General features: G+C 39.6%; 2 protein-coding genes and 1 pseudogene across 6 annotated transcripts; 2 read left to right on the forward strand and 1 right to left on the reverse strand.

The window, feature by feature from the left end:
• Window positions 1-10,940: 10,940 nt before the first annotated feature.
• Ccr3 (C-C motif chemokine receptor 3) lies at window positions 10,941-59,009 on the forward strand. 4 transcript variants are annotated; one of them, XM_039080707.2, is made up of 3 exons: window positions 10,941-11,274; window positions 47,806-47,859; window positions 55,940-59,009. In XM_039080707.2, exon 3 carries the CDS (start codon window positions 55,951-55,953, stop codon window positions 57,028-57,030), a length of 1,080 nt encoding a protein of 359 aa, XP_038936635.1. In that variant the 5' UTR covers window positions 10,941-11,274; window positions 47,806-47,859; window positions 55,940-55,950; the 3' UTR covers window positions 57,031-59,009. The 4 variants fall into 4 exon arrangements, with proteins under 4 accessions (XP_038936635.1, XP_038936636.1, XP_063120851.1 ...); XM_063264781.1 differs by lacking the exon at window positions 10,941-11,274 and adding an exon at window positions 26,177-26,452; XM_039080708.2 differs by lacking the exon at window positions 47,806-47,859.
• On the reverse strand, window positions 14,833-25,897 carry Ccr1l1 (chemokine (C-C motif) receptor 1-like 1). Of its 2 annotated transcripts, XM_039081322.2 has the most exons (3): window positions 25,759-25,897; window positions 24,520-24,624; window positions 14,833-16,997 (listed from the first exon to the last, which is right to left on the reverse strand). In XM_039081322.2, exon 3 carries the CDS (start codon window positions 16,928-16,930, stop codon window positions 15,860-15,862), a length of 1,071 nt encoding a protein of 356 aa, XP_038937250.1. In that variant the 5' UTR covers window positions 16,931-16,997; window positions 24,520-24,624; window positions 25,759-25,897; the 3' UTR covers window positions 14,833-15,859. The 2 variants fall into 2 exon arrangements, with proteins under 2 accessions (XP_038937250.1, NP_001100342.1); NM_001106872.1 differs by lacking the exons at window positions 24,520-24,624; window positions 25,759-25,897 and having other exon boundaries at window positions 15,860-16,930.
• Tarbp2-ps1 (Tarbp2 subunit of RISC loading complex, pseudogene 1) lies at window positions 52,834-53,885 on the forward strand (annotated as a pseudogene).
• Window positions 59,010-72,089: the final 13,080 nt, after the last annotated feature.

A 72,089-nucleotide genomic window follows, 5' to 3' on the forward strand; every position in this document is an offset into this window, starting at 1 on the left:
CTACAGAAGCCTATATTCAACAAAACTTGAAAATCTGGAGGAAATGGACAATTTCCTAGACAGTCACCAGGTACCAAAGTTAAATCAGGAAGAAATAAACCATTTAAACAACCCCATAACTCCTAACGAAATAGAAGCAGTCATTAAAGTTCTCCCAACCAAAGAGAGCCCAGGTACAGATGGGTTCAGTGCAGAATTCTTTCAGACCTTCATATAAGACCTCATACCAATACTATCCAAACTATTCCACAAAATTGTAATAGATGGAACGCTACCAAATTCCTTCTATGAAGCCACGATTATTCTTATACCTAAACCACACAAAGACCCAACAAAGAAAGAGAACTTCAGTTGAATTTCCCTTATGAATATCGACACAAAGATACTCAATAAAACTCCTGCAAACCGAATCTAAGAGCACATCAAAACAATCATCCATCACGATCAAGTAGGCTTCATTCCAGCGATGCAGGGATGGTTTAATATAGAGAAAATCATCAGTGTAATCCACTATATGAACAAACTGAAAGATAAAAACCACATGATCATTTCATTAGATGCTGAGAAAGCAATTGACAAAATTCAACACCCCTTCATGATAAAAGTACTGGAAAGGGGGTTGGGTTGGTAGCTCAGTGGTAGAGCGCTTGCCTAGGAAGCCCAAGGCCCTGGGTTCGGTCCCCAGCTCCGGAAAAAAAAAGAACAAAAAAAAAAAGTACTGTAAAGAACAGGAATTCAAGGCCCATACCTAAACATAGTAAAAGCCATATACAGCAAACCAGTAGCTAACATTAAAATAAATGGAGAGAAACTTGAAGCAATCCCACTAAAATCAGGGACTAGACAAGGCTGCCCACTCTCTCCCTATTTATTCAATATAGACCTCGAAGTCCTACCCAGAGCAATCAGACAACAAAAGGAGATCAAAGGGGTACAGATTGGAAAGGAAGAAGTCAAAATATCACTATTTGATTGTATACTTAAGTGATCCCAAAAGTTCCACCAGAGAACTACTAAACCTGATAAACACCTTCAGCAAAATATCTGGGTATAAAACTAAATCTAATAAATCAGTAGCCTTCCTCTACACAAAAGAGAAACAAGCTGAGAAAGAAATTAGGGAAACGACACCCTTCATAATAGTTCCAAATAATATAAAATACCTCAGTGTGACTTTAACCAAGCAAGTGAAAGATCTGTACGATAAGAACTTCAAGCCTCTGAAAAAGAAATTAAAGAAGATCTCAGAAGATGGAAAGATCTTCCATGCTCATGGATTGGCAGGATTAATATAGTAAAAATGGCCATTTTACCAAAAGCTTTCTACAGATTCAATGCTATCATCATCAAAATTCCAACCCAATTCTTCATAGAGCTAGACAGAACGATTTGCAAATTCATCTGGAATAACAAAAACCCAGGATAGCTAAAACTATCCTCAACAATAAGAAGACTTCCAGAGGAATCATTATCCCTGAACTCAAGCAGTATTACAGAGCAATAGTGATGAAAACTGTATGGTATTGTTATAGAGACAGACAGATAGACCAGTGGAATAGAATTGAAGACCTAGAAATGAACCAACACACACCTATGGTCACTTGATTTTTGACAAAGGAGCCAAAACCATGCAATGGAAAAAAGATAGCATTTTCAGCAAATGGTGCTGGTTCAACTGGAGGTCAGCATGTAGAAGAATGCAGATCGATCCATGCTTATCACCCTGTACAAAGCTTAAGTCCAAGTGGATCAAGGACCTCCACATCAAACCAGATACACTCAAAGTAATAGAAGAAAAAGTGGGGAAGCATCTTGAACACATGGGCACTGGAGAAAATTTCCTGAACAAAACACCAATGGCTTATGCTCTAAGATCAAGAATCGACAAATGGGATCTCATAAAACTGCAAAGCTTCTGTAAGGCAAAGGACACTGTGGTTAGGACAAAAAGGCAACCAACAGATTGGGAAAAGATCTTTACCAATCCTACAACAGATAGAGGGCCTATATCCAACATATACAAAGAACTCATGAAGTTAGACTGTAGGGAGACAAATAACCCTATTAAAAATGAGGTTCAGAGCTGAGGAATGCTGTATGGCTGAGAAACCCCTAAAGAAATGTTCAACATCTTTAGTCATCAGGGAAATGCAAATCAAAACAACCCTGAGATTTCACCTCACACCAGTGAGAATGGCTGAGATCAAAAACTCAGGTGACAGCAGATGCTGGTGAGAATATGGAGAAAGAGAAATTCTCCTCCATTGTTGGTGGGATTGCAGACTGGTACAACCATTCTGGAAATCAGTCTGGAGGTTCCTCAGAAAATTGGACATTGAACTACCTGAGGACCCAGCTATACCTCTCTTCGGCATATACCCAAAAGATGCCCCAACATATAACAAAGGCACATGCTCCACTATGTTCATAGCAGCCTTATTTATAATACCCAGAAGCTGGAAAGAACCCAGATACCCTTCAACAGAAGAATGGATACAGAAAATGTGGTACATCTACACAATGGAATATTATTCATCTATCAAAATCAACGACTTTATATAATTCATAGGCAAATGGATGGAACTGGAAAATATCATCCTGAGTGAGGTAACCCAATCACAGAAAAACACACATGGTATGCACTCATTGATAAGTGGATATTAGCCCAAATGCTCAAATTACCCTAGATGCACAGAACACATGAAACTCAGGAAGGATGACCAAAATGCGAATGCTTCACTCCTTCTTTAAAAGGGGAACAAGAATACCCTTGGGAGGAAATAGGGAGGCAAAGTTTAGAATAGAGGCAGAAGGAACACCCATTCAGAGCCTGCCCTACATGTGGCCCATACATATACAGCCACCAAACTACGTAAGATGGATGAAGCAAAGAAGTGCAGGCCGACAGGAACCAGATGTAGATCTCTCCTGAGAGACACAGCCAGAATACAGCAAATACATAGGCAAGGCAATCATTAAACCACTGAACTGAGAATGGGACCCTCGTTGAAGGAATCTAAGAAAGGACTAAAAGAACTTGAAGGGGCTCGAGACCCCATATGAGCAACAATCCCAAACAACCAGAGCTTCTAGGGACTAAGCCACTACCCAAACACTATACATGGACTGACCCTGGGCTCCAACCTCATAGGTAGCAATGAATAGCCTAGTAAGAGCACCAGTGGAAGGGGAAGCCCTTGGTCCTGCCAAGACTGAACCCCCAGTGAATGCGATTGTTGGGAGGAGGGTGGTAATGGGGGGAGGATGGGGATGGGAACACTCATACAGAAGGGGAGGGAGAGGGGCTGGGGGATGTTGGCCAGGAAACCGGGAAAGGGAATAACAATCGAAATGTAAATAAGAAATACCCAATTTAATAAAGATGGAAAAAAAAGAAATGGGGTTTAGAGCTAAATAAAGAATTCTTTTTTAAAATTTTTTTTTTATTAACTTGAGCATTTCTTATATACATTTCGAGTGTTATTCCCTTTCCCGGTTTCCGGGCAAACATCCCCCTCTCCCCTCCCCTTCCTTATGGGTGTTCCCCTCCCAACCCTCCCCCCATTGCCGCCCTCCCCCCAACAGTCTAGTTCACTGGGGGTTCAGTCTTAGCAGGACCCAGGGCTTCCCCTTCCACTGGTGCTCTTACTAGGATATTCATTGCTACCTATGAGGTCAGAGTCCAGGGTCAGTCCATGTATAGTCTTTACGTAGTGGCTTAATCCCTGGAAGCTCTGGTTGCTTGGCATTGTTGTACATATGGGGTATCGAGCCCCTTCAAGCTCTTCCAGTTCTTTCTCTGATTCCTTCAACGGGGGTCCTATTCTCAGTTCAGTGGTTTGCTGCTGGCATTCGCCTCTGTGTTTGCTGTATTCTGGCTGTGTCTCTCAGGAGCGATCTACATCCGGCTCCTGTTGGTCTGCACTTCTTTGCTTCATCCATCTTGTCTAATTGGGTGGCTGTATATGTATGGGCCACATGTGGGGCAGGCTCTGAATGGGTGTTCCTTCAGTCTCTGTTTTAATCTTTGCCTCTCTCTTCCCTGCCAAGGGTATTCTTGTTCCCCTTTTAAAGAAGGAGTGAAGCATTCACATTTTGATCATCCGTCTTGAGTTTCATTTGTTCTAGGCATCTAGGGTAATTCAAGCATTTGGGCTAATAGCCACTTATCAATGAGTGCATACCATGTATGTCTTTCTGTGATTGGGTTAGCTCACTCAGGATGATATTTTCCAGTTCCAACCATTTGCCTACGAATTTCATAAAGTCGTTGTTTTTGATAGCTGAGTAATATTCCACTGTGTAGATGTACCACATTTTCTGTATCCATTCCTCTGTTGAAGGGCATCTGGGTTCTTTCCAGCTTCTGGCTATTATAAATAAGGGTGCGATGAACATAGTGGAGCACGTGTCTTTTTTATATGTTGGGGCATCTTTTGGGTATATGCCCAAGAGGGGTATAGCTGGATCCTCAGGCAGTTCAATGTCCAATTTTCTGAGGAACCTCCAGACTGATTTCCAGAATGGTTCTACCAGTCTGCAATCCCACCAACAATGGAGGAGTGTTCCTCTTTCTCCACATCCTCGCCAGCATCTGCTGTCACCTGAGTTTTTGATCTTAGCCATTCTCACTGGTGTGAGGTGAATCTCAGGGTTGTTCTGATTTGCATTTCCCTTATGACTAAAGATGTTGAACATTTCTTTAGGTGTTTCTCAGCCATTCGGCATTCCTCAGCTGTGAATTCTTTGTTTAGCTCTGAACCCCATTTTTTAATAGGGTTATTTGTCTCCCTGCGGTCTAACTTCTTGAGTTCTTTGTATATTTTGGATATAAGGCCTCTACCTGTTGTAGGATTGGTAAAGATCTTTTCCCAATCTGTTGGTTGCCGTTTTGTCCTAACCACAGTGTCCTTTGCCTTACAGAAGCTTTGCAGTTTTATGAGATCCCATTTGTCAATTCTTGATCTTAGAGCATAAGCCATTGGTGTTTTGTTCAGGAAATTTTTTCCAATGCCCATGTGTTCCAGATGCTTCCCTAGTTTTTCTTTTCCAATAGTTTGAGTGTGTCTGGTTTGATGTGGAGGTCCTTGATCCACTTGGACTTAAGCTTTGTACAGGGTGATAAGCATGGATCGATCTGCATTCTTCTACATGCTGACCTCCAGTTGAACCAGCACCATTTGCTGAAAATGCTCTTTTTTCCATTGGATAGTTTTGGCTCCTTTGTCAAAAATCAAGTGACCATAGGTGTGTGGGTTCATTTCTGGGTCTTTAATTCTATTCCATTGGTCTATCTGTCTGTCTCTGTACCAATACCATGCAGTTTTTATCACTATTGCTCTGTAATACTGCTTGAGTTCAGGGATAGTGATTCCCCCTGAAGTCCTTTTATTGTTGAGGATAGTTTTAGCTATCCTGGGTTTTTTGTTATTCCAGATGAATTTGCAAATTGTTCTGTCTAACTCTTTGAAGAATTCCTAGCTGAGGAATATCGAATGGTTGAGAAGCACCTAAAGAAATGCTCAACATCCTTAGTCCTCAGGGAAATGCAAACCAGACAATATTGTGGATGCCAAGAAGTGCATGCTGACAGGTGCCTGATATAGCTGTCTCCTGAGAGGCTTTGCCAGAGCCTGACAAATACAGAGGCGAATGCTTGCGGCCAACCATTTAACTGAGAATGGTGTCACCAATGGAGGACTTAAAGAAAGTTCTGAAAAATATGAAGGGGTTTGCAACCCTATAGGAAAAACAATAGTATCAACCAACCAGATACCCCAGAGCTCCCAGTGACTAACCCACCATCCCAAGAGTACACAGGGATGGACCCATGACTCCAGTTGCATATGTAGCAGAAGATGGCCTTGTAGGGTATCAATGGGAAGAGAGGCCATTGGTCTTGTCAAGGCTCCATGCTGCAGTGTAGGGGAACATCAGTGTGATGAGTTTGGAGGGAGTCTGTGGTTGGGTGGGGGAGCACCGGCATAGATGCAGGATGAAATATTGGGTTTCTGGAGTGGAAACTGGAAAAGTAGATAACATTTGAAATGTAAATAAAAATATCCAATAAAAGAAGAAAAAAAAGAAACCTAATACAGCAGAATCTTCCTAAAATATATACACATATTAAGTTGATCTAAATAAAATCTCCAAATAATGGGAAGACAGAATTCCAGATGTACATCTTTCATCAACAAGTGAAGCCTGGAAAGTTACATATAATTTTTTGACCAAAATAACTCCCAAATAACCAGTCTATTCCCAAGGTTATTGGTTGCTCTCTACAAACTGGGAGGAATACCTTATTGCTGAAGACAACACCTCATTTTATATGACTGGAGTCTACCTAGAGCCTTCACCCCAATGGACTAATACACCCCAATGTTCATGGTACTCTGCATGCTATCAAAGGAGAAAGGTAAAAACCAATACTGCTATGAACCTTTAGATGTGCAATGGTGACATGTTTGCAAGAGATAGTGGTTGATTACTTGTGGGCATACCCAACTAAGATCTGATTTAATTTAAGGTTTACTCCACCAGATGGAACCCATACCTGACATTACTCTGGTGGGTGGTTAAGCACCTGAAATTAAATAGGCCCAGGATCTAGGAGAAAACTAAATACTAATGTTTTGCCAAAATAGTGATTCTCAACCTGTAGGTTGTGACTCCTTTGGGTTTGAATGACCCTTTGATAGAGAATGCATATTAGATATCCTGTATATCCAGTATTTACATTGCAATTCACAACAGGAGCAAATTACAGTTATGGGATAGCAATGAAATAATGTTATGGGTTGGGCGTCACCACAATCTAAGGAACTGTATTAAAAAGTCACAGCATTAGAAAATTGAGAACCACTGTGCTGAAGGAACATAGCAATAAAGTGACTTCTACTGACATTTTGCTATACTTATAGATCAGTGCTCAGCCATTTTCAGAGAAACTCCCTCTTGCAGCAGATGAGACCAAATACAGAGACCCCCACAGACAGATAATGTGCAGAGAGTGGGAGATCTTAGAACACTCAGCCCTGAATGGGATGTTTTCATCAACTCCTTCTCCTTAGGGCTAAGGGAACTCTGCAGAAGAGGGGGCAGAAAGAGTGTAGGAGCCAAGGAGATGGAAGACCACAAGGAAACAAAACGTTCAAGCCACAGAATGACCAAAACACACATGAACTTATGAATTAACACATACAGGAATTGCACAGGTCTTTGCTAGATGGGGACCTAGAGGTGAAAGGGGAAATGGACACATGACTCCACTCCTAATCCAGAAGCTGTCTCCAATTGATAACCACTTGCAAATAAAATTTTCTTCAAAGGAGTCTCAAGGGTGAAACCTTTCAGGGTAGGTCCTCATGCTCAGCAGTAGATGATCAACTTGAAATGAACTTAATGGCATCTTTGGAGGTCCTTTGTGTCATAAGGTGTGTCAGACATTTATTTTATCATTTATTTACCTTGTAGGCTTTATATGTACATTATGGCTTCTGATTTCTTGTGTTTTTATCGGATTCTTTTTTTTTCATCTTTATCAACTTGGGTATTTCTTATTTACATTTCGATTGTTATTCCCTTTCCCTGTTGCCAACATCCCCCTAACTCCTCTCCCTCCCCTTCTCTATGGGTGTTCCCCTCCCCATCCTTCCCTCATTACCGCCCTCCTCCCAACAATCACATTCACTGGGGGTTCAGTCTTAGCAGAACCAAGGGCTTCCCCTTCCACTGGTGCTTTTACTAGGCTATTCATTGCTACCTATGAGGTTGGAGCCCAGGGTCAGTCCATGTATAGTATTTGGGTAGTGGCTTAGTCCCTAGAAGCTCTGGTTGTTTAGGATTGTTGCTCATATGGGGTCTCACGCCCCTTCAAGTTCTTTTAGTCCTTTCTAAGATTCCTTCAACGAGGGTCCCATTCTCAGTTCAGTGGTTTAATGATTGCCTTGCCTATGTATTTGCTGTATTCTGGCTGTGTCTCTCAAGACAGATCTACATCCGGTTCCTGTTGGCCTGTATTTCTAGTTTGGTGGCTGTATATGTATGGGCCACATGTAGGGCAGGCTCTGAATGGGTGTTCCTTCTGCCTCTGTTCTAAACTTTGCCTCCCTATTTCCTCCCAAGGGTATTCTTGTTCCCCTTTTAAAGAAGGAGTGAAGCATTCGCATTTTGGTCATCCTTCCTGAGTTTCATGTGTTCTGTGCATCTAGGGTAATTTGAGCATTTGGGCTAATATCCACTTATCAATGAGTGCATACCATGTGTGTTTTTCTGTGATTGGGTTACCTCACTCAGGATGATATTTTCCAGTTCCATCCATTTGCCTATGCATTATATAAAGTCATTGTTTTTGATAGCTGAGTAATATTCCATTGTGTAGATGTACCACATTTTTTGTATCCATTCCTCTGTTGAAGGGTATCTGGGTTCTTTCCAGCTTCTGGGTATTATAAATAAGGCTGCTATGAACATAGTGGAGCATGTGCCTTTGTTATATGTTGGGGCATCTTTTGGGTATATGCCCAAGAGAGGTATAGCTGGATCCTCAGGCAGTTCAATGTCCAATTTTCTGAGGAATTCCAGACTGATTTCCAGAATGGTTGTACCAGTCTGCAATCCCACCAACAATGGAGGAGTGTTCCTCTTTCTCCACATCCTCGCCAGCATTTGCTACCTGAGTTTTTGATCTTAGCCACTCTCACTGGTATAAGGTGAAATCTCAGGGTTGTTCTGATTTGCATTTCCCTTATGACTAAAGATGTTGAACATTTCTTTAGGTGTTTCTCAGCCATTTGGCATTCCTCAGCTGTAAATTCTTTGTTTAGCTCTGAACCCCATTTTTAATAGGGTTATTTGTCTCCCTGCTGTCTAACTTCTTGAGTTCTTTGTATATTTTGGATATAAACCCTCTACCTGTTGTAGGATTGGTAAAGATCTTTTCCCAATCTGTTGGTTGTCATTTGTCCTAACAACAGTGTCCTTTGCCTTACAGAAGCTTTGCAGTTTTATGAGCTCCCATTTGTCGATTCTTGATCTTAGAGCCTAAGCCATTGGTGTTTTGTTCAGGAAATTTTCTCCAGTGCCCATGTGTTCAAGATGCTTCCCCACTTTTTCTTCTATTAGTTTGAGTGTATCTGGTTTGATGTGGAAGTCCTTGATCCACTTGGACTTAAGCTTTGTACAGGGTGATAAGCATGGATCAATCTGCATTCTTCTACATGCTGACCTCCAGTTGAACCAGCACCATTTGCTGAAAATGCTATCTTTTTTCCATTGGATGGTTTTGGCTCCTTTGTCAAAAATCAAGTGACCATAGGTGTGTGGGTTCATTTCTGGGTCTTCAATTCTATTCCATTGGTCTATCCATGCAGTTTGTTATCACTATTGCTCTGTAATACTGCTTGAGTTCAGGGATAGTGATTCCCCCAGAAGTCCTTTTATTGGTGAGGATAGTTTTAGCTATCCTGGGTTTTTTGTTATTCCCAATGAATTTGCAAATTGTTCTGTCTAACTCTTTGAAGAATTGGATTGGTATTTTGATGGGGATTGCATGGAATCTGTAAATTGCTTTTGGTAAAATGGCCATCTTTACTATATTCATCCTGCCAATCCATGAGAGTGGGAGATTTTTCCATCTTCTGAGGTCTTCTTCAATTTCTTTCTTCAGAAGCTTGAAGTTCTTATTGTACAGGTCTTTTATTTGCTTGGTTAAAGTCACACCGAGTTATTTTATATTATTTGGGACTATTATAAAGGGTGTTGTTTCCCTAATTTCTTTCTCGGCTTGTTTCTCTTTTGTGTAGAGGAAGGCTACTGATTTATTTGAGTTAATTTTATACCAAGCCACTTTGCTGAAGTTGTTTATCAGCTTTAGTAGTTCTCTGGTGGAACTTTTGGGATCGCTTAAATATACTATCATATCATCTGCAAATAGTGATATTTTGACTTCTTCACTCTCTTCTATACCTATTATCCCTAGGTTTGATCTTCTCACTGAGTCCTGGATTTCCTGTGTGTTTTGGATCAGTAGCCTTTTCCGTTTTACATTGTCTTTGACAGTTGTGTGGATGATTTCTATGGAATCTTCTGCTCCTGAGATTCTCTCTTCTATCTCTTGTATTCTGTTGGTGATGCTTGTATCTACGGCTCCTTGTCTCTTCCTTTGATTTTCTATATCCAGGGTTGTTTCCCTGTGTTCTTTCTTCATTGCTTCTATTTCCATCTTTAATTCCTTCAACTGTTTGATTGTGTTTTCCTGGAATTTTTTCAGGGATTTTTGTGATTCCTCTCTATAAGCTTCTACTTGTTTATTTATGTTTTCCTGCATTTCTCTAAGGGAGTTCTTCATGTCTTTCTTGAAGTCCTCCAGCATCATGATCAAATATGATTTTAAATCTATATCTTGCTTTTCTGGTGTGTTTGGATATTCAGTGTTTGCTTTGGTGGGAGAATTGGGCTCTGATGATGCCTTGTAGTCTTGGTTTCTGTTGCTTGGGTTCCTGCGCTTGCCTTTCGCCATCAGATTGTCTCTGGTGTTACTTTGTTCTGCTATTTCTGACAGTGGCTAGACCGTCCTATATGCCTGTGTGTCAGGAGTGCTCTAGACTTGTTTTCCTGCTTTCTTTCAGCCAGTTATGGGAACAGAGTGTTCTGCTTTCGGGCATGTAGTCTTTCCTGTCTACTGGTCTTCAGCTGTTCCTGTGGGCCTGTGTCCTGAGTCGACCAGGCAGGTCGCTTGGAGCAGAAAAGTTGGTCTTACCTGTGGTCCAGCGGCTCAAGTTGCTCGCTGCTTTTGAGCTCTTGTGAGGGCGGCAACCAGGAGGGCCTGCGCAGCCTTTTCTGGGAGCTCCCATGCACCGGGGTCCCAGATGGCGCTAGGTGTTTTCCTCTAGAGTCAGAAATGTGGGCAGAGTGTAGTCTCTTCTGGCTTCCCAGGCATGTTTGCCCCTCTGAAGGTTTAGCTCTCCCTCCCATGGGATTTGGATGCAGAGAACTGTTGATCCGGTCCCTTCAGGTCCAGGCAGTGTCTGGAGCGCGGGGGACCTGCAGCATACTGGCAAGCATACTGAGTGATTACTTAGTCACTCATCTTGAACCTGGTCCAAGAAAATCACCACTGTGAAGTTCCTTTGGTTATTTTTGAACACCAGCTCAAGTATAGTGACACTTTGCCCACTTTAAACTGAAGCCCAATTGACTTGCTATCCAGACCTCCATTTGATACCTCTGGCCTTGAACAGGTTTGAGACTGCAGTGAAGACATTTTATCTGGTACCTATAGACTTTTCCTTTTACCTGTGTTCTCTACCTTGGTCTTCGGAATAACATCTCTGAACTCTGAAGCCTCTTCAATATTTTCTTTGCAATTCTGTAACTTGTATATTTGTATACTGTTGTATAAAGTCTTAATTGAGAGCTAATATTAATTAAAATGGAATTAAAGTGCTGGGGTGAAAGCTCAGTTGGTAAATTGCTTACCTTGTAAACATGGGGACATGATTTTATTCCTCAAAACCCATATTTAAAAAGCTGGGTGTGTTGGCATGAATTTGTGATGCTAGTGCTGGAGAGGAGGAGACAGATCCCTGTGTCTTAATGGTTAGCCAGCTTAGCTTTGTGAACTCTAGGTCAATGAGAGAACCTGTCTCAAAAATCAAGGACAAGGCTGGAAAGATAGCTCAGTGGTTTTCTGTCCTTAGAACCCACAATGTGTGGCTTATGGCCACCTCTACATGTAGCTACAAAAAAATGCCCATGGAATTCATATACACAAAATAAAAAAGAATTTTTAAAAAGGTGGATGATATCTGAGAGTGCTGAGGCTGTCTTCTAACCTTCACATGTTTGTATGCAATGTGCACACACAAACAGAGAGGTACACATATGAACCTATGAACATATTATTAAAATAAAAATTTGTTATTGATAATCACCAGCTATTAAAGCAATATTGGGATTCTTGGCAAATTGCAGCCAACAAACTGATATAACTTGCAACTTTATTGTTTATTCAATAAATTTTGACAATGTATGGAGAGATATAGGTATGTCCTTTTATTCCTGACATAAAATGCTCATGGCATACAGAATTAAACACAGAGAAGGGCAGACATATAACAGGACTGTAGGACATGCCCTAGAGTGGGTATAACTGCTCAAGAGAGGAGAATAATCACATTTAAGTATCTTTTAAACAGACGTTTTTGAGACAGGGTTTGTTATATAGCTCAGGCAAGATTGAAACTCATGATATGTGTGGTCCTCCCAATTTCTGGGATTATGGGATCACAGGTGTGTTCCATACACTCAGTCCAGTTAGTAATTACTGTGAAAAATGTGGTATTATTAGTTTTTTAGTCTCCCTGGATATGCTTGCATATATACATACACATGTTCAACCACATATGTACATATGCAGGCATGTGTGTGAGTATGAGTATGAGTCTGCCATTGCATGTATGTCAGAGGGCAACCTCTAGTTTTGGTTCTTGACTTCTACCTTGCTTGAGGCAGTGTCTTTTTTTGGTGTTGTTCACTACTAGATACACCACGCTGACTGACTCAGGATCTTCCAGAGATTCTCTCTCTGCCTCCTGTCCTTCTTTAAGAGAACTGGTATTATAGATGTATACACTACAACCTCCGGATTTGTGTGGGTTCCAGGGATTAGAACTCATGTCCTCATGATTGTGTAGCAAGCATTTTACCCAGGGAGTCATTTCAGACTTATTACTTTTTGAGACATGTTCTCACATAACTCATGCTGATTTTGAACTCCTTATCTTCATGACTTTGCCTCCTCAGTGCTGGGATTATAGGCATGTAATACCATGTCATGTTTATGTGGCCCTAGGGATCAAAGTGAAGGCTTTGTGCACACTAGGCAAGTATTCTCAGTCCCACAAAATATCTTAACTATAGCCAAATATAGGGTTTTGGGTAGCTTTTCGAGTTACATTGTTCAGGGATTGTAAAAGATTAAGCAAAAATGTTTCACTATACTTATTCTTTTTTTTTCTATACGTATTCTTATCTAAGAAACTTTCTCCTTATAAATGTTTAAAAAATTATTATTATTGTGTGTTTACATTATTTGTCTGTGTGGGTGTTGTGTGCACTGTCACAGCATGTGCAAGGACAACATCCAGGAGTTTGTTCTGTCCTTCAACCATGAGTTCTGAACTCCAACTCAGTTTTATGTAGCAAGTGCTTTTACCCACAGAACCATCTTACCGGCTCAGGAACTTTTCTTTAGTAAATAAAATCCTAAGATGGGTTTCTAAGGTACAGGTTTATAGGCTGATAAGATAAAAACATAGAAATAAAAAGGTCATCAAATAAATTCTTACTATATATAAATTACAAGGAACTCAGGGCACATTTGGGTTTTAACATATTGTTTGTGAGATTTTCATGACTCTTAGCCCATAGTCACCTCACACACTTATCATATGACTTCAAACTATGAGCCAAATGAACCCTTCCTTCTTTAAGTTTCTGTTTGGGGGTGGGTTCTGTCACAGTAAATGATAAAGTCACTATTTACCCAAGGAAATGGAGGGATCAAACTACTCCAAGAGGGAAAGACAGCCAGTGTGTCACTCTAGCTAAGGTGTTGCTTGATGGGTTCCCCATTATGGAGATATTGCAGGGGATGGGGAGTATTCTGAGCAATGTTTTTAGGAAAGTAGTATCCAGATGCAGCACAAAGCAACAGTCTACCAGCTCTTTTTAGACAGGAAGCTCTTACTCTAGAAAGTGAGAATGGGAAGTGAAAAAACTAGAAATAAATATTGACCAATTTTTAGAGTACACAGAGCTGTAAAGACCAAATCTTTGTGCTACATAGAAACTTGACAGAAAAGAAAGCAAAATCGGTCTACATTATGGCTTCTTAATGCCCTTGCTGACATTGCCTTCTCATTATGAAGAAATAAGAATAAAATTTTCTAAATAAATAAATGAAGACTGATAGAAATATTTCCCCTGTCCTACATCTTGTCCTCTGGCTTTGTGACATTTTAAAAAGAAAGATTTATAGGCATGTAATACCATGTCATGTTTATGTGGCCCTAGGGATCAAAGTGAAGGCTTTGTGCACACTAGGCAAGTACTCTCAGCCCCACAAAATATCTTAACTATAGCTATATATAGGGTTTTGGGTAGCTTTTCGAGTTACATTGTTCAGGGATTGTAAAAGATTAAGCAAAAATGTTTCACTATGCTTATTCTTTTTTTTTTTACTATACTTATTCTTATCTAAGAAACTTTTATGAAATAAATCGAACTAATTCTCAGACATTTGGTGGGAATGATTAGATGCTCTTTATTGTTGAAAATTTCTATCATGATTGTACAGTATTTTATAAAAATTATAAATATGTGCAACTAGATAGCAATAAACATATGTAGCAATTTATATTTTTTATTAAAAAAGAATTAATTTTTCTGGTTGGTATTTCTGAAGCTTTAATTATCAGAGTCATCTTTCTGTTTTTTGCTTCATCTTCACATATTCTATGACTTAAACATTATAACTAAATACATTTATTTTACATGATACTATGTGGCAGACATTCACATCAGCACTTTGTGTGTGCTATCAGTTATTCTTCATGACAATCTCATCAGGCAAATGCCACTATCATCTATATTTCAAAGATTGGAATAATTAATGTCTGTGAAATTGAGCAAATTGTTGCAGTTACTTGTCCGATTAAAGATCTAAAAAAGTGAAATATTGCAGCAATGGAAGAAAATATTGGACAAATTAGACAAGATGGGCCCATGAAACCTTCAAACAATATTTAAGAAACAGAAGCAAAATACGGAGTTGATGAAATTTATTACACCAAAATTAAGGATTTCTATTCAACATAGAGTAAGACAAGTGAAAATGTAGGTATTACAGGAAAAGAAGTCATTGTAGGGAATAAAGCACTACAAAATACAAGTTTATCTCTTTCCAGCATGATATAAAAATTAGTAAATGGAGTTATCAAACCCAGTAAAGTCTCCCAAGGTAAGCAGATGGCAGCCACTAAAAATGGGAATACCAAGTAAACCAATTTCCATATTTGAGCATGATAAAATTATTCCAGAGTGCATTTCACACAGCACATATTTACCTTGCTGTTAATATAAGACAAAGCACTGAAAAGTATTACTCCAGATTAGATACATAGAACCTGCAGGATTAGAAAGGTGAGGTGGAGGTTAATGTAATATAATAAATATAATACAAAATACATATTATATTATATTATACTATATTCTTAGAGGCCTGATCCTTTAGGGAGAAGACTACAAGCAGGGAAGGTAAATATTCTTCTCTATTTACTTGCCAGAAATCTTTGGTTTTAACAAATATAAATTCTTTCTAAAGACTTTCCTACTCAAATGGAATGCAGTGCCTCAATAGGTCTCAACTACTTTGATCTAGAGTTCCAGGTTTTTAAGAGTTCAAGTCCTGCAGTGTGGGTGTGGTAGAGGAGGCATCTGTGAACTGCCGTTGACTTTCAGGTTCAGAGTACACACGATTGTGTACTCAACTGGTTCCATAATCACTGGGAGTGGGGTTCACTTTGTTTGCCAATGCTATTGGGCACAAACCCTACCTCCTATTGGGTCTGAGCCCTTCTTCCCTGGAACCTACTGTCCCAGTCTCTGGAATGTCTCAATTTGTTCATACATACCCTTTCCGACAGGAAGAAGATCATGGCAAACATTCTATCTAAGCTACCTGCAAGGTTCCTCTGTTTTACAAGAAAATGAATCCTCGGTTCGTATCTGTCTTAGAGAGGCACACTGTCTTTTCACTCTCTTCTTGGTCTTTGTTGGCATCCAGGAGTCTGAATTATAAGTCAGCAGAGACCTCAATTTCCCCTGTGGATGGAGACGTGGAACTGGACCTCTGTACTCGGTCTACCGAGTGGAAGGGCAGCCATTTTGGCAGGGATACAGCTGTACGCCTCCAAAACAGCTGCCGGAGGTACTTCCGGAACCGTTCACCCACAAAGACATAAATGACTGGGTTGACACAGCAGTGGGTGTAGGCAAGTGCCTCAGTTATCATCAAGGCCAGGTCCACCTGTTGGCTTCTCACACACCCGGGGGTGAATAGGACGTCTTCAAAAGCAGAAACAAAGGCAGCCAAATAATAGGGGGTCAAGAGGAGGAAGAAGAGAAGTGTAATAACAAAAATCAGACGCATGACTTTGGCCTTCTTCTTATTGGGTCTTCTGTGTAGAACATTGATGATCCTTGTATAGCAGATGATCATGGCCAACAGAGGCAAAATTAGCCCAAGGATGTTCATTGTGAGAGCCTGAAACCTCAAAAACTGTATCAGGCTCTTCTTGGGCAAAACTGCTCTGCAGGTTTGGTAAGTGAACTCCAACTGAGTTTTGAAAAAATACAGACAAGGAATAGAAACCAAGGTAGCTAGGACCCAGGTAATGATGCTGCTGATGATGCCAAAAGTGACAGTCCGGGCCCTCAGAGCAAACACAGCATGGACAACAGCTAGGTACCTATCAATTGTAAGCAGGGTGATAAAAAACATGTCACTATACAAGCCCAGGTAATAAAATCCAGCGAGAAACTTACACATGGCATTACCAAACACCCAGTCTCCTTTTACGATATAGTCAACCCAGAAAGGTAGTGTGAATAGAAAGACCAGATCAGAGACAGCCAGGTTGAACAGGTAGATGCTGGTCATGTTTCGAAGCCTCTTGCGTTGTATGAGCACCAGAACCACCAGGACATTGCCTATCACACCAATGACAAACACCAGCGAGTACAGCGGAGTCAGCACTGTGATTCCAAATGCCCGCACATTTATGCTGAAACATACGAATCCAGAAAAGAAGTCATTCATGGCAACTGTGTTATAGGAGGACTCTGTGACAGCTGGACTCTCCATTGTAAACTCTTCTACAGGTCACAGACAATGACCTTTATATTTTCTTTGCTATTAAACACGTAGGCCTCTGGAAAACAAAGACAAGGAAATGCTTACATTTCTTCAACCAACTGAACTATTTACTAGTGCCTAGAGTTTACCAAACCCTGAAGTTGAAATGGTGAAAAAGAGTGCTCACATCCTTTCTACCCACATTAAACCAGTAATTTAATAAAGTCACAGAAAAAAAGTGTATAAATAATTTACTCGGTTACTTCACCTGTGTATAAGGAGAACACAAAAGGGGACTTCACAGCCCTCTGCAAACTAGAATCCTAAGTGATCTACCCCCTGCCCAAGGGCTTTAGACATTAAACTTAGTATTTAAAACCTCTTGAGAATATACTCTATTCTCATTTTATTGGTGATGTCTCAGAGGTGTAGAGTGTTGGGAACTGTGTGTGCTCCAGGACACAGAACAGTGAGAATGAGGTTTGCAACAAAACAGGATGCTCAAACCCAGCCCTGCAACTGTTGAACTTTCCAACCTCTAATCAGAGTGCTGGGTCTGCTCCAGGTGTCTCCGCAAGGTTCTAGAAAGAGGGACAGTCTTGGCAAAGAGTAATAAACCTAACGACCTCATGGATTTCAACCAATAAATGTTCTTAGGTAGAGGGCAAATGGCCTTGTCACCACTTGAAAAGGTTTCCTTCCTTTTTTCCTTCCTTCCTTTTTTCCTTCTTTCCTTCCTTTCTTCCTTCCTTCTTTCCTTCCTTCCTTCTTTCCTTCCTTTCTTCCTTTCTTCTTTCCTTCCTTCCTTCCTTCCTTCCTTCCTTCCTTCCTTCCTTCATTTCTTTCCTTTTATTATTGTTGCCTAAAAAAATGAGACTACCACTGTAATTTAATAGACAGGGCCATGAATGTTGTGCAATGAAGAAATCATCCCTTTTGATACAGCTGAGACAGTGAATTCCTAGTAGGATGATCCATTATTTTACAGGTTAAGACTCAGGGTACCAGGTTGGTCGTTTGGCTTAGGCTGATCCCTATTATATGGCCTTTATATGGCAGAGGTAGATTTACAGTTAACTCAGCAGCCCTAGTAAACACTGTGAGATAGCTAGGAGAAAGACATGACCTGAGGACAGAAATGGAAAATGGGCTCAGGGAGGAAGAGATACTTAATCCAACAGGTGACAGCACACAGGAGCTGGATGGAAACTAGGACTCTGCTGAAATAGGCTCTGAGGTGTTGTTGTTGTTGTTGTTGTTGTTGTTGCTGCTGCTGCTTCTGCTGCTATTGTTATTTAAAATCATGATTCCCTTGAGATAAACAAAGGAACCAATAGATAGCTGGCCACTATAGGATTTCTTCCACACCATGTATGTTTATCCACAAATTCTTTCCAGTTAGCTTTATGAAGAATCCCTCAAAAAGAGAAATATGGACTTGGTTGTAACATACTAGCTGTGTGACCTTAGATGAATCAATCTGTTTCTTTGAGCCTAAGTTCCTCATCTGGAACAGTGAGGATTAATAATTGCTTACCTTGCAAAGATGCTATGTGGAAAGTATCCCTCTACCTGAGACAGTGACTATCAGGGACCCGGCTGTCATGCAGTGGTCCTGCTCTAACACCTGCCATTAGCAGATGTTCTGACTGCAGTGTCTGTATTCCTTCTATCCTTACTGGGTTTCTTCACAGGTAACAGGAAGTGATTTTCTTGATTGTCAATGACAGTTCTTCCATGTGACTCCTGCTATGAAATCTCTAGAAAGCTTGTCCCACAGAATTAGAGTCAAGCAGTGGTTACAGAGTCTTGGAAGAGGAGAGTTTGGAAGAAGGGTGGACAGAGTTTGGAAGGAGAGAGGACAGTGAACAGGACAGGACTGAAACTGGACAGTAGAACTCTTCTCATACTCAATAGCACAGCAAGGTGACTATGCTTGATAAGTCATATTTGAATATTTTAAAACATCTGAGACAGATTTTTGAGGTATCCAGAGTTGACTTCCCATTTCTCTGGCTCTCATTACACACTGCACACATACTGAATTGTCCCCTGTATCCTTTAAATATGCAGAAGTGGCATGTGAGAAATAAAACCTTGAAAATGTGAAATACAGTAAAAATTTCAGTATGTTGTTATTGACCCGAGTTTTAGTATTTGACCCAAATACTTCTCAGTTAATTATGCTGCACCTGCTCCATCAACCCTGAGATCACCCTGGGCTTCTACTGCTCTCCCTTCTGGGCTCTTTACAGATTACAAAGTCTGTTCTGGAGCAGTGGTCTTTGAACATTAAGACACATGGGAAAAGGGGAACTAGCCTGCTGAAGTGTCAAGAGGAGTCCCTTCATTTCCTATTGGCTCTGTTCCTGTGGTTCCTGCTCCATTCTTCCCTGTCAGTTCTCACTGGGGAAACTTGGGTGGCAGTCAGGAATGATTAAGGCAGAGATTTCTGCTTCCTGCTGCTGCTCATGCTAGTGCTGAAGAGGGCAGACGTTCAGCTTGGTAATCAAGATTTCTAGATAGCTGACAGTTATAGTGCAGAGTCAGCAAAAGTTGGGGAGCAGTATCATGTGAGGCAAAATGTCCTCAGGAGCCCAGTTCTTGGGGCACTGTAGCCCAGGTGAAGGCAGGTTGAGTCCAGCACTGTCAGGTGCCGTGTTCAACAGTTACCTGCCTACTGAGAGAATTCAGCTCTATCTGTTCTCCCTAAGTTGTCAGATTACAGCAGTTCCAGGGCACACTGCTGCTAAGGAGACATGACCTGGGCTGTGGTTGGAGGAGAAACTGAAGGCCCATTTTGTCATTGACCCTCACATGCCTGTGAATTGTTTCTTGTAGAAGTCTGCCCCAGGTGCCTTGCACAGTGGTCGTGTAGATCCCTAGAGCCTGGACTCTCCTAGTGCCCAGTATCCTGCTCATTTACGAAGTGTCTGGAAGAGAGGATGAGAAGTCCCCAGGCCCAGGGTGAAGCCAGATGCTTATTGTGGCTCATAAGAGTCAGTTGTGTGCATCTGTTCCCTCTCCACACAACATGTGTTCAACTTGCAACTGAGCACCATAGAAATCAACAAACATTACTAACCATGGTTCTCCATTTTAGGGAGAGGCCAGCTTTGTGCACTTTTTAGCATTTCACTATCCATCGTTCCTTACTGAATAACCCAGACCTCTGATGCTTCCTAAAGTAGAACTGGAAGAGCAAAACATACAGTCTGTGAAAACCTCTATCTCTTAAAAAATCTGATATAGCCTCCACGGACTTCTAAGGCATGCCTCTATGTGGGTATGACAAATATGTACTTTCTCTGAGACTTTGCTTCAGAAATCCATGTACTCTTTATCCAGACAGGGTCAGAAGACCTTGACCCTTGGATTTTAGCTTGGGTAGTGTTAATTTTTCTAACTCATATCAAGAATCATCCATGATATTTCACAAGGGTAGTATAGGCCCAATCTTCCATGTATGTGTGCACATGCTTACTCCTTAGTTTTACTATGGTGCGCGCACGCACACACCACACACACACACACACACACACGCGCACGCGCGAGCGGTATGTTAGATGGGAGAGAAACATGTAAACAGCAATGCCTACTTAGGTAGGTAATTGTGCAGCTCAGGCTGTGTTCTGTCCTAAGTCACTCTAATGGACTAGAAGCTAGACAAATCCTTGATATGCAAGCAGGAAAGGAAAGGGCTTACAGATAGATAATAAATATGGCAAATTTGTAGTTTCTTCTTTATCCTGTTGATCTGAAACAAAGTCTAGCAAGGACTCCCTCTGGCTCACTGATCCAGACTGATGATGAGCAGGGGGAGCAGGGGTACCTGAAGCTATAGGTCTCTCAGCCTCCCTGGTTTAAGTTGACAAATTCAACATGGATGGGGATCCTAGGCCACCTAAAATGCTTATAGCTCGCATCCCTCTATTGGCAAAACAGATTTTTGGTCTCTAGTTGAATTTCCTACTTTTGAGAGATCCTTTCTATGTTATGCTATGTATGTGGTGCCTCATCTTACCTCTTTGTGAATGTTGAGTCAGTCCATTTAGCGTCTTTTTTCATGGTGCCCTCAGGCTAGTTTAAGATTCTCTGAAGGTCCATTCTCACATGTCACTATCACCTCTTCTGTCTTCTAATAGCAGAGACGCTAGCAAAGCCAGCCACACCCAATAAAGAGCTACAGAGTTACCATGTAAAGGGCTGTACAAGAATGAGTTGTTTTAAGACCATTGTTTAACCAATGCTCATGCTTATTTTAGGGTCCCAGCTAAGGAATTCCTTAAACTCCCTTTATGCAACCATCCCCATGATTAGTTGGAGTGAGAATTTTTGGTATCCTTAAAAACACAGAAGTATTATGGGAATATTTTTTTTTTAATTCCAGGTGTGGGATATGGGGCTGCTTCACAGCAGCTAACTGATTTGCCTTTTGCTCTAGCAGCAGTGTGATTTTGCCAGTTGAAGACAGCTTACATTTGGATTTCTGAAGTCTCTTCAGAGGGTATATTAATGCCCTCTGAAGTGGCAGTTATTGCTCTCCCTCTGCTGCTGCCACTGCCACCCCTACCCCTGTTGCTGGTTTTTGCTGTTTCTTAGATTGATGCTTGGAGATATCCTAAAGATGAAGATCAAATTTGCCCCAAAGAACTTGACATGCCAATCAGCAGGAAGTAGTCTAACGATATGGTTTTTCCGTTTCCTCTCTAACCTCTTTTCTCTTTAACCCATTGATGTGGGGGCTGTTGAAAGGAATAGGATTGGTATATGGAGATAGGAAGAAGAACCCAAGAATGTAGCCAAAAGTCCAGCTACAATTAGCTCCTGGATCTTTCTATTTCCAATATCTGCAGCATTTCATAATCTCTGTTCTAAGACTCCTAGCCCTTGACCACCACTCCCTTCACCGTCCATATATTGTAGTACCCTGATGCCAAAATCCTTTGGCCCCAGTGGGACCTGAATGCCACCGATGTTCAATATTTCTACAAACTTTCTTCTTCCATATGTCTTTCTAATCTATCATCCTCAAAACAATGAGCGGATACAATAAAACTCATGAGCAGACAATAAAACCCATGAGCAGACAGTAAAGCACGTGAGCAGATAATAAACTCATCTCCTACATTCTCGACTGCTTTACCTTTTTATGATCTTGTCATGTTCAATGAGCAAAGTCCATCTCCCTGCACCAATGAAGTTGAATATGACTGGGGAAAAGCATACAACCATATATGGACTGGTGTCACTCTCAGGATGAGCCATATTGAATGGGTGCATTTAAAGGCTACATTTAATATCTATCAGCTACATTTATGTCTACAGGTCATTATTTAGAATTTCTGTTTTTTCCTTAATTCAGTATCAACTCTGACAATCTTGCTTCCTATTTCACTGAGAAAATAGGATCTAAACTTCCAGTTTCTTTGCTACTGGTTCCTCTTTACTGTATCATTCAACCCTTTTTTTTTCTTTATTAACTTGAGTATTTCTTATTTACATTGCGATTGTTATTCCCTTTCCCGGTTTCCGGGCCAACATCCCCCTAACCCCTCTCCTTCTGTATGGGTGTTCCCCTCCCCATCCTCCCCCCATTACCGCCCTCCCCCCAACAATCACGTTCACTGGGGGTTCAGTCTTAGCAGGACCAAGGGCTTCCCCTTCCACTGGTGCTCTTACTAGGATATTCATTGCTACCTATGGGGTCAGAGTCCAGGGTCAGTCCATGTATAGTCTTTGGGTAGTGGCTTAGTCCCTGGAAGCTCTGGTCAACTCTTATCTTCAGTTTTGTTTCATAGATTAATCCTATATATTCCAGTCTAATTCCTGCTCATTTCATGTCTCACCCATTCATGACCACAGTGTAATAGGTTTTTTGTCTTTATTAGTTTTTATAGTGCCCTAATGGGTTGTTCTTACTAGCACACACACAGATATTCTTACTTCTGTTTTAAGCAAGCAAGCAAACATCAAAAAGGAAATGCTGTCTTGATGCTGCTTCCATTTGCATTTCCCCACTCTCCTTTACAATAGTTACTTGAAAGAGTTGTCCTTATTTTTGTTCACTTCCCTTGTCTCTGTTCTTTCTGGAGCTGAATTTCTGTTGGTAGTTCCTGTTTAATGTCTTATCTTGAAACCTTGTGCGCCCCAGGCAGAGTCCTCGAGCCTGTGCTCACTTCCTTCATTTCTAAGGATATCTCGGTAAGGTAGTCTTTAAATGTCTTTTGCAAAATAGAATTTGTGGCCCCTTGCTTTACTTATTACTACCTAGCATACACAAATATAACTTAATTACTTGTTTACTGTTCTCCAATGAACATGAGTTGTGAGAGGCTGGAATGGTCTCCTACTTATAATTGTAGCTCACACGATTACTCTGTCAAGAGGCACATTTAAATGATTAAAAATCCCAAGTTAGAGGTTTGGCTGTAAGCAGCTATGCAGCTCCAGCTGAGACTCAGATTCCCTCTATAGTCGTTCCACCTTGCTGTGTTCAGATAAGCTTCACTTGGGGCAGCCATATGACTTTTTCTCTCATTCACTGGCAGACATGAGGAAGCCTGAACAGTCACTGTGAGCAAATAATCACTGGAAGGAAATTCCCTAGGTGAGTGTAAGTATACGTGTATAAACCCATAGGATTAATCCACTGGAGCAGCAATTCTTAACCTGTGGACTGCAACTCCTTTGGAAGTCAAATGACCACTTACACAGAGGTCGCATATCAGACACCTTGCATATCAGATATTTCAATCACAATTCGTAACAGTAGCAAACTTACAGTTATGAAGTAGCAATGAAAATAAGTTTATGGTTGGGGGTCACCACAACATGAAGAATGGTAATAAAGGATTGAAGCATTAGGAAGGTTGAGAACCCCTACATTAGAGAATTTTAAAAACTAACAAGACAGGAAAAAAGTTAGGTAGTGGTCTTGAATGGGTGAAATAGACTGGGATCATGCACAGAATGGAAGAGAAGGAATTAGATTGAAATAAAAGGCTGAGGAAGAAACCACAATTTGCTGTATTTATTATCTATCTGTGAGCCCTTTCCTTAACCATTTGCCTGTCTAGCCTCTAGTCTCTCAGAGTAACTTTGGGCAGGGCACAGACTGAGCTCCACAGTTACCTACCTAACAAAGAAAATGGATGAATAGTCATTGCTCACTACAGGTTTCTCTCTACTAGAATAGACACCCATCCACTGTACACATATGGATGCTATTTTGTATCTGCCCTGGCTGTTTCCACTGCAGAGTAGTGTTGAGTCTAGGACCAGTTCCTCCTTTCAAGCCTCCAGCCACAGCAAGATGCACAAAGCAGACACAGGGGGGCAGAATCAGCTTATGAATATAGGAAGAGCACAGTACTGGCTGTCAGCTTCCTTTTTTTCCTGCATTGTGTGATGGCTCCTACTGACAAAGGGCACAGAAGAGAATCATGAAACAGCAAAGGTCTGAGCTTCAGGCTACTTATCAGAACAGCAATACATTGTAGTCTGAGCCTAGTAAGCAGCAGGCAGGAAAGAAGAGAAATGATAAAATAGTCTTTTGTAGTACCCCAAGCTCAAGCTTCAGAGCCTAGTGTACGTACCTGAAAACTATCTGTGATATACCTGGATCCTGATGTAGCTGGTGTCTGCTTCCCTTTACTCCAAGTATGTCATGTCTCTGAAGTGCGTGTGTCCTCCATCGAGACCTAGGCAGTATGAATCAGACAAAGTCAGGAACTAGCGTTTATCCAGGTGATGTTGTAATTCTACAGTGTCATTGTCACCTGGGGGTTAGCTGGACATATGGGCTTCTGGGTCCAACCCCTCTCAGGGGGAGGAGCTGTCTTAATAGACTCATCAAGTGCTTCGTATTTATGCTAGACATTGAGAATCTTCATCAGACTTTTGCTGTTCATTGATGGCAAAACCAGAGCGTCAGTCAGAAACACGGATTGTCCTATAGACTATTGAATGGAAGTTTGCCCTTTCACCTGATTCCCTGAGGACCTGTTTACACACTGCTATGTGAATGTATCATGGTCTAGTGAGATATAAGTCTGCCACAGTTCAAGAGACACCTAGGAGAGATGGCTGGAGTCAAAAAGCACATTGTGAAGATGCATTTGCTCAGGGTCTAATAAGACACATTGGGGTCAGTCAGATGATCTGGGGGTAGGAAATGGCCATGGACTCTGAATAGGTATCAGGTATAGCCAGGTATGAGTTTTTATTAATAATTTATTATTGCGTGTAGTACCTAAGGACTGACCCACTAGGCTGTACAGATAGATAGCTACTTCTGGGGGCCTATTCTGAGGCTTACTGGGAGCCACTAGAGTCCCGTAGTCAGTTCTGACTGCTGAGTGGCGTGTGTGTGTGTGTGTGTGTGTGTGTGTGTGTGCGCGCGCGTGCGTGCGCGTGTGCATGTACATGCGTGCACACCCATACTTATGCATGTTCTTGCCATGCAAGGAATGGCATGTCTCCCCTTTGCTGGTGAAAGTGGAAATAAAGTTTCATGCCTTTGGGATGTTTGATTACATCTATGATGCAGTAGGTATATATTTTGTTATAAAAATTTTATTTATAGGAATTTATCTTTTTTGTTTGTTTTTCAAGACAGGGTTTCTCTATGTAACAGCCCTGGATGTCCTGTAAGTTACTCAGTATATCAGGCTAGACTTAAACTCACAGAGATCTGTGCTTGTGCTGAAATTAAAGACTTGCACTACCACCACCTAGCTTCTAGGGACTTAGCTTACAAATTACAGGTTATAAGGAAAGGATGTTTGCTGGCAGTGTGTAAGTGTTGGCTAATTTTACTTGAAACACTATACAACCTTATATCCAGACTCAAAATAGAATAAAAGACTAGAAAAATGCTCAAGTGCAATGGGATTCTTCAGTGCGTTTCTGTGCATGTTCCCTCCTGGAGTATTTCCGGTATCTCTGAAAGAAAATTCAGTAAACTGCTAATACTTATGGTCTTTGATGAGTAGAATCTGGTACCTGGAAAAGAGAGAGATAAAGACATTCATTTTGTACTATTTGACTCTGGAACCAAGTTAACTATTATCTAAATTCATTTCAAAAAATATGTTTAAAGGATCCTTGAGAAGTCTCAGAACCAAAGCAAGGGATCCCAATTATCTTCCTATTCCAATTATATATCTATATAAAGTTGGGCTTTCTTCATAAACTTCAGACAAATCAACATCATAAGAGATCTACTAGAGAAGCAGCAGTGAGAAGTCAGCTGACTTCTACTCTGCCAGGCAGTATAGAGTTTGCAAAAATGGAGAGCAATGCCATTCTGTTCACTAAAAGTCTTTCATTTTGTAAAATATAATTATTGTCACTTTTGTTAGCAAGTAAGTTTTTATATTTTTAAGAGAATTAATATTTTTTCTGATCCTCATTTTCCTCATCTATGACTGTTAATAAAATAACCCACTGGCTGGAGATATGGCTCAGCAGTTAAGAGCACCTGTTGTTCTTGCAGAGGACCCTGGATTAATTCCCAGCACCCATATGGTACGTAGCTCACAACTGCCTGTAACTTTAGTTTCAGGGTTCCATGCTGTCTTCTAGCTTCTGTGAACTGTTGCATGCATGTGGTCCTCACAAACTCATGCAGTCTCATAATACACACAAAAATAAATTAATGAATTAAAGAAAATAGCTTATATAAAGCTCTTAGGATGCAGTTTAAATAAAACCCAAACCATCTAAATCTTGAGGTACCCTTGTCAGCCTTTGCTGGTATTAAGTTGACAACTTGATATTGGCCAAAAAGTGCATCAGGGTGACTAGAAGTAAATAAATGGGTTTGAGGAAATGACTTGGTGTGTAAGAGCACCTGGATGATTCTCTGCAGCAGGAGGATTTCTGGCTGTTAACCTTGCTTCAGGTTAAATGAGAAAACCAGACTCAAGCAAATAGGCAGAGAGTGAAAGAACAGGAAACTCACATCGTCATATGACCTCTGCACACAAGTGCCTGTGCACGTACGTGCGCGCGCGCACACACACACACACACACACACACACACACACACACACACACACACACACACACACCATTATCTCTTGGTCTCTCAATTCTTTCTTTTTTGACCCTCCTAGAGAAAGCCAGTCTTAAACTGTTTTCAGTACACTTCTACCGGATTCCTACAGGCACTGCCTATGCCTGCAACTAACTCAGAGTTCTTAGAGATGCCAGTCATATGACTGTGGGCAGCTTTTTAAAACCACTTTCTTGATCCTCAGTTTATTTCTGTGATCCTTAGAGTTGTTGTGGGAAATTAAATGTGGTTTAATACATATGCCTTGCACTTAAAAGGTGTTCAGTGAATGGGAGCTATGCATGTATTTGTTTCCTCGCCCAAAGCCTCAGTCAAACCTGTATCTATTAAATGTCTTCTATGTGTAAGCAGCCAAGAAATCCCCATGCTGAAAAGAGGAAGGAGAGAGTATCTCAAGGAAGTGCTCTAGAAATTTCTCCTCTTGGTTCAGTTCAAGTTAACACTTTGTGGTGCTTCATGCCAAGTTTTAACTCTTGATTCTACACTGATCCTTGTACTAGCTAATATGCCATATTTATTACATTAGGTCATCTGCATTATGTCTTTCCAAAATATTGCAAACTCCTTTCCATCTGTTCCCATTTCTAATCCTTTATCATGTGTTTTCTATAATTCCCAGCATGGAGCTGAATGTGTGTATGAAAGAGAGAGAGAGGAAAAGTGTGAAGTGGAGACAGAGGAAGAAGTAGAGGTAGAGGGAGGGGGAGAGGGAGAGGGAGAGGGGAAGGAAGAGGGAGAGGGAGGGAGAAAGGGAGAGGGGGAGGTAGAGAAAACAGTAGAGGAGGGAAGGAATTGAGGTAGAAGTCAAGAAGTGATGATGCTTACTAGCTTATTCCCCATGACTTACTTCGCCTGTTTTCTTACACATCCAAGATAATCTGCCTAGAGGTAGCATTGTGCACAGTGAGTTGGGCCCTGTCCATCCCTCATTAAGACAATACTCCACAGACTTGCCTTCAAGTCAACCTTTTGGAAGCATTGGGATTTTTTACATTAAGATTCTCTCTTCTCAGGTATGTCTAGGTTGTGTTAACAAAATTAACCAGCACAAAACCATTCTTCTGAGAAAGAAAGAATACGTTAGACCTTTTATACACTTGCCTGTTTAGCCAGGGCAATGTGCTGAGCCTGAGGCACAGGCGGATGGGGAGTGACTTGAGTAGGGTTCAAACCCTTAACTCTAGAGGTATTTTCAAATAGAATCATATTCTGTGACTTTTTATGTGAGCAAACAGCTGATACCCAGATTGGGCACTGAAGACCGACCAAATAAATTATTCTGTTTACCATCCTACTCTCAAGAACCAGTGAGTTTACTGGTTTACTGACTTAGAGGAGTATGGATGGCTCAAAGGAAGTCACATATCAAAATCCTCTCTTAGCATGTGTGATGACTCACAAAACTCTATTCCTAGTGTTTTCTTTACAATTAGCCAATAGGTTGGTCAGTTAGACAATATTTTCTTCCCAGAAATTGTTACCTTGCACATATGCCTGAGGAGGGTCCTGTGAAGCTTTTAACTTTCAAGAGCTTCCTGAGATTGTAAGTTTTATTTACTCTCTGAGTTTATGAACCTCTCTCAAGGAAAGAGAGTTTCAATTTGGAGGAAAGAGCTAAACAGCAGATCAGGACCAGGTTTGATGGGAGTAGCAGTGCCAAGGACTGGTGTGTCTGTGGCCAGAAATAGGTCAGAGATAATTTTTCTCATAAAAGATTTATATAGAAAATAGATTAAAGTTTCTACAAGACATTAAGGAAATCTTCAAATAACTGTAAAGTGTTTTAATAAGTAAGAGTCTTGATTAGGTTCTACATAAAATTGTGTATTCAAATAACAAACATGTATATGAATAGTACTCAATACCATTAGTCATTCAAGAAATACAAAATTGAGAAAGTAGTGCATACCCAGGAGAAAGGCTAGTGTGAAAAACTAATAAAAAAACCACACAAAAGTAAACCCTTATAGTAGACAATATTAAGTGTTGATAAATTTGTGGAGCAACCAGATTTTATACATTGTTGGTACATGTATAAATTGATAGAACTACTTAGAAAATTGCAAAGCTACATACATGCCTTTTTCACAATCAGGCAAATCTACTCAAGGTAAACAGATGAATAAAAATCCAATATAGATTCAAGAATATTTTTAATAAATTTATTTACAAAGTCTTGAAGTAGAAATCTCAAATTCCTATTGCTGTGGCTTGGATGTGATTCAGATATGCCGCTTTCCCATGGTTCTACTTGTTGGAATGTAATCTTTATTGTGAGGTATTAGTAAGATGGTAACAGAATGGGTGTAATATTTAGAAGTGATGTCATTGGGTGGTGATTAAGAATAGTTAAAAAACAATCAAGAAGACCTAATAATTGAATAGTGACTTAGTAAGAGGCAGAGAATCCAGAAAAGACATAGCTTCAAAAGCACTCTCAACTGTGAAACCAAAACAGGAGCCACATTGTTGTTTAGGAGCCATAGTGTTATATGTCACCATTGTGTTTCCACACGTTACAAGAATAAGTTTCTGTTTCCTCAACCTACTGTACTGAAAACCGTGTTTTTCAACCTGTATTGAACTTGTAACTCCGTGATGTATGCCCACCCCGTGACCTTGCTAAACTCCTAAACACCCATGATGACGCCCCTTCCACATGATGGATTCTTGCTGGTATCTAATTCACAAGCAGCCTTGAGCCCTGCTCCCCACACTTCTGTCCAGGAGCTAATAACCAGTTATCTCAACAGCTGTTTTCTATTAACCCTAACCCTTCCCCATAAAATGGACCTCAAAATACAATGAGGGATGCTTCCTGAAATGCTGATTTAGGGAGAGGCAGTTGTCTGGCCAGTCTAAATAAAGCTTGCTCAATAAGATCATTGTGGAAATGTTTCCTTCTTCCCTCAGGTCTAACATATGTGAGGCCTTGGACCATTTTTACACTCTCTGAGCAAGAAAAGACAATAATAAATAGATTGTGCTATATTTGTATGAAGGATTACCATGCAGGAAAAATAAAATACTACCAATCCATGCATCTTATGAGCTCCTTCTTATTAGTCAAACATTATCTGTGGTGGTGAGTTCTATGTGTATTGATGGAAAAGAAGCACTAAGGGACATTCTGAGTTTCTGGCAATGTTCTGACTGGTGGTAATACAGGTGTAATCATATGGAAAATTTTAAGCTTAGTAAAGTGCATTTTAGGAATGTTACATTTTAGTGTAAAAATCTTAGGACTGGGAAGATGGTTCATTTGGCAACATACTTGTCAGGCAAGCATAAATACCTCAATTCAGATTCCCACCACCCACATAAAGTTTCAGGGGCACAGCAACATGTGTCTGAAATTCAAGTGTTGGGAACGTTGAGACACAAGAGTCCTTGGAGCTTGCTGGCCAGTTAGCCTAGCTGAATTGGTGAGCTCCGGGTTCATTTAAAAATGCTGTATCAAAAACCAAACCATAACAAAAAGCAAACAACATAAAAACAACAAATAACGAACAGGTAGGGAGCTACCAAGGAAGAAGATATCTGATATTAACTTACCTCTGGCTGTCAAGTGCCTTCTACCTACAATACAACCACACACACACACACACACACACACACACACACACACGTCCTAGTTTTCATTCTGTTGCTGTGATAAAATCATGACCCAAAGCAACTTAGGAAAGGAAAAGGTTTATTTTAGCTTATACTTCCAGGTAACAATCTATCATTGGAAAAAGTTAGAGCAAGGAACTAAGGCAAATGTTTAAAGTAGAAATAATGGAGAAACAGTGCTTATCAGCTCAATTAGTAGTTCATGCTCAGCCTGACTTCTTATACAACCTGGGAGCACCTGCTCAGTGGTGGCGTAGCCTACAGTGTGTTCCCTCCATCTCCATCAACCAACAATCACACCGACCTTCGTGATTTTAGATTCCTCCACCCCTACTTTCTCTTCCTTTCTTCTCTACCCCCTTTCTCTACTTTTTCCTTTCTCTCTCTCAAACTCTTCCCCTCTTTCTATAACTTTTAGTATTCTAGAGGTTTATTTAAATCTTTTTAAAAACCAGCTGTTAGTTTCACTGATTTCCTGTATTCACTTTGTTTTCAGTTGGTTGAATTTTTCTTTTCTTTTCATTTTCCCTTCTTTTTTGATCTTCTTTTTCTCGTTGTTTACTGGAAATTTATTATAAGACCCCATTGCTGAAGATACCGTACACATTGGTTATGGGAATGGAGAAATCAAACTGGTACTGATCAGGAAACTTCCTCCCTGCTGCAAAGCTTTTATACTACTAGAAGGTATCATGACTGCTGCTGAGTGGGGAAGAAACTCAGTAGCTGTCTTATCCAACTGTGAACTTTGTGAAGTACAATGATGACCAGCATGGCGAGATATGCCCATCGGTCCAAGAGTGGCATGTATACTATAGGAATAACCTGATTGGATTTAAGAACTGCTCCACAGAAAGGTACTGTAAATCTGGCCCAAATTCCAAGGTTGGAGACCACACAAGCCCCAGAGGTGAACCTACTATTATTATTCAGCTAAAAGAATATAATGTTAAACTGCCTTCTCAATTTGCACATATTTATCCATTGATTAGTGCATATCTCAAACATCATCAGAAAAATATGTTTTGGTATAGTGGATGGTGGTTAACATGGAAACTCACAACTGGTCAAAGTTGAGAAAATGTAGATCACACTTCCTTCACAAGGAGAAGGAACCACTGAAGGGAAGTGGAAAAACTGTAAGAGTCAGAAGTTGGGGAGAAGCAAAACTGTATCCTCTAAACATAGCAGGACCACTGCATTCATGGACTCATATCAGCCACGGTTATATGCAGATAACTTGCACAAGATTAAGCGGTCAACACGATATCATGGAGAGAGTAGAGGTTCATGAGTCCCCACCCCTAACTGAACAGCTATGGACAGGTAGTGGCTTTTGTGGGTGAGATAGTCAGTTTTCTTTAATTATATGACTTTGGTAGGTGACCTCCTTCCACTGTTTGGCAGTACCTGGGTGACACAAATTAGAGTCAGTGGATAATTTTAAAAGTTTACTTTTATTTTCATTTTTTTTTGCTCTTTCTGTCGATTTTGAGTTAATTTTCTTTGCTTTTCTTAGTCTTTTTTTAAAACAGCCTGAGCTGGTTTTTTTAACATAAGCATTTAATACTTCTGCATACTTTCCTATGTTTTCACATCTTCAAAACTGTTAATTTTATGTTAATTGAATCCTGTGTATTTAAAATTATTTTACTTTACGTTTTGCCTATATGTATTACTGTATAACATATGCATGTATGTCTGGCCAGAAGGGAACGTCAGATCCTGTGGAATAGAAATTTCAGGCATTTTCTATGAGCTGCTCCTATTCAAGTGCTTGGGATTGAACCTAGACCCTGTGGGAGAGCAGTGAGTACTTTTAACCATGGAGCCATCTCTCTAGTTCATAGTTTTATGTATTTTCCTTTGATGTTTTCTTTTTTGTTTGTTTGGTTGGTTGGTTGGGTTTTTTTTCAAGACAGGGTTCTGTGTACCAATCTTTCCTTTTTAACCCTTAGATTACTTAGAAAAATGATTTTGAAATTTCCAGAACATTTTTCCATTTTTCTTTCATTGAAATAAATTTTTTTCATGCAGCATATTCTGAGTATGGTTTCTCCTCCACCAGTGCCTCTACCAGTTCCCATTTCCTCTTCCGTCCAAATTCACCCCCTTTCTGTCTTCAGTTAGAAAACAAACAGGCATCTAAAGAATACTAATAAAAAATATAAAACAAAAACAAACATATTTGAATAGGACAAAACAATTGGAAGCCAAAGATAAAGCACAAGTTATACAAGTTATAGAAGAAAAGAGAAACCCATTTACTATATTTCTGTTATTAGATTTTGCTTGACTCAATTTTTCATAAGAATACATTCTATATGATTTAATTTTAACATGGGTGTAGTTTATTTTGGTGAATACCATGAAAAAAAAACCCTACTGACTGTGAAGTCATATATGATTTGATTTATATATGGAGACCATTTGCTGCTTAACATATCCAGGGAAGAATTTTCATGACCAAACTCTAAACAACAGGGAAGTGACATACAGCAGAACTTCCTGAAAATCTCTTGCTAACATTTCTATCATTGATAACCAACTGTCTTTCGTGCTGCCCAGTATCTGAGTCTATTTCTTCTTACAGACCCCATAGTCTTTTAAGTGTCCCTGCTAATTTCTTCTTTCCTGGTTCTTATATCACATTCATACCCTCCCAACCTCCTTCATTCCTTTTCGTTCATATAAAATTTCCCTCTGAACTAAGCCACTACCCAAAGACTATACATGGACTGACCCTGGGCTCCAACCTCATAGGTAGCAATGAATAGCCTAGTAAGAGCACCAGTGGAAGGGAAAGCCCTTGGTCCTGCCAAGACTGAACCCCCAGTGAATGTGATTTCTGGGGGGAGGGCGGTAATGGGGGGAGGATGGGGAGGGGAACACCCATACAGAAAGGGAGGGGGAGGGGTTAGGATGTTGGCCCGGAGACCAGGAAGGGGAATAACAATCGAAATGTAAATAAGAAATACTCAAGTTAATAAAGATAAAAAAAATTTCCCTCTGATTTTCAAATTTATATTTTCACCTATCATTTCAAAAAATATTTGTGACACATGAAATAACCCTACTCTTTATCTGTGGTGCAGATGTTTGCTTGGCCATCTGCTCTAAGGACTAAGTCATGGTATTTTTCTCTAGTCTCTCTAGACTTCTTGAACAACATGACATTATCTTGATATTCTGGTGACCTTTGAACTCTGCTGTGGGTGTTTTGTATCTCTCACAGAGGAGGAACTACTGCAATTGATTGTTTTGTTTGATGTTATCATCACAGAATAAGGACTGAGCAAAGACCAAGGCACAGCTCTGTCCTTGTCCACTTCAAAATTATATATACTTGGCAGGGTATGGTCATATGATTCCATACTACAGCAGTCCTAGTCTGTCGGCAGCAAAGTCATGGAGTTTGAACGATAAATGTGATATTGTATGATTAAAAAAATGGCACACAACAGTTGAACAGATAGTATTTCTTCTTTTTATGCTTGTCTTTTATTATTGCTGTTTTATGACAAGTCTGCCTATGTAGCTCAAACTGGAATCTCACAATCCAGTGTTAGCCTGCTGGGAGCTAAGATAACAGGTGTGTGCTACCTACACTGAGGATAATTATCCTTACCTGTGCTTGGTGTTTTACTTTTGTGATGTTGCATTATCAGTGATGGGGATGTTGGTATCTTCTTTCTCTTTCTAGATTTTTCTTTGCTGGTCATATAGCTACATGCCAAATGAAAGCATGTACACATGGTACCTGTGCACATAAGTGGCTACATTTCTAGCTTATCTAACCTTGTATGTGGCTGTTTCACTGAATGAGGGAATGAAACAAACAAAAATGAATGAGTAATTCCTAGAGTGGTCCATAAAAAATTCTATGAACATTGTTCTTTAAAAACATATTTTATTAAGTTTTTGAGATTTTTTGTACACCATTAACATCCTTTTATGCATTCGTTTTTCTTAAGGGTAGCTAAACAAATGTGATCTTGTGTGTTGACTTTTGTGATACTAGAACTGCAACATAAAAGGTGCTTTGATTTCTGAATTAACACTTAGAGACTTCTGACTAATTAGAAAACCTCATTAATGCTACATGAGCAATAACTATACTCTTATGCATTCCCGTCATTTTATATTTTCGAATTTATTTGCTATGGTAGCTAGAATTTTCTTAGCTAACATAGAAATTAGAACCCTGGAGAGGAAGGTTGCCACATAAAACTTGAAGCAAATAGCTGTTACAGGATATTTGAACCTGTTTCTAGTTGTGGTGTAGCTTATGCCTTAGAACATACCTTTAGTCCCTCTGGATGGAATATAGACATGCCCTTATCTTTAATCCCAAACAATGAAGGTAAAATTAGTTTGTAGAAGGAAGCACTTATGTTTGAAAGTGATGTCTAATTGAGTGGAAGACGAAGTAATGAATCAGAGAAAGATTTGACAAAATCAAATATGCCCACCTCTCATGAAAATAGAGAGAGAAGAAAGGAGTCTACTTAAGGGAGAGACAGACAGCACAGAAAGAAGAGAGCAGTGCAGTAGAGAGGGAGAGTAGAGCAGCACAGAGAAGGTGAAGGAGAGAATTTTACTGGGAGAGAATTTTACAGAGACAGATTGAAGAGAGAACAAGGTAGACCCAAGTGAAGACATAATGAGCCAGAAAACGAGGAACAAGAAGATTAGAATTTATTGTCAGAATTAATTTGAGGCCAAGTGGAGGAATTCAGTAAGATACTAAGAGAATCTAGATTAAATCAGTCAGCTTGGAGAAAAGGTTGACACAGAACAGCTGGGTTGAACCAACTAGCCAGCGCTCAGAAAGTCCGAGGAAGGGGTAAGCTTATTCAGCAGTAAATCTCAGAGGTTGAAAACATTCTAGGCCTAGATAAGATTGTATGAAGGTTAGAAGTTTCCAGGACTAGGTGTAGGTTAGCAGGCTGGGAAAGTAAGCCTCAGAGATGACAATTACATCAGGAGAATAAAAGTTACTTTTAGAAGAAGCATTTACTATATGCTAAGGAAACATATCTTCAGTACTGGAAGTGGTGGTTATCCGGAGTTTGAGATGGAAAAGAGAATGGGATATGAAGAAACCTAATGAATGTCCCAGGGTGATGGAAATATTCTTTATTTATAGTAGAAATTGTTACAATTATGTAAACAATTATGTGCTAGCTAATTTCTATGTCAAGTTAATACAAGCTGGGTTCATTTGGGGAAAGAGAGCCCCAATTGAAGAAATGCCCATTAGATTGACCTGTGGGCTAGCCTGTGGAATATTTTCTTGATTGATGCTTAGTGTGGGTGGGCACCCCACAATAGGCAGTGCCACCACTGTCTGGATGGTCTTAGATAGTATAAGAAAGCAAGCCGAGCTTGTCATGGTAGCATATACCTTATTTAATCTTAGTATTTAGGAGGCAGAGGCAGGTGGATCTCTTTGAGTTCAAGGCCAGCCTGGTCTGCATAGTGAGTTTCAGGACTACCAGTACTACCCAGAGAGAGCCTATGAGCAAGTAATGAGGTGTAACTTAGTAGTAAGTAGTACTCATTCATGGCCTCTGATTAGTTCCTGCCTTGAGTTTTTCTCCTGATTTCCCTGGATGATGAACTAGAAACTGTAAGATAAAATAAACTCCTCTTTTCTCTAATTTGCTTTTGGTCATGTTTGTTTTAGTAGAACAATAGAAACTCAAATTAAGAGAAGCTGTCAAGATTTTTTTTAAACTGTAGAAATTAAAGGTTTAGTGTGCACTCATTATATTTTAATAACTTATTTTCAAAAACATAACATTGTTAGTCCTATGTTTTTGTTAGGATCCCAGTAATCTAGAGACTAGAGCATCCCCAAATGGACAAGGGACTAGAAAATGCTGCAGAGAATTGCCAATGCTCACATTCTCTCCTTTGAAAAGAGGACTTATTCTTTGTTATAATGAAGTCACCACATCACATTTTCTTCATTAAAAAAAGGTAAATATAGAATTAAAGCAAAGATGTGCTGGCTTGGTCTGGGACATTAGAAATTTGGGAGTCCATAGAAGCACTCTGCCATACACAGCCACATGCCACCTACACATTCATCCCTCCACCTGGCACATGCTGAGACTGCATGGAGGCAGCAGACATGGCAGTTAGAAGCTAAGGACTAGTATCTGATAGATAGAACTGTCTCAAGTGGAGACCCTGTCCTTTCTTAGTGTGTAATTGTTGACTTGTTACTTAACAGTTTGCTTCAGTTTCTCTTCTGAAAAGTTGTAAAAAAAAGGCAGAAAACAAACAAACAAACAAAAACAAAACAAAACAAACAAACAAACAAAAAAACAAATGCACTTACCTCACAGGCTCACTGGGAGGCTTAACCAAGAAGGGGATAGGTAAATCTCTCAGCAGCATCTCTGGCAGGATGATAGTATAGTCCCTAAATTGTCCCTCTTCAGACTCACATCTATTTTGGTCACTGTACTTCTTTAGCTTGAATCCATTAACACCCCTGTGATTCAATACTGATAGCTTTTTTTTGTCTTTTAGTGTAGCTACTTTACCACATTTAAAAACTCATACACTATTTGCAATGCTCAAAGTAGAAGCTTCAATGTTTTTGAAGCACCTAGTCTAGTCTTGTGAGTGGGTGCAAAACATCACTCCAAATGAAATTAACGCCCTAAACTTTTCACATTGTCCTTATATTGTGGATCTACTAACAGATTAATACATTGGCCATGCCAGTGCCCCATGATCTAATCTCTTTCCCATCTTCTCATAAAACCCTGCCTCTCAACATTGTATCGTAGACTCAGCATTTACTATATGAGTATTTTGTTGAAAAGTTTCTGTCTAAACAATACTACTGAATATCCTCTCCATGCTCAGTTACTGGTAGGCACAGACATGAGTCTGTCATCAAATTGTAAACAGCTTACAGCTTCTCCAAATAATAGCTCAACTTCCACATTTTCAGTCTTTCTTGCAGAGTGGCCTACTGTGGGAAAGTTTTTTTTTTTTTTTAAAGACTTGCAGCTGTCGATGTTTGGGCTTCATAGAGTCTAGAGTGTTTCTCACAAAGGGAAGACAGAAATATATTCAGTCACTTTGGGGGAAGCACAGGAGGATATGCATAAAATGTACATTGATTTTTCTTGGGAAAATGATAGTAAGTAGAAGTCTTGACTTGAGCTTAACATTTCTATCTCAAGTAGCCACCATTTGTGTGTGAAAGAAAGTGCACATAAGCAAAGGAAGCCTGTACTTCTCCCTGCTCTGTTTTTCTCTCTGTTGCTAGAAGTTACTTCCTTCCATGAGCTCAAAGTTACAGCTTGAACTAGGTTCTCCTGCAAAAGAGTTCTACCTTCTTCATAGTTCTGAAGGATGTTTAGAGATAGGGTCTCTACTAACCTAGAATAGCCTTAAACCTATCTTGAGTGCTGGGATTACAGTTATGCCCCACCATACTCATAGTAAAGGGCCTTTGTTTGCTTTTTCTTTGCATTCTTCTATAAACCTAATCTGTCTTTTATGGTATTGTGATATGGGATTTCTTCCCCCCAGAGATGTTTCTGCTTTAGTGTAAAGTCACACAGAGAATTGGAAGGTTGGAGAATATAAAGATTTTGTTCAGGCTTTCCCATTTGTCCTAGTTTTCCCTGAGAGCTAAGAACCGTAAGCACACAACTCCAAAATAGATTTCCCAGATATTTTTCCCAGTTTAGAAAGAGCTTAGAGAGTACAAACTCAGTTTCAGAAAGTAACTTTGAGTTCTGCTTCCCTTTGTGTTTGTTGCCATCTTTATTTGAAGGGTGACAGACACCTGTCTATAATAAAACAGTGAAGAAAAAGGGGACAACTGTTCTCTCTCTGTGGCTGTTTTGAAGTCTCTGAATCTCTTTTTCCTTCTCTACAGGACAGAGCCAGCAGGATCATAGCTATTAACCCAGGAACTTGTAGAGAGATTTCTAGCAATGTAAAATAATAGGCCCAGAGCACTGTGTATGGTCTATGTGAACTAGGCAACTAGTCATCAAGCCAGCACCTCACAGAGGTTCCTAGGGAGCTTGATCTTGAGGGGTGTTGGGAATTATTTGAGATGAATGTATCTCCCCCAATTTTAACAGGCTTCTCACTACAAGGTTAACCCTCCTCAATAGTATGTAAGAGCTATAGTATGTAAGAGAATCTCCTCTAAATTTCATGAGTCCATGGCATATACTTATAGAAAGATCATCTTAGACAATATTATGGTTCTTGGATGGAGAACACAACTATTTAATTTGATGCCAGCTATGGTAGTGATGCTTGAATATTAAAAGACTACACATGGGAATGAATCCTTGGTTTATTCATTGGAGAAGCTACATTCTCAAAAGTACAATGGCTCCTTGTCATCTGTAACACTGATGCAAAATCTCCCAGGGCTATGATCTATCACTCAGAATTATGGCTGGCTCCTCATTCACACATTCCATCAAGAAGCATATTTCTCAGAGACTTACTCTTTGAGTTGATGATCAACCATTGCCTTTACTGTGTTTAGCAATTGATATTTGAGTTTTCCTTGTTCACATGTGAAGTGCACAGTGACTCATTTCCGGATCACTGCTAATGTCATTGGTTATTTTTATTTTTAAAATTAACTTGTGTTTTTGTATTTGATATGTGTGTGTGTCTATGCCTGTAGTTTGATAAACAAGGCTCATTTTCTCACTCTCTTCTCCATTTTTTAACTTGCTAAACATCTAGGTGAATGACAAAGACAAAAGCAGAGGGAAGCATTACTGTCTTCAGATAGTGTCAAGTCCCAGAAGACCAGGTGGTGGAAGCATTAAAAGCCAGGCTGGCCACAGTCTACAATCCCTAATCCTGAATAGCATCACGGGGCACTTCCTAACAGTCAAGCATTCACATGGGTTAGTTCACCCAGTCCTCTCATCCCTGAGGATTCTGTGATCTCTATTGTTAGTAAAATATTTATTACTTATGCATTGCTGTTCATTCAGTGCAACTGGACTCTAGTCTTTCTAAGCTAAAAGGGATACATGTGCTGGTTGTTGTCACACATGTTTGTTATTTCAATGTTAGGGTAGTGAGGCAGGATGTTCTATAATTCAAGGATAGCTTAGGCTACATGATGAGGTCCAGCTTAAAAGAAATCATAAAAAATGTCAAAGAAGGATAGAAGAAAGGAAAGGATGAAGAGAAGGAGAGGAGTTGGGGATGGAGTGGGAAGAAAGAGAGACTAGGGAAGGCAAGCCAGGAGAGCTTTGAATAAGAATGGCCTCCATAGTCTCATATATTTGAATGCTTGGTCATCAGGAAGTGGCAGTTCTTGAGAATGATTAGCAAGCCCAATCAAATGCTTTCTTTATAGGCTGCCTTGGTCATGGTGTCTCTTCACAGCAATAGAGCAGTAACTAAGACATATGTATTAATTGTACATAGTAAGTTTTATTTTGACATTTTTGAGACATTGTTTGAATTTCATTGTTTATCTTTTATTTTTACATTCTATAGTATCTATGTGCATGCATGTGGATGCTGGAAGACAACCTTGAGTATCTTCACCAGTAACAGTGCCTACTTTCTTTGACACCAGATCTCTAATTGGCCTTAAGTTTACCAATTAGGCTAGGCTGGATGGCTCAATAAGCCCCAGGGATCCTCCTTCATCTACTTATTCTACTATGCGCAGCATTTTATATAGGTTCAGTTTATTAAATACAGGACCTTGTATTTGTGAGGAAAGTATTTTACTTACTAAGCTATTTTCCCAGCCCCTAATACTACATTTTAAAAATCACCTTTTTAAAAAAATATTGGTACAATAGTGGCATAAGCAGTATACGAGTAACCAACCACTCTCTGATTAGATTTCAGACTCATTTTCTGAGATTAACACATATCTGACACTGGTTGAGGCTGGTCTTGAACCTCAGACTGGATAGACTTAGGGGACATCCAAATACTATTGTTCTGCTAAAGGAACATAGCAGTAAAACGATCCCTAATGTTATTGTGCTGTACCCATAGAACAGTGCCTTATTTAACCATCATCAGAGACACTGCTTCTTACAGTGTATTAGAACTAAAGTAGAGACCCACAACTGGACAATGTACAGAGAGATCTTAGAATACTCAGTCCTAAATGGAATTTCTTCATCAGAACCTCTCCTCGGGGCTCAGGGAGCTATGTGGAAGAGAAGTGGGGAAAGATTTTAAAAGTCAGAAAGGATAGATAACTCCAAGAAAACAGTATCTTTTGGACACCACAAAACTGATTCAGATAAGAACTCACAGAGACTGTGGCAGCCTTTACAGGGTCTGTACAGATTCAAGCCTGATAGGGTTCTACCACCGAGAAGGGGAAGTAGACATAGGCTTCCACCCCTAAGCAGGAAATTATCTATAACTGACATCTGCTTACAAAGGAAAACCTAGTGTTCTCCAATGGAGTTTCACTGGTGTGATGGTTTACATATGCTTGGCTTAGGGAGTGTCACTATTAGAAGGTGTGGCCTTGTTGGAAGAAGTGTGTCACTGTGGAGGTTGGCTTGGAGACCATCCTCCTAGCTGCCTGAGGATTCTCAGTTTGTTCCTAGCTTCCTTCAGATAAAGATGTAGAACTCCTGCACCATGCCTGCCTGGATGCTGCCATGCTCCCTCCTTGATGATAATGGACTGAACCTCTGAACCTGTAAGCCAGCCCCAATTAAATGTTGTCATTTATAAGACTTGCATTGGTCATGGTATCTGTTCACAGCAATAAAACCCAAACTAAGACAACTGGGTATTCTAATGGAATTCAATGGTGTTTTTGTAGATTTTTTAAAAAGTTTCACATTGCTTTGTTTGGACATTTTTTTGTTTTACATTTTTGTCTATTATGTTTCCAATCTTGTGTTTTTATGAGTATTGTCATGTTTGTTTCTTGAGGTTTTAAGTTTGAAAATTATATTTTGTTTGACTATTTGCTTTCTAAAGAAAGGGAAGGTGAAAAATGTCTGGGATAAGTGGAGGAGGGGAAACTATGATCAAAGTATATTGCATGATATTATTTTCAATTAAAAAACAAGAACCATTTATAATTTAAAAAAATATTCAAAGGTTGAGAGGAAAGAAACTGCCTTATTTTTAAAGCAGTTCCATCATTTTTGCATTCCTGCTAGATTAGAATGAGGGTTCCAGTGAGGATAAGAGAGTCATAGAGTGCAAGGGCTGTGAGTGTTCTATATGTGATTATGATAGTACTGCAAGGGAGTATGTAGCTGTCACATTTATTGAATTGTACACTTGTTGCTGTAAAATTATAAAAAAAAAGCTGTCTTTTATCCCCACTAGATCTGGCACCCTCATGCCCCAAGATATCTGATAGATATCTTCAACTCAGTCAGCAAAGCCTCTCACCTGCTCTGCTCTATCCCATATCACAGTGCCAAAGGCTTCTCTCTGAGCCTGACAGCAATCTCTCTACCCATCTAGTTCCCAAGGCAAGTTACCACCATGCCAGCAATATACATCCCAATTCTGTGGCGGCTTAGTGTCTCTGGCCACTACATACTCTCTTAAACTTAAATCGCCACATGAAAGAACACACAACACAATAACCTCTGATCCAATTGATAAGATATAATTGCCCACCTAAACATACAAAGCCTTGTACACATCCATCCCTTAAGAACATTCATAACAACCTGTAAATGTGCAGAGAGAAATCTTAACATCAGCCTCCATGTTCTCTTCTTGTCTTACTCCAGTCTCCTCCTCTCTCTAAAACTTTTCTCCCGCCCATCCTTCCTTCTCATCCAGTGATGGGCCTTGTTCTATCTTGTACCTGCCTACGCCTGTGTGATGACATCATCCTACATACACTAAAATGGGTACAAATAAAAATTAAAAACATTGAAATGTGACTAACTGAAAAACTGTTGGGAACTAGGGATATTAAAAGCAAACAACTTTGTTTTCACAGAGCAGAAGATGTTTCTTTCACCCTGTGCTTTTCTACAGGGTCTAGAAATCTAAGAGAAGACACTTTAAAAATGACTTTTAAACTATCTTTAAAAAATCTTGTGTAATAATGTCTTTACAGAAATCTTCCAATAGTTTTAAAATCTCTACAACTTTCTAGGAACTACTATAATTTGACGGTTTTCAATTCCTAGTTTCTTCTCTCCAAAGGCCTCATTCGGTAGCTAGGGTCCTCTATCAAGTCTCTGCCCTGTGCTCCATTTTAGCTACAATTTCCACTGCACTGTGTATTTCATGCTAGTGACTTGGGTGAAGCTGAAGCAAGTACATATTTTGTTCTAAGCCTGTGGCATCTTTTCACATCAATGTGAGGAAGCAGTTTGAATTTTGGCCTCACTATTTACTCAAGTGTGGTGTGGTTCTCTTACTTGCAGTTAGGAGACTACCAGAATCTGCTTCTCCTTGTGGTGTTTTGCAGTTCCAGGAGGAAATGTTTATAGTGTTATCCATGGAGGCATTCATGGGAAGATAGATAATAATCCTAGTATAACAAAAGTTGTATGGTTTTGTCATAAAATGTCTGTAGAAATGCTTTAAAAGTTCTCAACTTAGACCTAAAGAAAGATGACAACCATTTTGTTACTCAAAACCTTTAGTAGTTCCTCAATTTCTATATAATGAACTCCATTTACTTTAACTCTTTATTATTTAGTTAAGGTCAATGTTCAATTTTATGTCTCTTCACTTCATTTCAAGCTTCTCTGTCTCTGCCAGGTTCATCTTGAGATGTCATCAGCTACTTGTTGATACCTCACTGAATATAGAGGTAAAACCTCTCTGAAAGTGTATAGGGTGAAGTAGCAGCAGTGGTATGGAACAGATCTTTCAGTACTTCTGAATTCTCTGAGAGATGGAGCTTCCAAATCAGCATCTTTCTAATGGATGGCTGCATTAATAGATCTATAGACAAGTAGGCATATGGATACATTTTTATATTTCACTGACTTTGGAATCCCAGTATCAGAACCCATATATGTTCCTTAGTGTCATTTGCATGTTCACCATATATAAGAACAAACCTTTTTAGCTCCTGGCTGTGGAGAGTCTATTTACCCTTTCCTGGAAAGTTTCCCTCATTCTATCACATGAAATTCTATGTATGTTAGAGACCCTTGCTTTGTTGTGAAAACTTTCCAGTTCCAGTGGCCCACATGGGCATGCTTTCTGAACTCAGAATTTTCATTTGGCATTTCACACATTCATTATGTTAGAATTTAAGCAATGGCATTCATTATATTAGAACACAGTACATTATATTGGAATTTAAGCATATGGCATGGGTCACATGATACACACAGGTTCGCACATAGTCCCAAGTGATTTATTTCTCACGAACAATGAGAAATATGAATCATGACTATAAACTACACATGTGTCATTTTAACACAGAGATCTAAGGCACACAGAGATTTCATAGTTCAAAGCTCATACCATTTTTTGAGTGACAAAGAAGAGAGACTGAAAGGCTGAGGAGATGGCTCATCTGGCAAAGCACTTGTCATGAAACTGTGAAGATCTGAATTTGGAACTTCAGCACCCACATAAAAAAATCAAAATCAAAACCAAAACCTACCAACCAAAAAACAGGCATGGTATCAAAATACCTGTAATCTCAGCACTGGGGAGACAGATCCCTAGAGCTCACTGGCCAGTTAGTCTAGCCAAGCCTGTGAATTTCAGGTTCAGCAAAAATCCCTGTTAGAAAAAAATAAGGCAGAGAGCAATTGAAAAAGGCACACAACATTAATCACTAACCTTCATATGTATACACAAACGTGCATGCAACATACACACATACACACACGCGCACATACACACACACAAAAACACACATACACACACACGCACATACACACACACAAACACACACACACACACACACACACACACACACACACACACACACACACACACACACACACACACGATGGATTCTGAGTCCAGTCATCCATTGATAAATTCTGAACTTTTACTGTTATAAACTGAAGTTCCCAGAAAAAAGACATATCCGTGTTAAAAACTCAAGACATTCTCACCAATATATTTCAAAAGTGCTTCTATTTATGACTTAACTTTGTTCTGTAACTATAAAAACCTCATTACATCAGTTATTCACTGGAACGTGTTGTTTATGATGACCTGAACCCATGATCCCAGACCAGGATCACTCATATTTGCCTGCATAATAAATTATATCCAAGTCCCTTTGAGATTAAAATTGTTTTACATTGAAATTGTCAAAAAGGGAAAAGGTGTTTAGCCAGTGTGAACATGGGATGGTTTGGTGTTATTATGTATTCAATTACTAAATACTGGCCTCTAAGATCTGGTTGCCCCCAACTTGGAGAGCCTCACCCATACTAACTGATGCTATGGAAATCTTACCCCCCATGTTACCCCTGATTGGTTAATAAATCCTAAAGCCTATGATTGGACAGTAGATAGAGGTAAGCAGGTTTTCAGTTACCCAGCTGGGAGTCACAGGTAGAGAGGAAAAGAGAAGGGACAGAGAAAGTAAGAAGCGTCCGTGAGAGGAGATAGACCCTGAACATATGGCCAGGAGAACCAGCAGATAACTAGGTATCTATGGCTGGGATGTTAAGTTAGAATAGCTCCAAAATCTGCCCAATCTAGGATTACAGTTTGAAAAAATACCTGGGCTATATGTCTTTTATACCAGTTAGTTAGAATTTATAATTCCTTTGACATGTGGTGTGCTACACTGGGCACCGAAATGTGCCCAACATGGGTACATTTATTCTGGTGGTCTGCTATACCCCCTTGTTGCCTTCAAATATATATTATGGGTTTCTACCCCCACTTCAGACCATTTAGTTTCCAATTAAAAGATACAGATCTTTTAGGTTTATAACAAGCCTTATAACACTACAGTTGGGTAGATATCAGCCCTTTAAGCTATCTTGTCCGCTTCCCTTTTGCATCTGTTTCATTTACAGTGCTCCTGCTTCATCAGATCAGCTCTCATGGCCACATATGCTACCACATATGGTTCATCCTACCATATGGTGACTCCTTCTTCCTTCTGCTCACCTCTCCTCATGGTCCCTGCTTGAGATCCTAAGCCCCAGCAAACCTTTGCTCTATCCTCTCTCTTCTGCTAAGCCCAAGCTGTAGACATCTTTATTAACTTGGGGGAAAAGTTTACTTAGCATTATTTGGTGTACATTAGAATCTCCTTGTCAGGGGCAACCAGATCTTGGCGGGGGGTCAGTGTTTAGCCTTTGAATACATAGCAGCACCAGACCAACACCCTAAAATATCAAATAACAGATTAAAACTTATTAGTCAGGGTTCTCCAGAGCAGGTTAAATCAGCTTACATTAGAATAGTAACAGTTGTCTCACAACTGAGAGTGCTTTGAACCTTGTAGCTTCTTAGTCCAGGAAGCTTTAAGCAGGTCCTGGAGAGCCACTAGTCTTTAGTTGACAATGGAAGCCTTGGAATGCTGATTTTGATATCAACAAAGGAATCCACACCAGTTAGAGTAGTTCAAGTGTTTGCCTGAATGCTGGAGAGGCCATCAATCTGTTAGCTGCCCAGTCCATTGGTCTCAATCTGAAAAGCTGGAAGGTTCCTGGAGAGCCACTGGCTCTTAGCCCATGTCATGGAAGGCTGAGAAAACTGGTTGTGATATCAGCTGTAGCAACAGCAGAAAAAGGGAGAACAAAGGCAAATAATCTTCCTACTGCCATGTTCTTTTAAAATAACTGAGTTGCAACCATGAAGTTTTGGCCCACACATGGGGTTAGTCTTCCCACATCAATTAAGGAAGTCAGAACACTTTTTTCAACTAAAGCTGCCTACTCAGTGATTCTAATTTTTGGCAAGTTTATGTTAGAAGAAACTATCACAAATAGTTAAGTGTCTGGTTAGCTATTATTAACACTACTTATGTACTCTTGGCACTTTATTAGATGTTGATCCCCAAAGTCACAGTTCGAATCTGAATCCCTCACAGGCTCATTTATTTGAACACTTGTTCTCTAGCTAGTGGTGCTATTTTGGTGCTGTTTTGGGAGGCTGCAGAGCCCTTTGGGACTAGGTGGAACCAATGGATTGCTGGGATGGATCTGGAAGGTCATATTTCTCTCTAGCTCCACTTTAAGCTCTGTTTCCTGATTGGAAAGATAAATTCTACTATGCCTTCTCCACTATAATATAGGAGAAATCCTTCATCTTTTTAAAAGTTACCATTGGGTATTTTATCACAGGGATAAAAAAAAATCTAAAACACCCAACAACTCAATAGATCCCATATGGTAAGAATTAAGTTCCCTTATTTCTATCCTCTTTCTTCCTCTCTATTCACTTTCTTGTCCCCTCCCTTTCTGAATATCTAATAAGAACTTTGTAAATTCATTGACCTGTCCAGTTAGTATAAGAGATTATACATGTATTTGGTACTATTCACATCAACATTAGGTGAATGAGTTTAGTATCCATTATCACACTAGGTCCCTGAGGATATCAGTACACAGGCAAGATACATTCCTAGCCTTGGGATGCTATGTCACAGTGGAATTCAACCTACTGGTTGAGATCTGCACTTTATATTGCAACTTCCCAGGTTTATCTTAATTGACTTCATGACAGCTTTAGGAAATAAATATCTGTTACAATTATATAGGAGAAAACTAGGTGTCCAGCAAGGCTGGCTCAGTGATTACCCTGCGATCAAGCAGCTATGGAGCCACTGCAGAAATGCAAACTAATGTCTTTCTGTATTGTCAAAACCTTTACTGATGTACTTGCCCTCATAATCTTCAGTTGCTCCCAGCAAATTTGCTGTCTCATCCTTTCCTTAAGAGGAAATTCCCACATTGTTCTTCCACAGTCTGCCCATGAGTCAAGGATTATTGGGAAGTTGTTACCCGTACCTCACATAAAAAAATTAACAGTGCCAAATGGGTGAAGAGCCTGCAAGATAGTTGCTGAGTGTCAGCAATATCCATCCATAGATAACTCAACTGAAAGCTGAGTATGTGTAGTAAATAACAAAACGGAAGAACTGTAACATGTTGGTATCTCTCTGAAAACTTGCAAAACCTGAGAAGCTAGCCTGTTTAAAACAGGAAGCTCTGTTGTTTACTACCTGACTGGTGTATGTGATCAAATGTTATCTCTGTTTCATTAGCAGTGAGACCTAAGTTACTACTGGACTCATAAAGGACTTAGCAAAAATCATCAGGTATCGTTTCTTTTTTTATTCTCTTTTGGACAATAACATATTGAAATTCAACAGATGTTTCTTAGAAGATATTTCCATGTAGGCTTTCAGAATTCTAGGAAAGGAAAAATGGGTATATTAGTCAATGTAGGTAGAAGAAATACCTTCTAGAATCTCTCTTGATTCCAAGAAGGAAGTGGTGTATAGTAATTTAAAGGTAACATAAGGTAGACTTAGAAAAGATTTTGTAATATATTTCCATTTTCTTCTTGTTTTCCTCATTCCTATCCTTCCATTCTCACATCTATACTATGACACAGCTGCCAGTTGTATTATTCTGAACATGAACTTTTTAACTATTCAAGATACATTATCTGTTGCCAGCCTGTACTTCTTATAAATCATAAACCATGAAGAATAGTATTCCAAAAGTGTAACATTAGTAGTGTTTGATACTAACTTTTAAGATCATCATAAAAATGTAGGCTATTGTGTATGTATATTAGCATGAAAAATATATTCATGTATTTGTGTGTATACTAAGTAATGGTGTGTTTCAATGTATAATTAATGTTTATGTCAGAAATCAACTGTAAGTCAGACTATCAGATGGATTGATTAACTATTGCCATGGTGTCTCTGTCTGGATTAGGCTGGGTGGCTTGCCTTTGGTAGATATATCTCTGTTAAAGGGTAGAGACAAAAAAAACAAAACAAAACAAAAAAAACCCTCCATTTAGCATTTTTTTTAAAACCCTACTTTGGCTGGGGTTAGAAGTTATCTGGTTTTGGTGAGTGCTTTGAGAGAGGGTGGTAGTCTTCAGTTACAAGTGCTCTAGCCCCAACCTGTTCTCAATCTGTGGATCACAACCCCTTTGGTGGTGGCATATCAGCTATCCGGGATATTAGATATTTATACCACAATTAATAAAAGGAGCAAAATCACAGTTATGAAGTAGCAATGAAATAATTTTATGTTTGGGGAGTCACCACAACATGAGGAGCAGTTTTAAAGGGTTGCAGCAATAGAAAGGGTGAGAACCACTGGGCTGGAGGATCCTCTTACTCCTTTCAAAAGATGGTAATGATTACACTGAAATCGGTCACTGAGTAATTTCTCCTGGAATTAGAAACACGAGTACTCTATGACTCAACAAGAAAGAAGCAAATATGCTCAGCAGAATAAATTAAGTAAAGAGCACAGCCAACACACAGAAGAGAGAATATGGTGACTAAGAATTACAATTTAAAAATCCCTCAAAAACCCCTCAACGGAATAGTAATAACAACAGTAAGACAACTCTATATTCACCTCACTGGCCCAGTAAACTTTTTTTTGTTTTGTTTTAGTTCTTTTCCATGTTTGGGATGCTTTCTAAAGCTGGCACATCACCTACAGTGCTAAGACTTTATTGTTATACATTTCCTGGAAGCAAATTGACAGAATGCATCAAGAGTTTTGGAAATGTTATTAGAGTTTGAAAAAGTGTCTTGGGGTATATAGTTTAAGGAAAAGAGTTTTAAAGACAGAGATGTTGGTTGCTGTATTATTTATAAACGGGCAAAGTAGGATCAACTTCATTTAACAATAAGATGATAATTGAATAATTATGAAGATCTACCTAATATGTTGACACTATTACAAATTATTTTTCAAATCTTCTTAAACCACATGAGATCAGGGTGTTTAATGTAAGTAACAGAAGACAATTTCATGTGTGTTGTCAATTATAATGTACATAGCACCTAGTAGAGGCACACAGTGTGTTTCTTGGTATGCTTACTAGAATAACTTGGGCTTAGCAAGCTGAATGTACTGGTCATGCTTGGTCATGCTGATTACATTACTTTGCCAGCACATATATTTTCCCTATGAAAATATATTTTTCATAACCATCTTGTTCAACTAAATAATATCAGCCCCATATTTAAAGCTATCTGCTACATTTAAAACACCTGCTATTGAAAGACAATGACCAACTCTGCTCTTCAGGAAAGAAGGTTTGCAAAAGTCCTTGGCAGGTTCGTGAAGCCAAGTTCCTCAACGTCTTGAGTTTTAGAACTGACTACACTTTGAGATTTAGAATGTTTGACTGAATAGGGTCGATGCCACTGAAGCAATATTTAGCCATCCATGTAACTCAAATGACAAGTGGAAATTTCAAAACAAATCTACAAAGGTATGTAAATGAAAAGGACTTGTCTCATAGCAGGAATCATTTAAATTTCTTAAATAATCAAAGACTTTGAGAAAATCAACATGAGACCAAAGAACAAAGAAGAAGAAATTTAAGAAGAAACTCAGAATAGATAGTCTAAGTACATAGAAGTTTGTTGAAATGTATAGACTGTAGATCTGTATAATTTTAGTGTGATATTTATTGTTAACTTTTTAATGAAGTTGATAAAATAAATAAGAACTATGGAAACCCTTTTAAAAAAATTTTTGAGAACAGACATAGTTTTAAAGGACAGAAAAAAAAAGAGAAAAACAAGACCAAAATCTACTTTTGCATTAGTATAACTTTGATATTAAGGCATAAACTTTCCTAAAATCATCCAACTTTAGGAGACCTGATCTCTATCCCTGTCTCCTCTTGTCCCTGTCTTGTTTTCTCATTTCCTCCTCAACTCCACTTAGGTACATATAAATTTTGTCTTCTTTACTTCTCATTTGGAAATAATCTTTAAATAACCTCAAAGACAACAAGATGATTAGTTTTCTCCACAAAAGTACATTCTCAAACTACCTTTGTCCTACCCAAAATGTACCTTATTTTTCTGACACATGTGCAAACCTGTTTCCTTTATTATTTCTTGGGATTTTAATTTAAAAAAAAAGTAGATTTTCTAACCTTGGCTAAGAATGTAGTTCAGTGGTAGAGTCTTTGCTTATCATATTCTAGGCCCTAAATTTCATTCCCAACATTGAACAAAAATTCATTACCTTTACATTTATTTCCAGAAAAATGAGGAAACTCACCATTGCATATACTTCTATCTATTCTAATTTTTACTATAACACAGGGCATGTTTATAGATGGACCCAAATATCTATCTGCATGGGAGCAAAATTTATCTATAATTGTTCACACTTTTCAAATGATCACAGGACTCAATAATTTGTGTAGATTTCCTTAATTTCCCATTCTTGAGGATAAAAATATTAAAATCATCAACTATACAATATTCTTTCATAGGGAAGATTTACATCTTGTTTTAAAAAAGAAAAGGAAAGGCAGAGCTACTCTTTACTTAAAGGAAGACGGTTTTGTTTGGATTGGATGTTTTACACTATGTAGTCATGCCTGGCATTGACATTTTAGTCAGAGATGACAGCATGTACAACTATGGTATCACAGGATGATGAGGGACATGAAAATTTCTATATTGCAGCGATGCCACAACCTTTATAACATCATAGCACAGTGTACTGCAAGTGTGCACAGAGATGCTGCGTAAAGAAACTACTATGTTGCCACTTCTTTAGAAGGCTAGCACAGGGCTGAGGATGTAGCTTTGTGTCATGGTATTTGCCTGTCACTAAATGCCTTGCATTCAGCCACCAGAACCACATAAGTAAGCAAACAAATTGTAAACTTACTTTTTAAAAGTATAGTCCATACAAACATGAACTACATATGCTATTTGATGACTAACTAGGTAAGTGGTTTGTAGAGTTCCTATTCTATGTTTTAATTGTTATTTTAGAATAGGCATTTTAAAACATGGTTAAGTGTGTACTGGCATTGTGAATACATTTTATACCTTGTTTCAGCTTATTTTCAGACCTTTAAAAGAGCACAGTTAAAATTAAAGATTGCTCAAAGTTCTGGAGGAAATAATCAGATCAACAGTCTGATGACAGATGATAAATTCATTAACACTTTTAAAATCTTCTAGCTTCTTAAAACCATATTTTATGGGGCTAGAGATATAGCTCAGTATTTAAAGTGCTTCATGACCTTACAGAAGACCTGGGTTTGGCTCCTAGCACACACGTAGCAAGTCGCAACTACCTGTAACTCTAATTCCAGGGGACTTAATGCCCTTCTTTTGACCTTCTTTGGTTCTTGTACACCCGTGGTACACATAAACTCATGAAGTTACACACACATATCCAATAATAATGTGTAAATATATGTAAAACAGAAAAATGTATTATGTACTTTCATCCGCATGTGTATATATGTTAGGCTTATACTTGTGTTACTTGCATGGCAGCTGTAGGTGAGTGCCATGCACAGAAACTAGAATTGGTAAATGAGCCTTTAATTCAAATGACTTAAATAAATAAGCACATTTGACAAATTTGTATGTAAGATAAAGATGTCTTAAAATAATTAGTATGTATTTTGCCAAGGCTGTGATAAGCCAGTCTGGATTAAACTTATCTGTTAAATGTTTAACTTACAATGTGTATTATTTTCCATGTATCAAATATACCAACTTTCAGATTTCTCCTTTGTCAAGGAAATACATTAAAATACTGATTATATTTGGTATGCAAAGTCTGCATGTTTTGTAGACTTTGTATGTAATTGTATGTGTTGTAGATATATGTAGACATTGTATACATGCAGTCTAAAATAGTTGTTAAAAGTAAATAAACTAAATGTGAATTATAAATTCTACCAAAAGAACATATATTTGGGTATATTAATAAATATGACTGATGCTAAATTAAAGATATATAGCACACAAGTTAAAATTGATTTCTTCCTGAATTTTTTTAATTGTTGGAATTACTAACAATTTAAAATTCTCCTTAATATAAGCACTTCCACGTTAAAAAAAAAATGAAACCGTACAGCTTTCGTTTGGGGTTGGCTTGATTCCCAGACTGCACTGGAGCCCTGGGCTTTATGCCCCTATGTTCAGTGTATTTGGTGGGCACTGGGTTCCTGAATTGCATTGTGTCAGGGGGAAATGGACGTTCAACCAGCACTATGGCACTGGATCCCTCACCTTAACTAAGAACAGTACCTTCTCCACTTGCCTTCAGACCTTGCTTCCCTCCTGGACCATAACTTTTAACCCAGTCTATGGATGCTGTACTGCCTGGGGATTCATGGACCCTATAATGTGGCTAGGTCTAATGTGACAGTGAATGGCCATGTGGGTGCCGAAAGAGGAAGTGTGATGTTGGTCTGTGCCTCTCCCCAGCATAGAGCAAATGCTGTCCGCCAACCAGGGGGAGACCCTATCAGCCCTTCTTCAGGAGTATGGGACCAGAATAGGAAAGAAGCCCGTGTACGACCTTCCCAAAACTAAGGGCCAAGCCCATCAACCTAATTTCACCTTCTGGGTCACCGTTGGGGACACCAGCTGCACTGACTCTTCACAACTCCTGTTGTTGCTGCAGAAGCTGCTGCCCCTGTTCCATCTGCTTTACTAACCAGGAACTCTCCCATGGAGATGCAGGCCCCTGACTCTCCTCAGCAGTCTGAGTGCAACCCTGTTGGTGCTCTGCAGGAACTGGTGGTGCAAAAAGGCTGGCGTTTTGCCAGAGTATATGGTGACCCAGGAGTCTGGGTCTGCTCACCACAAAGAGTTCAATATGACCTGCCGGGTGCAGTGTTTCATTGGGATTGGCAGTGACACTTCCATAAAGCTGGCAAAGTGTAACGCAGCAGCTAAGATGCTGTTTCGAGTGCACACAGTACCTCTGGACGGCGGGGATGGCCACGAGGCCAAGCCATTTTTCCATTGGTGTGAGCTCCCGCCTGGATGGACTGAGGAACCGGGGGCCAGGCTGCACCTGGGATTCCTTGCGGAATTCTGTGGGAGAAAAGATCCTGTCCCTTCGCAGTTGCTCCGTGGGTTCTCTAGGGTCTTTGGGCTCTGCCTGCTGCAGCGTCCTCAGTGAGCTCTGCAGAGCAGGCTTTCCATGTCAGCTATCTGGATATTGATGAACTGAGCCTGAGTGGGCTCTGCCGGTGCCTAGTGGAGCTGTCCACCCAGCCGGTCACTGTGGTTCTGCCACTAGCAGGGAGGCAGCCCAAGGCGATGCTGCTCGCTATGCAGTACAGTACCTCAGATCGTGACCAGTAGCAAATAGCACCCACTACAGTGATCGGTGTCCTTTACTTCTTGCTCCTTCTGCCCTGGGTCCATGCGTCTGCCTACCTCTGGTGCCCTCCAGAGATGCCATCTCTACCTCTGACCCAGCTCGCCTGCCTTGAGACTGAGGAAGGCACAGGCAAGCAAGGAGCCATGAACCACAAGGCCCCGGCCAGCACAGGATTTGCCCTCATTCCATGGATGATGAATGAAGGGAAATTGGAATTCGATTGGAGTCCAGAATAAATGATGTTCTTTAGCTTCCTAAAAACAAACAAACAAACAAAAACAAAAAAAACCAAAAAACATGTGATTATGATTGAAAAGCAATTTTTAGAGTTTGTGAATATGTCCTTTTATTAAAAAATGATTGTCTTTATTTTGGAGATTTCTTAAAGCATTATTTCAAAACTTAAATTTAGGAAAAGAATACAGTTCAGAGAAAAATCAATAAACGAGGAAGAAAATTAAAAATGTACATAAGAATATATTTTTGATGAGAACAATTGAAAAGTAAAAAATATATATATAAATTAATTTTATAAGATAATATTTTACTCTAAAACAAGATGTTCTTTAAAACGAATATGGCAAAACTATGGTTTTAAACAACTCAAGCAACATTTTCAAAAGACTGTAAACTGTTAGCCCTGAAATTTCTCAGTGTGTTCTTGGCATTTGGAGAAACTTCAAACCTTGACTAGTTCAGATACTATTCCTTCTGAATTGAAAGAGCCCATCTTTGAGGTTTCCAACACAGATACAACTGGCTAGGGAAAAATGAGAAAACAAGGTGTTTTCATGGCAGTTTCCTTTTGACTCTCCCAGGTAACTCCCAAAGAAGGAAGATGCCTTCCTAATGAGTGTCCTTATCTGCCAATGGGAGACTCAAAGGCTATCAGTAAATCTGGGGCCAAATAATTGAGCACCTAACAATCAGGAGGGACATTGAAAGACAAGTCTGTTCAAACCGTCCTCAGAGGAGTAAGTTAGGTGACCAACCCAACCTAGTCATTTCTTCAAACTTGTCCCTTCCTCTTAGCCAGGAGAAAGTAGGCCTTTCTCTGAGTAAGCAGAGTATAAATTTACTGCCCTTCATGAGATTTCTGCCTTGTTTGCTTTTCTTCTTTCTCTGCTGGAGTCAGTAGTCTGTAGCAAAGCAGACACTGGTCCTCCAGCTCCTGGTCTAATAAACTAAGGATTGGAAAATCTACTTCTCATACCCTCCAGCTCATCATCTTTTTTTATGAAAGAGAAGCTCTTGGGATATCATTGCTTACCTTAGCACCACCAAGAGCCAGAGAAAAGAAGAGTCAAAAAAGAAAATGCTGCTTAAAATTATACTGATTTCAAAGTTTAATAATAATAATAATAATAATAATAATAATAATAATAATCAATAAATAATCAATAAATCAATAAATAATCAATAGCTGTATTCATAATGTTTATATTTAAATTACTGACAAGCAGATTGTATATAGATGTAAATTAAAACTCTACTAAACTTTAACCTACTTATTAGAGAATTTCAGATAAATTACTGTCACAATAAGCATCAGTGTCCCCATTAAGTATTTTGGGCATGTTTGTCAAAGGGCCTAAGAGAGGTGGTTATCATTACTAGTACCAGACATTTATATGACAATTATGATTTGAAACTCATCGTATATAAAATAGAATTTCCAAATGCCTTAAAGTATGCATTAGTGATAATAATTACATATCATGCATGGATCATATAATTATCATTCTTTTTGCTCTTCAGTTCAAAACTTTGAATTTCCTCCTTCAAATACTGTCAGAAATTAATAGTCCCATGCTTTACCACCACCTACAGAACTTCTGTTTCCTTTTCTATTATGAATCATGATGACTTTGAGAGCTATAGAGTTATTTTCTGACCCCTACTCAGAGCATTTAAGATATATCTTTTGAAATTTGTACTAGACAAATTCTAACTTGGGTCTCTTAATGAATAATCAAGTGGTATGTTTCACATGGTTAATTGTTTCTTTGTTTGTTTTTTCTATAATAGAGACAAGTAAAATGGCATCCAACGAAGAGGAACTCAAGACTGTTGTTGAAACCTTTGAGACCACACCCTATGAATATGAGTGGGCACCACCCTGTGAAAAAGTCAGCATCAGAGAGCTGGGGTCATGGCTCCTGCCTCCACTGTATTCCCTGGTGTTCATCGTCGGCCTCCTGGGCAACATGATGGTTGTGTTGATCCTCATAAAGTACAGGAAGCTGCAAATTATGACTAATATCTACCTACTCAACTTGGCAATTTCTGACCTGCTCTTTCTCTTCACTGTCCCATTCTGGATTCACTATGTTCTGTGGAATGAGTGGGGTTTTGGCCACTGCATGTGTAAAATGCTCTCTGGGCTTTATTACCTGGCCTTGTACAGCGAGATCTTTTTCATCATCCTGCTGACAATCGACAGGTACCTGGCTATCGTTCATGCTGTGTTGGCCCTTCGAGCACGAACTGTGACTTTTGCTACTATCACCAGCATCATCACTTGGGGTCTTGCAGTATTGGCAGCATTGCCTGAATTTATCTTCCATGAGTCCCAAGACAATTTTGGAGATCTTTCCTGCAGTCCTCGCTATCCAGAGGGCGAAGAAGACAGCTGGAAGCGTTTCCATGCTCTAAGAATGAACATTTTTGGTTTAGCTCTTCCTCTCCTCATTATGGTTATCTGCTACTCAGGAATCATTAAAACTCTGCTTAGATGCCCCAATAAAAAAAAACACAAGGCCATCCAGCTTATTTTTGTTGTCATGATAGTCTTTTTTATTTTTTGGACTCCATACAACCTGGTTCTTCTTCTGTCTGCTTTCCACAGCACATTTTTGGAGACCAGCTGTCAGCAGAGCATACACCTGGACCTGGCCATGCAAGTGACTGAGGTGATTACCCACACCCACTGCTGTATCAATCCAATAATCTATGCCTTTGTTGGTGAGAGGTTCCGGAAACACCTTCGGCTCTTTTTCCACAGAAATGTGGCAATCTACCTGAGAAAATATATTTCATTCCTTCCTGGCGAGAAACTGGAAAGAACAAGCTCTGTCTCCCCATCAACTGGGGAGCAAGAAATCTCTGTGGTGTTTTAGCTGGGCAGAGAAAACTGCCCCTCACTCTATGGACTAGAGGCAAACACATTAAGTCAATCATAACGACCTCTAGTTCAGTCATTTGTACTTTCCATGCACTTCTGATGCTCTCAAAGACCTGAAAATACACATAATGATTGAAATATATCTTCATGTACCCCAAGGTCATTTCTGGAGGCCATGTGCTGGCCAGTTGATAATTCATCAGACATGAAAAGGACAGCTTTTCTTGATTCTCTAAAGAGTTACATATGCTTTGATTCACTTAAATGTTAAATAATCCATTCAGAAAAAGTAGGAAAGTTTAAAAATACATTTCTACTTTAGCCATTTTTGACATCAGTAAAATGTTTCACAAATGCATTTACTTCATTTCCTAAGTAGTTTTTTTAACTTCTTGATGAATGGTTTTCTTCTTCTTTTAAAAAATTATTATTTGTATATGGACTATTGCTTTTGCAGGAGACTGGATGTTATATTATGTTTAATTTTTCTTAAAAGTCAAATGAAATCACATTTCCTATTAGTGACTGAGAGCATCTTGGAAGGAACATATTGTCCTCCTAAATGCCAGTTTTATGTTGAAAAATAAGCTGGGACCATCTGTGTTGAGAAGTCCAGGTGTGGTGCTGTCATTAATTCTTCCTAGACTTGACATCATAAGTACCTGGAGGGTGTATTGACACATTCACAGATGACTCATATTATAGGAGGAGAGTAGAAGTTTGGAGATAGACAACATTAACAAATAAAGTAAATAAGACTGGAAACCCCTTTTCACCTGTTCTCATATAACGTAGAGCGTGTACAAGAAAAGTCTAAGATATCACACAGGAAAAAGTTGGCACTATGCAAATAAACCATAACCCTTATCACTATAAGAATTCATATGATACAGTGCTTTTGGGTATCTGTCTTTTTTCAGATCATTAGTCTCCTATTCTCAGGAACATCTTTTTATCTTTCTTAATAAACTGCCTGTATGAATTTCATCTATATGTTCATTATTCTGGCACATTATTTCTAGACCCTAGAAATCACAGGAGGTGCTCTCTGAATTCAATTGTGCACTTATAGTACCACCCCAAAGCTTATGATCTATATTTGAAATGAGACTTGAGCATCAACAACATCAAAGTGATGGCCATGATACTTGTCCCAAAATCACACTTTTAGAACTATGTTGTAACTGTGATGCTTTCAGAGACTCAATAATTGAAACTTAGGATTTAAAGCACTGTGGGAGGAATATATGGACCCTTTAGACTTGTTTCTAATAAGGTTATATGCCATTATGATCAGCTGATAAGATATGCTAGTCTCTCTGAAACATTACTATAGGAGGAACTTACAATTCTATCAGTCTATAAGTTTTATACAGTTGAGTGCTCTTGAATATATATGTATTAACTAGAAGCTGTGAAAGACACAAAGGTGAATAAGGAAAAAATGGAGTGGATATGGCTCAGGTCCCTTTCTCTCATTCCTTTTCTTCCCCCTAATTATAGCTTCTTAGGGATGTAGCTTCTAAGCTTTTACTTAATTTGTATTTGTAACATGGCACTTTTCTTCTGGGTTTAACATGGTCATCTTGTAGTTATTTTGAAGTAGAGATTACTTTGGTCTAGTGGCCATGACAATTATTTGAATAGAACAATGTAGAGGTAAGTTAGTTAGTAATGATGCTTTTGGAGCTATTGATACTCAATAGTAGAAAGAAATCTAGGGTCATGGTACCTGTGACCTCATCTTATATTCCAATCATTACTCTCTCCTGCCCCAACTTGCACATGATCTTGGGTGATGATAAAGCTATATAAGAATAGAAGAGTTACTTGAAAATGTGACTCCATGATTGTGTTTTCCTGAGGTCATTATCCATGATAGGATGAAATTTTGTGATGGGACATTTTATTTAGGGTAACTCACTCTTTTAAGTATCCCTTCAATCAATAAACTCATTGGTTTGCTAAGTTGAACTATGGTGGACTCATTGCTTTGGTTTATAATTTGGTTCTTATCTGAGGTGAATACATATTTGTTTAAGATAAGTTAGGGCAACAATTTGTCATTTTCTAGAGAAGTTGTAGACAATGTGACATAAGCCCACCAGCTGCTCATCTAACACCTGCCTGTTAAGTTTCAGGAATGGGATATAAAAACACTGCCTTGGGTTAAGTGAGGAATCCAACGTGCAACTTGTAAGAAAAAAAATCATGAACCTTGTCCTTGTAAGACCTCAGTCAAACCGGATAAAGAAAGGAACAAAGGAATTCAATGCAAAGAGGTTCCTCTTCTCTGGAGAGAAGGGGAAGTGGCAATGGAAGAAAGAATTTGTAAGAGTGGGAATGGGAGGAAAGGAAAGAGTGGGACTGTAGTCAGGATGTAAAGTGGATAAAAAAATAAATTATTGAAAAAAAAGAGAAAGGATTTGCCCAAGTCAATGGGTAGAGGGTAAGGTAACACCATATTTGGAAAGAAATATATAATGGACAAATCAGGATGGGTCATGAATTTCAATCAAAAGATCTCAAGCTTTATTAAGAAGGCAAAAATGTCTATTGAAGAGTTCAGGGAGATAAGACACTCAATCCTACGCATTAAGAAGATATAGCCATACATAGAAGATGGTCTAGAGGCCCTTTAACTACCCAAGGTGGTAAATTAGGAAGTGGGTGAATAATGGAAGAAAGATGAGATTAGCATGTGGTAACAGGTGTGAGAAACATGCCAAGGACAATCTGACCAAGGGACAGCATGAAGAAAGAGTTGAAGCACTAAAAGAAATCTGTCTGGAAAAAATTAGTATATTGGTCAGCTTTGCATTGCTACAGTGAAATCTGCAGTAATTTATAAAAAGAAGAGGTAAATTAAACTTGAGATTATACATCTGAAAATTCCACGAGAAGACTCAACAGGTCTAAATTTTGGGCCTCTGGTAACAGTGGAGAGCATGTGTTGGGGAAAACCATTTACATTATGATCTAAGAAAATAACAGGGTCCCAGGAAGCAAACGTTCACTGACTAAAAGATATTCCACTAACTCAACTTCCTAAATATCTGCCTTTCAGTAGTCCTATTCTGGGGACCAAGCTGTTAACATATAGACTTTGGGACACATACACACATCCCCATGTGTGTACACACACACTTTTAGATGCACATGTGTACATGTCATTCTCCTATAGGAAACATAGGAAACCATTGTCAGTGGCTAGCTTTAAGAAAAATAGTTGGCTGAAGAACAGAAAAAGTGTTTGTATCTTTTGGATTTTGAGTCATGGAAACACATTTCTTATTAAAAATAAAGTCTTAGAGTTGCACTAGAATATAAAATGCTATGTTTCCATTTGTATGTTAAGGTCTAGGAGTCCTAATGACATTAGAAGTTTCCTGCTATAAATTTACCCTCTGACCTGGAACAACTTATTTCACTTCTTTTAGTCCCAAAGTCCTCTACTGGATAATGAAGGAATTGGGGGAGAACATCTTTAGGCTCCTCATATCCCAAGCAGACTCAGACTTTGTTACATAATCAGAGAGGAGGAGGAGGAGGAGGAGGAGGAGGAGGAGGAGGAGGAGGAGGAGGAGGAAGAGGAGGAGGAGGAGAGACTGACGGGGAAGTTCTGTAAAGAAGATTGTGGTAAGAAAGAGAGAGAAGAGTGGTAAAGATGCATCACCCTCATCAGCAGTCAGACCAGACATACTCCCCATTGTTTAGTAAGGGATATTTAGGGTGTCATTGACCTTATATTCGCTTGCTAACTTATCATTTATTCTTTTGCTCAACAGATATTTACTTAGTGCTTACCATGTTCTCAGCCAAGTCTCAAGGAAACAAAATTGCATACCCTGGAGCCTTTCTCAAAAGTTGAAATTCTTTTGTGATTTCAGATAGTCATGGGACTTCTTCACCTCAATGTGATGACAAAAAGTTATAGGACTAACTAAATATTCTTTTAGATCTAGAGAAGAACAGTCTCCAGTTGAAGTTAAAGGGACAGTGAGGCATCCATGTAAATTTTATACCATGTGAGTTCTGTTGACTCAAATCCTAGCGTCCAAACTCTAGCTCTCTGAGATCAAGTAGAACAATCAGTAGTACTTTAATAGGGAGTAGAGACCCAGGACCTGGCTAAGAAATGGAACAAAGGAAAAAATCCCATGATTTAATACGTGTGTATAAGCACAAACATGAGTGTTATGTCTAGCACAGCTGCAGGAACTGACCTGACTGGGGAGGTAAGGGACTGAAGAAAGGACAAATAGACAGACTGATGTATGGACAAAAAAGGCTGGAGTCAGGTGAGCTGGGGGTCTCAAATGAAGAAGACAAAGCAATTCAGAAGCTCAATTAGAGATGCTAACAAATAGACTCCAACCTTTCTCAGATCAAGTTCTTTCCTTCTCACTGTCTTTCACTAGAGCTGCAGTAAAAGATGGTAACACTAGAGGGCACTGACCAACGACCATACCTTGCCAAGGCCATGCAGAGTGTGATCATGTACCAGGAAAGGTGGGCTTTTGATGATATTACACCACACAACATTAGGAGGTGCTATGTGTATCCCCAGGAACTGATGTAGTGACAACAGGAAATAGTGATAGCATGAAGGAAATTCTTATTGTCTGAGTCAATATCTACTTTCCTTACATTGGTAAGGCTGGTTATAGCTCAAAACCTATGAAAGTGTAAGACAAGACCATGAAGCCTATCCTCATTCTATTTTCTGCTGCTTGAGGATGGATCGAGCCTGGACTTGCCAGTGTATGCATGAGACTTTGTAATATACAGCAGTTGTAACCTCTAATGGACATGGCCCAATTCATATTCTGAAATCTAACACTATGACCAGAGGAACTGGAAGTGGATAGAGACACAAGGAAAATTTATTACTCAATTCTATAGGTCACATTTCTTGTGTAAAGAGCTCCTTCTAACTTTACACCTTTTGAGCCACTCAATCCAGTACCTCAAAGTAAGATATTTCCCCATTTCCCTGCTATCTTCTTGTAAACTCTCCTCAAATTGCCCAATTTGAGTATGCCAATTGTTTCCTGCTGGGATTCAGGTGGCACAAGGAGACAACATTAAACCTAGGAAGGAAATTTGTTATAAAAGAAAAAATATGGTAAGTGTGAAGTTATGTCTTCAGGGAAAAGGTCTAGAAGCAAGGGCACTCTCTGTCTATTACCTTGTGGCTGGCTGTGTGGTGTGTTCCTGGCTCATCACAAATGTTGTGACATCACTAGGCATCCCAGATATCCAGGACCTGTTTGATCCATCTTGCTCTTAAAGTAGGCCACTTAAAAGAATTGTTATGGAGATCATACAAGTCTGGTCCAATGCTGGTCATATAAGATGGATATGGAAAAGACCAGGAGCTCCTTGAGGTAATTAAGATAGGGATAATATGTTTTTTCTTATACTTTATTCTTTTTATAAATTTATTTTTAGTTATATAAGTACACTGTTGCTATCTCCAGACACACCTTCAGAGGGCATCGTATTCCATTACAGATGATTGTGAGTCACCATGTGGTTGCTGGGAATTGAACTCAGGACCTCTGGAAGAGCAGTCAGTGCTCTTAACCATTGAGCCATCTCTCCAGTCCCCATACTTTATCTTTTACAGCTGATAAAATGATAAAAAGTTCTCTCAAAGAGAAGGAATTGATTGGGTGGCAAAAAATAATACACAAATATTTTATGACAGGATATGGAACAAAAATGGATTGTGAATGGTAACTCAGGGTCAAGAAATTTCAGGAAATGGAAGACATCATTTGGGTGCTGATGTCAGAAGGACTCATGAATGATGGAGTCAACTCCATGAGGCCCTGAAAGCAAACAGGCAGCTCTACAGCAGTCTGGTCAAGTTCTATGTCTATCTAGGGGACTCTGGAAGAGATTAAACACATAGAAGGGGACTCGAGTTGCAGTTTCCAACAGTTTAACAGATTAAAAAAAAGTTGGTTTCTATGCACAATGAAACCACTTTTTACTCTGGTAAAAAGTAGAATGGCATTTTATTCTTTTCAGGAAAATGGATGGAGCATCATGTTAAGTAAAACATGTTTAAGGTAAACAAAAAAAATCCCATGTTTTCTCTCATAGGCAGAATCTAGATTCAAATATAATATATACTATATAAATATATACACATATAGGACATGATAGTAGTCTGGAAACTGTGACAGGGAAGAAACAGGTTTAAAGGAAGGAGGAAGGGGAGAACAAGAGAAGGTTATGGAATAAGGAAAGACAAAATATTGCATGTTTTCTCTTACACAATATGTTAATTTAACACACACATACTCTCTCATGTGTCTCTCTGTGACTCTGTCTCTGTCTCTGTCTCTCTCTGTGTGAGTGTGTGTGTGTGTGTGTGAGTGTGTGAGTGTGTGTGTGTGTGTGTGTGTGTGTGTGTGTGTATCAAGACCAGGATTACTAGGTAGATGAAGGACAAGGGAGGGCTGAGACCAGCAAAAGGAAGATGTAATGTTATATGTCTATGATAGTCTCATAATGAAGCCCATTATTTTGTATTTTAATTAAAGCTTAACATTAAAAGGATACAACCAAAATTTGAGAGCTGACTGGATGCCAAGTGTCCAAAGGATGTAGGAAATCATTTGATCAGTCTCAGGGCTGTCATTCTTGGGAGCGAAGAAATAGTTTGATGGAAATTTATACCACTGTAAACTGAACCTGACTTTGAGCTTACCTTATTTTCACCAGCCTTCAAGTGCAGTGTGATAATGGATGTCTTCTACACTGGCTTCAGTATAGAGATTATTTAGGAGAGAAAGGATTAGGAGGGGGCTATTTGAAAGACAATGCAGAAAACAACCCACTACTTTTCCCTGTAAGGAAAACAGAAAATATTAGTGTCTTATTGCAGACAAGAAAGACATACATACGTTGATTCCCACCATACTTTCATTTAATTGTCAAATGTGACTGTTAAGGCAAACAAGTCAAACTAAAACAAGAGAACTGGTCTGATGATTCTTACTCTCAGAGAACAGTGGATAGTGCGACTGAATCCAATGGTGACTTAACTGTAGGCTTGTTTTACGTTGCTTTTCTTGATGAAGTATGTCATTATAGTTGTATTTGGTGCATACATATTAATCTAAATGAGAGCCGGCAAACTTTTTTTTAACATGTCAGACAGTAAATATTTCAGAATTTCAAGCCAGGTTGTTTCTATTATTATTACTGGACTCTGTAATTATGATGAGAAAGAAACTGTAGATGAGGTATTAGTGAAGGGGAGTGTATATCCTCATAAAAGTCCTTAAGAGGCTGGAGTTCATTGCCCTTTATCCAGGAAATTCCTTTATTTATCTGTTTGTTTGTTTGTTTTGTTTAATTTTATGCACTGGGTATATGTAGAAGGCCACTTGAAGAAGAAGAAACTTGTTTTGCACTACTGAGGCAGATTTTTGTTTTTTCCTTTCTTTCTTTTTCTTTCCTCTTTTTCTTCCTCCTTCCCTTTCTCCCTCCCTTCCTTTCTTCCTTTTTTCTCTCTCTTTCCATTCCTCCCTTTCCAACTGTAATTTCACTGAATTCAGGTCCTTGCACATGCTAGACAATTTTTTTTATTATCAGGCTACATCCACAGCTCTGGAGAACACTTTGCTGTCTTGGGGCAGGACTAGGATATTACTAGATGATTTGCTTCATTCTGATCTGCAGGGACCACTATCTCAATTTCTAATGGGACACTGCAATGGGTCATATTGTCATCAGAACTGTACTGAGTGAATCTGGGAAGTAGGAATGTGGTGAATACAAGCCTCCTGTTTTAGGGAAGATCATAAAGTCTGATGATATAGGTCCTTAGAAGACAATCTCTTCAAAGCTAAGGACTGGAGGTGGAGATGGGATAGTACAGGTAATCTATGGCTGCATAACAGTGTGTATGCAAAATGGCTTAAAACAACGCACTTCTTTGATTTTCATTGTTCTTGAGGGCTATGAATGATAATATATAAGAGGTAGAAAAGTCAAAAAGCAAAGCTCTTGGGGTTGGCAAGAATGAGTACATCCTTAGGCAGACCATTCCTGTGTGCATACAAACCTGAGGGTGGCAGGATATTGGGATCAAGCTAAAGCTGGTATGAATGGTCTGCATGGTGCCTTCATAAAGCTTTATAGATTCGATTCTTCATGTATCATTTTCCTTTATGAGTTTGTGGTGTTTGACTGCTTATGGGGCAAGTGAAACTGTGTCACTAGACAACAACTGAGGATGGTGGGAGTTACATCTACTCCTGACCAGGTTCCTGTCCTGACCACATGACCATGACACCCCATGGAGAGGACTATCATAATCAGTCACATAGGGGCAGCATCCAAAGCCCTTCCACATGCAGAGAAGTCATCCCTAACATCTCAGACCAAGACAGTAGAAAGCATCTACCTTTAGACCCCACCACTCCCCAAAATATATATAAGACTCTCTCCACAGGGAATAAAGCATTCACAACATATTTCAGTAAAGACCATCTGAGAGCATCTGTCATATAGAGCTGTAATACTTTGGGGGAGAGAAATTCTCTCCCTTGTCACTGGAAGCTGCTCAAGCCTACTGCAGTCACTTCCCCAGGCATCTGTGGCACCCACAGAAGAGACTTGGCAGCTTGCCTAGATCAACTCCCTCTTCCCTTTAGAGAGCACAGCTCTTTAGCTGCTCTGGCTAAAGATCTTCACATAGTGTCCAGTACACAGACAGACCAGCAACTGCACCATTTTTTTTTTGGTAAAGTAAGTCAGAAGGTTGTCAGTTCATAACAAACAACTGAATGTTATGGTAATCTGGTGGTTCCATACATAGTCAAAAGTTTCTCTGAAGTCTAGTAACAGCCTAAGAACTCTTTCTTGTAGAAGGGAGCATAGCATTATTCCACCTACCTGGAGGCATGCAATGGAATTTGAAGCTAGGATCTGGCACCAGAGCCTATGTCTTAGTTATTGTGCAATATTGTTAATTTAAGAAGAATGTCCACTGGGAGATAAGGAAAAAAATAGTGGTCATAAAATTAGATGGTTTAAAATTTTTGACCAAGAGGCTTGAAAACACTAAAAATAGTTTTGGCAAGGATGTTATCACAAAGAAGTAGGAGGAGTGATTCAGAGAAAGTTTCCAGAACATGACATAGTCAAGGGTCTTTATAATGAACAGGTACCAGATGCCTTGCAAGATAAATGAACATAGAGCTAGCTCCCTCAGAACAGAAAGGAGTGGTTAAAGAAAAAGACAGATATTAGGAGAAAAGACCAGAAGCGTATTGTTGGATTTTCAACAGCACTTTGGATGGTAAAGGATGTTGGCATGTCAGTGTTACTGTTAGAGCCAAATTATTAGATATGTTATGGACAGGATATGGACATATTTAGAATTGTAGGGATTTAAATTTTTACCTCCAGTTTACATTTTCTTGGGAAGAGACAAAATACACATTTCAGCAGAACAGAGGTTGTGCTCTTTTGTTACTGTTGTTATTTTGTTTTTCCACACAGAAGAATGGCAAAGGGGCATCCAAAGTCTCTGAGCAACTAACGTCAGAGAAAACAAGGGCCTGGGAATTTTGAACATTTTGAAAGATTATTATTTGGTCTATGATAGGTTAAACTGAAGAAATTTAGAAAATCTGTAGCAGATATAAAAATAGAAGCCAATCAAATGTGAGGGAAAGTCCCCCATTAATGCACCTGAAACAACAAGTCAAAGGAGCTTGATATTTATGCGATTGCAATAGCATGAACTAAAATTAGTGATTAACCAGAAACTGTCAAATATTGAGAGGATGTGGGGAAGGGTAGGAAGTGTGATGTGCTTAACTCTAAGCTCATCATTGGCAGGAAGTCAATACGTACTGGTTAAAATGAGCCTCACTATCACTTACCACATTTGGCAAGCACTAGAACAGCAGTGGACAGACAGGGGAATTGCTGCCTAGAGGAGTGGGCAGGTAAAGAAGAACTGTCTCTAATTTCTTTCTTAAGCAGCATTAACATTTTTATAAAGAAAAACTTTAAAATGTTATGTTATCAGAGCAGGGAACAAAAGCAAAAGGGAAATAAAAGAAGGAGAGAATGGTATTACAAGTGGAATTCTGTACTGTATACAGCACCCTGGAAGTTAAGAGATGGGCAAACCAAAACAAAGGATAAGCAAGCCCTAGAGAAATAAAAAAGAATAATCCCTATTCAGTGTAGTCACCAAAGTGCCATTAGGTTATTAAAACAATACTAAATTATAGGACAGTTCACTACCCAGGTGATACAAATGACGAATGATCCAATGCCAAATGATCACAACACTCTGCTGTGATCAGGTGGTTTGTTTGTGTTTTACCTTTGATGTCATGGTTAGGACACACTCACTCTTCTACAGTTCCTGTGGTCACTCTTTGGCAAGTAAAGGGTGCTTAAGAGTTGCTTGTTTCCAGATGAGGTTGGTTGGAAGTATAGGTTTGGTGTTTCCTGTATCATCTGAGGTATGTGTTCATGGTGATGCTGTCACCAGGTTATTATACTTTATCACCTGTGATCATCGGCTAAGTTAGCAGCTTCTCTGTTCTTCAGCTCCTGGAATTAAAGATAGCATCACATGTGATGATGCAACCCTACTGGGTTTCAGGGTATTTTTAGAGGTGTTTTTTTGGACATGTTATGGCGCCATGTCCAACTGCTGTCCTCTCCACTGGGATCCAGTAAGCCTCACACAGATGAGGTTCAAAGATGCCCAGCCTAGACCTGGTTCCTGCCTCTTACGGCCTGTTCCAGGACTTCTCCTCAACTCTTTTAACTCATACAGCTGGCCTTGCTGGGGACTTGCTACTTAGTGAGACAAAGCTTTTCTTATGAGTGGGCAAGAGGTTATGAAGACATGTGTATTCTCCACCCACCTCTAGGTCCTGAGGAGCACCTCATTGCTTCTTAGTAAATCTGGAGACATCTTACAAGGTGCATCTCTAGCCTGTTTTCCTTTCTTGCTTTCTTTCTCTGCCCTTTATCTTTGCTACCTGAGGATTATAGACCCTGACGGATTCTGGGGACAAGCTTCCATTGCATATGCCTTCTTGGGAACCCAACCCATTTCTAACACACTTCCATTCACTTAGGTTTCCAAACACACTTTCGAGTAAAGTTTGTTCTCAATCCTTGAATCTAATAACTGACCAGTAGCAATGTGGTTGACTTTATTGTTACTTTTATTATTTTTGGTAAAAGGCCCCAAATTCTATGTGTCTTTCAGATTTCCTTTTATGTATGCCTCACAACAGAGAAAATGGTGGGCTATCCATAACACTTTGGAGTCATAAACATAGGCTGTCAGGATGGCCTCTTCAGCAGTTCCAGCAATTGGGCCATATTCTCACAACTACCTACTGGTGGTCAGAAAGTACCACTATGCTGATATCATTTTCTGTGAAGTTTACCATTACTATTTGTTTGGATCTAATGGTCTTCCTAACACCATAGATGCTACAATATTCATTTGAGAGTTCTGGATAAATGTTCATTAAGCAGTTTCACTATTTTGTTAACATCACATCATTTACTGCGAACTATAAAACAATGAGACACGAGGAGCGGCAGGATCCCTGCGCCTGAGACACCGCCGGACCCTGAAGGAAACAAACCGGATTAACAGTTCTCTGCACCCAAATCCCGTGGGAGGGAGAGCTAAACCTTCAGAGAGGCAGACAAGCCTGGGAAACCAGAAGAGACTGCTCCCTGCACACACATCTCGGACGCCAGAGGAAAAAGCCAAAGACCATCTGGAACCCTGGTGCACTGAAGCTCCCGGAAGGGGCGGCACAGGTCTTCCTGGTTGCTGCCGCTGCAGAGAGCCCCTGGGCAGCACCCCACGAGCAAACCTGAGCCTTGGGACCACAGGTAAGACCAAATTTTCTGCTGCAAGAAAGCTGCCTGGTGAGCTTGGGACACACGGAAGCAGAATTTCTCTAGGAGGCACGGTCTGTGTTTACCGGAAGTCCCACACCCGCGGATCCCGGCCCGCAGCAGCTCTCTGCTCCCAGACCCGGTGAGAGAGAGACCCAACCGCCTGGTCAGGTGGGCACTCCTGAGGCTGCAGAGCGGAAGAGACCACCAACACTGCTCACCCCTGCCCACATCCCTGGCCCAAGAGGAAACTGTATAAGGCCTCTGGGCTCCCGTGGGGGAGGGCCCAGGAGCGGCAGGACTTCTGCGCCTGAGACACCGCCGGAACCTGAAAGAAACAGACCGGATAAACAGTTCTCTGCACCCAAATCCCGTGGGAGGGAGAGCTAAACCTTCAGAGAGGCAGACAAGCCTGGGAAACCAGAAGAGACTGCTCCCTGCACACACATCTCGGACGCCAGAGGAAAAAGCCAAAGACCATCTGGAACCCTGGTGCACTGAAGCTCCCGGAAGGGGCGGCACAGGTCTTCCTGGTTGCTGCCGCTGCAGAGAGCCCGTGGGCAGCACCCCACGAGCGAACTTGAGCCTCAGGACCACAGGTAAGACCAAATTTTCTGCTGCAAGAAAGCTGCCTGGTGAACTCAAGACACAGGCCCACAGGAACAGCTGAAGACCTGTAGAGAGGAAAAACTACACGCCCGAAAGCAGAACACACTGTCCCCATAACTGACTGAAAGAGAGGAAAACAGGTCTACAGCACTCCTGACACACAGGCTTATAGGTCAGTCTAGCCACTGTCAGAAATAGCAGAACAAAGTAACACTAGAGATAATCTGATGGCGAGAGGCAAGCGCAGGAACCCAAGCAACAGAAACCAAGACTGCATGCCATCATCGGAGCCCAATTCTCCCACCAAAACAAACATGGAATATCCAAACACACCAGAAAAGCAAGATCTAGTTTCAAAATCATATTTGATCATGATGCTGGAGGACTTCAAGAAAGACATGAACACACTTAGGGAAACACAGGAAATCATTAATAAACAAATAGAAGCCTACAGAGAGGAATGGCAAAAAACCCTGAAAGAATTCCAGGAAAACACAATCAAACAGATGAAGGAATTAAAAATGGAAATAGAAGCAATCAAGAAAGAACACATGGAAACAACCCTGGATATAGAAAACCAAAAGAAGAGACAAGGAGCTGTAGATACAAGCTTCACCAACAGAATACAAGAGATGGAAGAGAGAATCTCAGGAGCAGAAGATTCCATAGAAATCATTGACTCAACTGTCAAAGATAATGTAAAGCGGAAAAAGCTACTGGTCCAAAACATACAGGAAATCCAGGACTCAATGAGAAGATCAAACCTAAGGATAATAGGTATAGAAGAGAGTGAAGACTCCCAGCTCAAAGGACCAGTAAATATCTTCAACAAAATCATAGAGGAAAACTTCCCTAACCTAAAAAAAGAGATACCCATAGGCATACAAGAAGCCTACAGAACTCCAAATAGATTGGACCAGAAAAGAAACACCTCCCGTCACATAATTGTCAAAACACCAAACGCACAAAATAAAGAAAGAATATTAAAAGCAGTAAGGGAAAAAGGTCAAGTAACATATAAAGGGAGACCTATCAGAATCACACCAGACTTCTCGCCAGAAACTATGAAGGCCAGAAGATCCTGGACTGATGTCATACAGACCCTAAGAGAACACAAATGCCAGCCCAGGTTACTGTATCCAGCAAAACTCTCAATTAACATTGATGGAGAAACCAAGATATTCCATGACAAAACCAAATTTACACAATATCTTTCTACAAATCCAGCACTACAAAGGATAATAAATGGTAAAGCCCAACATAAGGAGGCAAGCTATACCCTAGAAGAAGCAAGAAACTAATCGTCTTGGCAACAAAACAAAGAGAATGAAAGCACACAAACATAACCTCACATCCAAATATGAATATAAAGGGAAACAATAATCACTATTCCTTAATATCTCTCAATATCAATGGCCTCAACTCCCCAATAAAAAGACATAGATTAACAAACTGGATACGCAACGAGGACCCTGCATTCTGCTGCCTACAGGAAACACACCTCAGAGACAAAGACAGACACTACCTCAGAGTGAAAGGCTGGAAAACAACTTTCCAAGCAAATGGTCAGAAGAAGCAAGCTGGAGTAGCCATTCTAATATCAAATAAAATCAATTTCCAACTAAAAGTCATCAAAAAAGATAAGGAAGGACACTTCATATTCATCAAAGGAAAAATCCACCAAGATGAACTCTCAATCCTAAATATCTATGCCCCAAATACAAGGGCACCTACATACGTAAAAGAAACCTTACTAAAGCTCAAAACACACATTGCACCTCACACAATAATAGTGGGAGATTTCAACACCCCACTCTCATCAATGGACAGATCATGGAAACAGAAATTAAACAGTGATGTCGACAGACTAAGAGAAGTCATGAGCCAAATGGACTTAACGGATATTTATAGAACATTCTATCCTAAAGCAAAAGGATATACCTTCTTCTCAGCTCCTCATGGTACTTTCTCCAAAATTGACCATATAATTGGTCAAAAAACGGGCCTCAACAGGTACAGAAAGATAGAAATAATCCCATGCGTGCTATCGGACCACCACGGCCTAAAACTGGTCTTCAATAACAATAAGGGAAGAATGCCCACATATACGTGGAAATTGAACAATGCTCTACTCAATGATAACCTGGTCAAGGAAGAAATAAAGAAAGAAATTAAAAACTTTTTAGAATTTAATGAAAATGAAGATACAACATACTCAAACTTATGGGACACAATGAAAGCTGTGCTAAGAGGAAAACTCATAGCGCTGAGTGCCTGCAGAAAGAAACAGGAAAGAGCATATGTCAGCAGCTTGACAGCACACCTAAAAGCTCTAGAACAAAAAGAAGCAAATACACCCAGGAGGAGTAGAAGGCAGGAAATAATCAAACTCAGAGCTGAAATCAACCAAGTAGAAACAAAAAGGACCATAGAAAGAATCAACACAACCAAAAGTTGGTTCTTTGAGAAAATCAACAAGATAGATAAACCCTTAGCCAGACTAACGAGAGGACACAGAGAGTGCGT

This window comes from Rattus norvegicus, chromosome 8 (assembly GCF_036323735.1).
Source record: "Rattus norvegicus strain BN/NHsdMcwi chromosome 8, GRCr8, whole genome shotgun sequence".
Taxonomy (NCBI): domain Eukaryota; kingdom Metazoa; phylum Chordata; class Mammalia; order Rodentia; family Muridae; genus Rattus; species Rattus norvegicus.

Coding starts and splice junctions, on each gene's coding strand:
- Ccr1l1 (XM_039081322.2), bottom strand. CDS start 16,930: ATGGAGAGTCCAGCTGTCACAGAGTCCTCCTATAACACAGTTGCCATG.
- Ccr3 (XM_039080707.2), top strand. CDS start 55,951: ATGGCATCCAACGAAGAGGAACTCAAGACTGTTGTTGAAACCTTTGAG.